At 33.5% G+C, this 72089-nt stretch overlaps 3 protein-coding genes, 1 long non-coding RNA gene and 1 other non-coding gene across 6 annotated transcripts; 2 read left to right on the forward strand and 3 right to left on the reverse strand.

Annotated features, from left to right (window-relative positions):
• Positions 1-6090: 6090 nt before the first annotated feature.
• LOC132607869 (uncharacterized) lies at positions 6091-9426 on the reverse strand. 2 transcript variants are annotated; one of them, XM_060322002.1, is made up of 7 exons: positions 8895-9426; positions 8506-8608; positions 8304-8369; positions 8051-8206; positions 7866-7962; positions 7274-7399; positions 6091-6348 (listed from the first exon to the last, which is right to left on the reverse strand). In XM_060322002.1, exons 1-6 carry the CDS (start codon positions 9379-9381, stop codon positions 7280-7282), a joined length of 1029 nt encoding a protein of 342 aa, XP_060177985.1. In that variant the 5' UTR covers positions 9382-9426; the 3' UTR covers positions 6091-6348; positions 7274-7279. The 2 variants fall into 2 exon arrangements, with proteins under 2 accessions (XP_060177985.1, XP_060177949.1); XM_060321966.1 differs by lacking the exon at positions 6091-6348 and having other exon boundaries at positions 6856-7399.
• A 6153-nt stretch (positions 9427-15579) lies between these two features.
• Positions 15580-20070, forward strand: LOC132639706 (luminal-binding protein 4). The gene is made up of 8 exons (XM_060356142.1): positions 15580-15738; positions 17156-17423; positions 17508-17722; positions 17827-18069; positions 18254-18733; positions 18817-18971; positions 19087-19169; positions 19282-20070. Exons 1-8 carry the CDS (start codon positions 15690-15692, stop codon positions 19781-19783), a joined length of 1995 nt encoding a protein of 664 aa, XP_060212125.1. The 5' UTR covers positions 15580-15689; the 3' UTR covers positions 19784-20070.
• Positions 20071-21159: 1089 nt separating this feature from the next.
• TRNAG-CCC (transfer RNA glycine (anticodon CCC)) lies at positions 21160-21230 on the reverse strand. The gene has a single exon. It is a non-coding gene; the product is annotated as a tRNA-Gly (tRNA).
• Positions 21231-26456: 5226 nt separating this feature from the next.
• Positions 26457-30549, forward strand: LOC132639716 (uncharacterized). The gene is made up of 2 exons (XR_009582118.1): positions 26457-27356; positions 30319-30549. It is a non-coding gene; the product is annotated as an uncharacterized LOC132639716 (long non-coding RNA).
• Positions 30550-31775: 1226 nt separating this feature from the next.
• LOC132639722 (WD repeat-containing protein YMR102C-like) lies at positions 31776-36614 on the reverse strand. Its single transcript, XM_060356154.1, has 8 exons — positions 36396-36614; positions 34795-35945; positions 34617-34707; positions 34336-34493; positions 34195-34246; positions 33840-33919; positions 33648-33741; positions 31776-33443 (listed from the first exon to the last, which is right to left on the reverse strand). The coding sequence occupies exons 2-8, from the start codon at positions 35848-35850 to the stop codon at positions 32911-32913; spliced, it is 2064 nt and encodes a 687-aa protein (XP_060212137.1). The 5' UTR covers positions 35851-35945; positions 36396-36614; the 3' UTR covers positions 31776-32910.
• Between the last annotated feature and the right edge of the window lie 35475 nt (positions 36615-72089).

A 72089-nucleotide genomic window follows, 5' to 3' on the forward strand; every position in this document is an offset into this window, starting at 1 on the left:
TTTCTTCCTCAATCCAAGCCTTTCAACCATTCAATATTCTTAATAACATGTAATGATCATAAAACTCACCTTAGATTATGTAAGAACAATCTTTAGACGAATATACTTCACTTGGAGAAAACCCAGCTTCAATTCCAACGTGATTCTTGGCTTTTAACAACCCTAATGGGCACCCATATACTTGATTTCCTTTAGTTATTAGTGTTTGATCTTTGATATACCTTGGATTTATGTTGATCTAATGTGGAGAAGGTTCTAGAGGTGTGGAGAGGGATTTTTGGGAGTATTTAGGGTCTGTTGGTGAAGAAAAATGGAAAAAAATGAGGTGGGCCAAATATATATGTGACTTGGAACTTTTCCACCGACACAAACTTACGGTGGACATACGGTTCGTATGTCATACTTACGGTCCGTATGTCTGACCGTATGTTGGCCAAAATTCTGCACAACTCTTTGATGTTGTTTTACGCCTCTCGGGCATGACAGACGGTCCGTATGTCACTCTTACGGTCCGTATGTTAGGCCGCATCCCTGCCTAGTCAACAAGCTTTCACGAAAAGTACTTTCTTCGATTATCTTAGCCTCGGAACCTTTAGGGTGCATGCTTAATAATTGTCAAAAGTCTTTCTTTAACCTGATAGGGGTATCATAGCCTCTTTGGACTTACATTAGTTTGCTTACGACGTAATCGACGTGAAAATTTTCAAGGTGTAACATATAGAGACCCTTATTCACTTTGACCTAAAGCATGGGCCAAATCACAGCTGTACTTGTGTGTGCAGCAAGTGGCTCAGCTTTACAGCTGTCTCTCCCGCCAGTGTAAGGTGCCAGAGAGCATATTAAAGACCAGGTCTCTATCTGATTCTGAAACAGTTTAACAATCATCAAAACACGCATCCACTTGAAACTATCAAGCTGAATAAAAGCAAGAGTTGCTTTATGCTAGCAAAAGGTTTCCCGTCAAGGTTGAAGAATAAAATAGCTAGATATAGTTGGATGCAATACAAAGAGTTTCCAGTGAAGTACTTGAGATGCCCATTGATTGTGGGAAGGCAGAAAATTGCCTACTACTCTGACACCATTAGCAACGTTACAAATATGACAAGGGATTGGCAAAACAAGAACCTATCTCCAGGAGTAAATGTCATATTTATAGGACATAACAAGCCATTTCCACTAACTTACTTTCAGCTATACACTCTCTCAAAAGAATCTTTGAACATATAGAAAATATCTTAGTTGTTTTCTTTTGGAGAGCATCTGATAGTAGTAAAAGACACCATCGGATTGCTTGGCAATCCTTATGTTATCCTTATCAAGAAGGTGGAGCTCAATCTAGACAATTGAAAGATTTATGTGCAACATTTATTGCAAAATCATGGTAGAACTTGAGAACATGAAATTCTTTATGGAAGGAATTCATGGAGACTAAATATTTAAAAAATAAATACCCCCTAGCAGCAAAGTGGAGGAAAGTCATTCAATATGCAGGAAATAATTATGTAATCTGTGATTAGAAGTGGAGGAGAACATACTTTGGATCCCAGGTGACGAAAACATTTCCTTTTGGTATAACAACCGGTCTAAACAAGGTGCATTTAGTCAATTTCTAGAGGCAGATGACAAACCTAGAGACTTCTTGCTGAAGAATATCCTGGTGAATGGAATGTGCCAACATAAAGCTTAGGGATTAACCTTCCGATGGCTATTGAGGATGTACTATTACAACAATGAATACTTTTAACATGAGTACAAGACAGAGCTACATGAAAATCAGATAATAATGGTGTTACACCTCGAAAAAATTCATGTCAGTGCACAGTGAATGGATTAACGCAGGAAAAGAAGTATAGGATGTTTCCACAAGTAAGAAGTAGTACTTAACGGTTCCCATTAAGATCCCAAAGACGTTTGAGGCAAGAGAAGAAACTTCGTTAGGAAAGGCGAAGTATACGTTATGTTTCGGAAAAGATTTACGAAGTACCGAATTAATGTTGACTTAACGATGTCTTAAAGAAGAGTTATAATGCCCCTTATATTGTTAATGAAGTGTTAAACAAGTGTTAAGAAGGTTCCATAAGGATTAGAGGCAAAACGTGTTGACGAGGACAAGCTTCGGAAAACTATGGATTGTACGGCTCACTATACGGACCGTACAAAAGATACGACCCATATATGTGACCGTATAACCTGCCCAGAATTGGGATATCCACTAGAACCATTATACGGTCACACATACGGACCGTATGTGTGTTCGTATAATTGTGTCGGGGAATATTTTTAAGTTGATATAAGGGACCCCAAGTTCACTTATTTCATTTCATTTTTCTCTCCACATTTCAAGAAAACTGTAGAACTCTCTCCACATTTCATCTACAAGAATCCAACGGAAATCAAGGATCAACTTCACCAAACCAAGGGAATTAAGTACAAGAAGCTCACTAGGGTTCATCCAAGACAAGAAATCTCTTTGGAAGTGGAACTAGGGTTTTGCTCAAGTGAATTGTTTCCATCCAAAGCTCATTCCCACACTATCAAAGGTAAGTTTTATGATCATTTTATGTTGTTTAGGGTATTGAGGAAAAGACTTGGATTATGGAAGGAGATAGAAAATGGGTTATAAGTATGAGAATAGTGACATTGTTGAGTAGTAGCTTAATATGAATCATGATTCTTGATATTTTGTGAATATAATTATGTTATAAATGATATTAAGAACATGGGAGAAAAATTATATAAGGATGAATGTAATATTGTATTGTGACCATGGTTATGGGTAATTTGAAAATGGAATTGGAAGACTTGAATAATGTGGGATGGAGGAATATTATTGGTTTATGATATGATGAATGTTATTATTGACGTTTGGGAGTTGATACATGATATGGAAAAGGTTGTATAAACAAAGGAGATGCTGCCCAATTTTCTCTAGCTTTAGTTCAAGCACGCTTATGTTATCGATTATCTAATATTAGTACGAACTCTCTTGAAGGTAGAAACGTGAATATTGGAGGGGAATGTTCAAGCGATAGAGTATCTAAACGAAAAGGTATGTAAGGCTAGTCCCTTCTTTCTAAGGCATGATTCTTATGATATGATTTTCTCTATCTCTTCATGACTTTCTTACATTCCGAACACTATGAGTCAATGTTGAAAAAAAGCTTCTTATAAGATAAAGATAAGAGATACGTTATGAGTACGATCATGATGATGAAAAGCCTAAGTTTAAAGATCCTTATGCGACCCTTTGATGTGGCTTATTGTTGTTACACTCACCTTATCATGTTAGTTCCTTCAAGGTGAGGCAGAATGCTTATGAATACTCCATAATGGAATCGGGGGTTCACGACCTTACGTCACCCCGATAGAGTATAGTTGTATTTGAGTTTTTATGCATGCATTATGATAAGTATAGGATGATGAGATTACACCACACCTATATGGCCGGACAGACACCGCTAAGGCGGGTAGCGTATACACCATGTCTAGATGGCATGGGCAGACACCACTAGTGGGCGGCATAAGATGTTTACCCCGGACGCGGGATAATAATGATCACACCGTACCTATATGGTCGGGCAGCTTATATATATATATATATATATATATATATATATATATATGCATACATGATATGATGATGTTTATGAAGTAAGTTAGCAAGCACTATTTCAATCTTAAGTGACAGTCAGTTACAGGTTGTTCCTTACTTGATGTCTCCTTATTTCATCGATATATTATTGTTGTTCATGCCTTACATACTCAGTACAATGTTCGTACTGACGTCCTTTCTCTTTGGACGTTGTGTTCAAGCCCACAGGTAGACAGAGAGGCGACCCAGATTCAAAGGAGCTGATCAGCAGGATTACGAGAGCGCACCATTATTCCAGAGGTGCTATTTGATTTATTATTTTGTATACATATTTGGGCACGACGGGGTCCTGTCCATCCTTATGTCTAGTACTCTAGTAGAGGCTTGTAGATACGTATGTGTGGGTAGTATGGTCTCATGATTTCCTCATTGTGTGTGTGTGTATATATATATATATATATATTATTTTGATAGCCCGAGACGCTCATGTACATAAAGGTAGATATGTTTGAAAGTGAAAATGGTTTCCCTATGGTTAGAAGTGTGAGAATGATAAGTGAAAGCAGGATGAGTATGATGAGTAGTAGAATGAGTAGTGCTCGGTAGTCGGGTACCCGTCATGGCCCCTAGTCGGGTCGTGACAAATGGTTCATTTACGGTAGCATCAACTTGGGATCAATTGAGATAGAAGAAGGAGGCAGCTAATGTAAACTCTAAGGTTTGACATAAAATGGTTTCTTTCAAGCAACCATTCCTCACATGGAGGGCATTAAACAACAGGCTAAGAGTAGATACAAATATAGCCAAGTTTGCTCTTAATTTAGAGGCTAAATGCCACTGTTGTGTCCCTCAAGTGCTGGAATTGGAATCAATAGAACACATATATTCTGCTTGGGAGCTTTTGCATGAAGCATGTGGAGCAAATTTGGTGGGATATTTGAAATACGAACTAGAGTAATGCAGCTTAGACAATTGCTCCTATAGTGGTGGTCTCATAAAAAATGAAATACGATAGCAGCCAACAAAAGATCGTTCCGGCTTTGATTATGTAGGAACTATGGAGATCGAGATGTGAAGCAAGGTATGGATCAGAAAGACCACCGAGACCAAAATCTGAATTCCTAATTTTACAGGCAATATTCGGGATTACTGAACAAGAATTTGGGAAAATCAGAATGCAACCAACATTGGAGTTCATACAAAATCTCATTAACAAGTTAATGACCCATTAACCAGTCAAAATAGTACAGTGGAGGAGACCACCTACCCAATGGCACAAAATTAATACAGATGACAGTTGTAAAAACGAAAATTGCAGAGCAGGAGGAATCATAATAAATAGTGAAGGCAAGCTGATAGTAGCCTTCTCAATTTACCTGGCAGTAGGTACAAACAATTGGGAAAGGAGCTGGGCATTGCAGTTTGGAATCAACCTCTGTGAAACATATGAAGTCCAAGAAGTGATAGTAGAGGTCGACTCAAACTTACTCGTTACCAACATCATAGGGCAAATTAAGTCGTTAGAGCATGCTCACCGAGGTGGAATCAATCAAGAAAGAGGTGCGAAGGAAGAGGATAGTCGTCAACCACTGTTACGTGGAAGCAAATAGGGTCAAGAATAAACCCGCATCAATCAACCATGCCCACAAAGGAAGCACCATTTTCACAAGCTTTAAGCAACTACCAAGATCAGTGAGAAGCTTGCTACAATTACATCGGATAGGGATAGCTTCATTCAGATTTAGACAAATAAAAGCAGTGGAAATTCACAGTTTGATTTACCGTGAGAAGAGGAAAACCCATCAGATCCATCTTGTTTTTTGTTGTTCCAATCTTCATTTTCTCAAAGGATTTAGGCAAAAGTGAATAGAGATTGGTCTGGCAATCTCATTTCCTAATTAAGGATTTTGTCCCTCAATTTTGTACGCAGTTTGATTTGCTAATAAAAGGCCAGTTCAATTAATAAAAAATTAACAATAGCAATACTTCAAATCAAGTAGAACAAGAAGTGGTTAAAACACTTCCATTTTATCGATGAGGGACAATTCTTCCATTCTCAAAGTACTAACTCCATTAAACACTAACTAATGGTGACCAAAAAGTTGTATATATTTATTGTGATTCTTTGGCAAAATTGAATAATTTTTTGGTTACAAAAAATAATTCAATGACTTTCTACGATACTTGGGCAAAATTGAATGATTTTTATATACAAAAAAAATAGTTTAGCGACTTTAGTGCAATAAAATAAAAATTGAGCGGCCATCTATAAAGATCATTATCTTATTTAAATGAGTGGATTAGCTATTTTGAGCTCATGAAGCTGAAATGACCCTCCTCCGCCAGCTAATTAACATAATATCTGAACCACAATCCATCAGAATAACTGCTTTACTTTACTCTGTTTCACTCAGGGAATAAGCTCCAAGAAGAGGAATTGCAATTATAGGACTTAATTAGGAGAGAGAGAATATTCTAAATTTATTCTTATTCATCAAGTTAGTACAGGTTGTATTACATACATACAAAGCAAAATTGCCTCCACAAGGCTCCATATATCACACTATTAGCTACTGCTAATGCATGAGTAAAGTAGTAAGTAAATTTCCTATCTTCAACTAGCATTCAGCTAACTGCAACGCTACTAATTAACTTCCTCTAAATAGTTAACTACTTCTTGAACTATGATCAGCTGACTTGAGCACATGGATCATATCAAGTTGAAATGAACTGCCTCTGTGAATTAATGTAATCTCCTGTTGAGACAAATTAAAATAAAAGCTTAGCTAACATAATCTCCTCATATTCACCTCCACAACAATACTGAAGTTGCATTAATCGCGCTAAATAAAGGTGAAGCAACAATATATTATGGCGTGATATATAATATAATGTTGATGGTTGTTGTCTATAGAGAAATAATAATGCTTCTTCTTCAGTTACGTTGCTTGGAATAAGTTTATTAATCCATTTGCTACCAGTCTTCTAATGATTAGGTTGATCGAATGGTTCAGTTTAACTGTTTAACGTCCTTTAAGTTGACTGATTGAAACCTTATAGTATGTTGCACATACATAGGATTTTTAGAGGCATAAACTAACTCAAATAGGAGCTGAGACACAAAAATGTAACACAAAATATTTTTAATTTTCTTTTCATGTTTGGTTGATCAAAATTTTTGGAAGACATTTTTTCTAGGAAAAACATGTTCTGAGGAAAATAACTTTCATGATGAAAGTAGAGAAAATAAGTGTCATAAGCATTTCACTCCTCTGCATTCTCAAACGCACCACATATTACCCCCACCATCATACATAGTGTTTGCCTAGATTATATACAAATATGAGACTATATTTTATGCTTACTTACCAAACACCAAAAAAAAAACTAGAAAAACATCTTCCGCAAAAATATTTTCCTTCCTACCAAAAACACCCTAAGTAATTACATAAAAGAAAAAAAGGAACAAATATCATTTATGTACAAGTGAATGGAGTGTCAGTCAATCAAAATGTTAGAGGTTCTTTGGGATGATTATCATAACAAGAAGGAGAAAGCCTATGAGAAAAAAGAGAGAAAAAAAGAGAGTCTGCTCCGGCATTTGTCATCTCAATATTGAATCAACCTACGTGCTATGTACGTTCAAAATTCAATGGTCCCAATGGCACTTGAGTGACGTACCACAAATTAGAGTTCGTCGTGGAATAGATCTTCATTCCTACCATTGTCATATACCGTACTATAGAAAATGCTTTCATGATTCAGTATCTCATCCAACGATAATTTACCATCTTGGTTATCATCAGCCTAGACACCAAAACAAATTGTGTTAAAATCTTGAATCAAATATAATGCATAATACTATGTTGACATGTATTTTCAGTCAAATTCTAAGCATAACAATTATACGAGATTTTGAAATTGAGTGATTTTCTGTTAAAAGTATTTTTAGGGAAACCATCATTTTAGGATGGGATGTAGTAAAGCAAATGAAATTGCAACTCTTTACGTTGCAAATTTTTCAATCAAATTGTTACGTTATTAATTTCGCATTTGTTATGTAGACATTGTAACTATAGTGACCTGTAATTCAGAACTATAGAAATATAAAATTATTTTAAGAAAAAGTATTGAGAAAAGTAATTAATCATAGAGAAAATTTTGAACCTAATAATAGGACCGGCGGGGTGTGGTTTAACAGTATATCCAACTAATAATACTAGAACAATTCTTGATTTAGGCTTAATTAAGTATCATAAAGAGATTGACTTACCTCTCGAATCAAATAAGTGGTGTAGACTTTAGCATAGGACAGTTCTCCGGGGCACAAATACTGTAGAATTGGTTTCAATTCTTCCACTCTCAGAAATCTAGCAAAATTTGTTTTAGTTAAAACAATTACTAATATGATTCAATTATATCTAATTGAAACAAGTGAGATGAAGTAAGAATAATTACTCGTCCCCATCGCAGTCAAGCTTGGCGAATGCTTCAAATGGTGTAGGAATATTTGTTCCCCGAGATTCATATTCAAGGTACGTCTTATAAATGTTATAAGCACCATTACTAAATTCCAATCGATTAAGCTTCTTATCCTTGTTTACATCCATTTGCCTGTATTGATAATAAAGAATTATAATTAAGTATGGAAAATATTTAAAATATAAATTTTATACATTAACAACGTAATTAATAAAACATTTCTTCTAACCTTATTTTTTCTCTCAACAACCACCTTTGTATATTTTCGTTCCTGCTATCTTCAGGGTGCATAAAACTGTGTGAGGAAGACAAAGCACATATCCTAGGGATTAAACTTCACTTGACACAACAATGGTTGATAACATATTTCACACACACATACCCAAAATTTAAGAGAAATAAAAGAAAAAAGAATAATATTAATTACGTACTCTCTAAATTCATATAAGTTTAGAGTTCCACTTCGATCAGCATCAGCATTTCTAAATTGTGCCATCCACCATCCTGCTTCTCCATGGCTTGTCTCATTTCTCTCTGTAAATTAAAGATGACCAAATTTAGTTGATCAGCAGAAATTTCATACTAAAATGAGGTCTAAAATATATATTTGTCGGGTGTACAAATAAAAAGTGTCATATTGATAATTGAGAAGAAAAAATAAAGGTACATAGGATATTCTAAATTCTTGATAGTGTGTGACGTTTTGCAAAAAAATATACAAACATTGTCCAAAGTTGGCTGTTCCCAAATATTGTACTTGTAATTAAATCATACTTTAACGAATATTAATTATAATGAAAAATTAAGGAATATAAGTTACCTATGTCTTCATTGGTAAATTGAGGCAAATATTCAGAGAAAGAAATAGCTCCATCTCCATCCTTATCTCGAAACTCCAATTCTCTCTTAGTTCTATAATGCAAACGATCAATAGCTTGTTGCGTATTCCAAACTTCTAGCTCCTTATATTCAATAAAACCATCTTTCGGTGCAACATCCAAAATAGGGAACAAAACCATTAATCTCAAACTAGTTTTCAACCTCCCATCATTATCAAAATATTTATCATCCTCCTTATTATGCGATCTTCGACTCGAATTATCTGCTTTATTTTTTCCTTTAGGCTTTCTCTCCAATTCAGCAACAAGAGGATCAAAAATAGGGTCACGAGTCTTAAGGCCTAATCTTCTGCTCAAGCCATTAGGTGTGTAATATACGTTATTATGATTCAATTTGAGTAATTGTGTGAATAGTACAACGAAAAAGACGAAGGCGGTGATTATGGTGGAAACCACCACCTTCGACATTTTTTCGTTGTCGTACTGTGACTCTACGAAGAACTTTTTCTTCCTTTCATCTAAAAATAAAAACTTTTGTGGCAGTTACAAGATAAGGGCCAACATGCAAGTAAGCATCTTTGCGGTTAGTAATGTTTAGTGGTTAAATAGTTTTTTTTTTTTTTCCGAATTGATAATGTTAAGGATCACACATATATTTACTTACCTTTACATTTCTTCTTCAAGATTGTTTTTAAAATTAATTCCTATAAGAAACAAATTTAAATATATAAGGAATTTGACTTCTTAAATGGAATATACAGCCAAATAAGTATATAAGAAAATCTTAAAAAAAAAAAACTTAAAAACTATAACTAAAATTTCGATTAAGGAATATCATTGGTATTCTTATAATAATAAGCAAAATATGTGTTGAGTACAATAATTTGGCTGAAATATAAAACAAAACAACCTTCTACTCCCTCCATTCCATAATAAGTGGTGTTTTAGGCTTTTCATTTATTTCAAAATAAATGGTGTTTTAGAATTTGAACAAGAAATTGATTTTAGAAAAAATCAAATCTACCACATTGATTTTGGCCACAATGGCCCAAATGGGCCTAAGATAGTAAATTGAGTAAATTCGCATGGGTATCTAGATCATCTATGCAAATTCAATGACATTTCTACCCTTTTCTCCCAAAGTTCATCTTACACCATTAATGCATTTTGACCTATTAATTACTTTTTCTTTTTAAGATTACCCATTAATATTTGTATACAGAATTATGTGAAATTAGTTGAGCACTTTCTTCAAGACAAGAACTTATTCTAGAGATATGTAGCGATCCTTTTCACCTTTTGTTTTCACTTTTTTTTTTAATTTCTGAATAATGATTAGTAGAAAATAATTAAATTAATCTAATATCTTAAAAATGTCTTCCTACTAACGGTTGTTCCGAAATAAGAGAAAATGAATCAACTTTTCTCTTGAACTATTCGAATGGGTAATTTTGCCCTTGTTCATATATTTTTTATTTTCACTTTTTTTTTTGGGGGGGGGGGGGGGGGGGGGCGTTGAGGTGAATATATGCGAAATATAATAATGCATTTTTTATTAGCTATATTTAGATTATTTAAAATTTTGACTATATAATAATATAATATATAAATTGTATATGTAATTGAGTATTTGTACGATATTTGATATTTTTGTATTTTTCTATAAGAACAGAATACCATTTAAAAAAATGCCTATCAAATACCGTAATATCAAAATGGAAGTGTCAAAAATTTCGATTTCGGTATTTATGAGAGTATGCGCGCCCTTAGCTTCTTGTCTTAACATTTGTGGTTCTTTATTTTTCAATGTCCTTGCATTTTCTAAAGAAATAATAATATATTTTTAGGAGGAAATATCGACAATAAAATGTGAATAGGGTGCAACCCTTGCTTGCTAATGAAACAGACAATAGTACGTCGATATTTTTTAGTTTTTATAGTACTATTACGACCACAATAGTCTTTTGAGACAGTTATCAGTTCTAAGGTGTAATTTTAGTTGAAGGGGAATGGTGACAATTTTAGCCTCACAACAGGTGGACATGGGTGAATTGTGAATAATACTCCCTCCGATTCAAAAAGAGCGTCTACTTAGCCATTTGCAAACCCCTTAAGAAAATACTAATTTCTAGGTAAAAATAGGTAATTTGACTAAATTACCCCTAATTAGATAGGTATTGAGATTTGATCACTTAACACTTAATAAAGGTAAATCTGAAAAAAAAAAAAAAAGGTTAATTCGTTCTTGATTTGATAAGTGGACACTCTTTTTGGACCAGAGGAGTATTGTTTATACTACGTATTTGTTAAACCTAGAAGTGTTTATACTACTTATTTCATATGTTATTATTATATTTCTCACAAATTCAACCCCATTCTCCTCCTCTCCGAGGATAAAAAAAAAAGGGGGCAAAGTTGGTTCCCTTTCTCTTGTTTTGGAACAACCATTAGTAGGAAGGGTATTTTCGAGTTATTTGGATAATTGGCGGGCATTTTGAGATAAAAACATAAGAGCAAGAGCATTTTTTAGCCAAAATATATAACGGAGGGTAAATCTGATCTATTTCGAGTAGGATAGGGGTATTTTTGGGCGTTTTCCTAAGAATTAATTAACATTCAAATAAATGAAAAAGGTAATCTTTAACAATACATCATTCGTATATGTACTTGTAAGTTGTGACCTCAAGATTTACGAAGCTCATATTTATTTTATTGCAACTTATTACTTTTGTATGTAACAAAAATAATATAACATTTTTGTATGTAAAATTAATTATTTATTGATGATTGTAAAGATATTTATGTATTTTCGGTATTTTATTATTTTCAGATAATTTCTATTAAGCACTCGTTTTCAAAGAAAATATTCATATGGAAGACTTTAAAGTTTGTGGACATATTATGTATCCTTAACTATTTTTAATAAGTAATCAAAAGTAATTTCATATATATTGATAAACATTGCAGTGGTGTTGGTGCATTTAGTTTTGATAAATTAATAATAATAAGTTTAATGACATTTCGTAGCAACATAATAATGGAATAATGATGGATTTTTGTTCACATCATAAAATAAATAGAAAAAAATATTAAAATAATGAAGAATTGCGATTAAAAATGAAATTTGTCGCTAATTTTTGTTGCAGAAAGTTTTAGACAAAAAATTTCTATCGCTTACATTATTATTCATAGTAGTTTTACATAATTTTATTTTATTAAATTAAACTAAAAATTTAAAATCTAATATGGTTGGTATCTTTTTTTTTTTCCGCCGAGGAAGATGTTAATATGGTTGGTATCTAAGTCCAATTCTTTTTAGATAAGTACTAGTTGTAAATTCCAACTTTTAAAAAATAATGAAATTATATCTAATTAAAGTGTGTAAAGTATCATATAAATTACAAAATAACAACATTTTCCCCCAAGAAGTAGTAAAGGAATATCGCTATCGTGGGAAAAAAAACATTGGATTGATTGAAGGGGAGGAGAGCAATATCTTGTGGGAAAAGGCAATTGCCTGGCAAGATCCGAATCTTACATTGTAATGTTCCTTTACTATCTTAATAACTTGTTCACTATCATAAATCAAATTGTACACTGTATTTATGAATAAAATTAATATGATTTATATACAAAAAGGGTCTTGTATCTCTTGTGACTTTTATTTGATATTTTATAACACTTTTTTATGTTATTAAAATTATAATGTTAAAGATTTAATGTGGTTGATATATAAGTGTGTGACAAAACTAGCTAGTATAAGTACTTCAAATTAAACATAGTATTACTTATAATTTCACATGTAATTTAAATAAATATTAATTAAATAGAATATTTGATTATATCAAATTGAAAAAACCCACATGTTGTATTTATCTACATTTGCACTAATTATACTCAATATAGCTTAGTAACAAGTTGCACAGCGGTATTTTTTTCTAAGTGGACGTAATTTTTTTTTAATAAGTAAAGTGTATAATTTTTTAAATTAAATAAACCGTATAGTTTGCTATATATATCAAATACAAAAAGTATGTAGAGACTATTCATCTTCATTTGTATGGAAATATGGATCAATTTTAGTTGGTCAAATGTTTTGGGAATATGAATAAATCATTGTATTTATTAGTGAGTTTTGGAGGAAAACATTGCAAAGTCAAAAGAAGGTTATGGTAGTCTTTCCACATGTGTGGCCACATTTAGGCCAAATAAGTGTGATCATTTAGCATCTCTCTTAATCTTATTCTTCCAAACTTACCCTTATTTATAATCAAGAATTATTAAATAGCTTCCTTTTCTAGGCATTAAGTAGGATTAAGTTAATAGAAACACTCATATTTTTTAAAAGTAAGCAATTTTTTAAGGGGTATGCATAAGCTAAAAATGCTACTTATATTATGGAATGGAGGGAGTACTTTCTTAGAATCAACTAATCCTCCTTCCAACACCGTACATAATATCATGTTCTTAGAATCAACTAATCCTCCTTCCAACACCGTACATAATATCATGTTTTTAAAGTTTCATACTTCACCCATTTCTCTCATCCATTTTAGTAAAACATAGATAAAATAACACATTGTGTGAAAATATTCCTATTGATATCACTAGATCATGAATCTTAGTGAAAGCACATTTACCAAACTAGTTGTGTGATCCAAGAAGATTTTTCTCAACAACATATTTATTTTCATAGAAATACGGGGAATATAAATGAATAGGAGCTCAAAAGACTCATGACAACAAAGCAGCAACAATAACATACCAGTGTAATCCCACAAGTGGATCTGGAGAAGTAGATTGTACGCAGACCTTACCCCTATTTTGGAAAATAGAGAGGTTGTTCTCAGTAGACCTTATTCCTTCTCAAACTCACCTAGCGGTCTTTTTCATCTCGTAAAGCGATATTTCTCTTTTTTATCATCTCTTCAAGGACATAGAGCTTCGGTTCCCCTTCTTTCTAATGGACTACGAGGACCCTAGGACTGAGGGATTGAATACCCGGATCGAATCAAAGTTCACGCCGCCCGCCCTAAACAAATAGGAGGCGTGAGCCACAGGTCGCACATAAGCCGCCGGGTCGCACGATAGAAGAACACTTCGGCTCACAAGAAAGCATATCAAAGTAGGTCAGAAAAACCACAAAGCAAACTTGTAAATTATTTACCTAGACATATCAATTCATCTAAAGAACTTATATCAACCATAACGGGATTGTTAAGGTACTTCATAACTCTAGGCTTGACATTCATATTATTTCTCAAAAGTGTGAGTGTTTGATTGTTTACTGTCTTAAGTTGTGGTTAGTTACATTCACATAGTACTCGATCGACCAATTTTTGCACTTTATTACCTCTTGAAAATTAGGTAGCTTGATGTAATTAATCGTGAATTCTTGTGGGAACGATATTTTATATTATATATTTGTATGGCCATATGTACTTGTGTGCGTTGAAATCAGCAGTAATTTCTCACCGCGGAATGAGTTACCAATAGAATAGAAATCAAGACCTTTATTGTCATATTTATCTTTTTTGTTCTGCTGCTATATATATACATATATGTCCACTGATACATCTTGCAAATTTACTTGTAACGCGCACATGTCAATTTTCGTGATAGAAACGAGATCTGCGTTTGCTAAGTATGACAAATGCAGGGGCGATTTTAGGTGCAAAAAATGGGGCACGTGAACACATGGTCTCTCCGTAAAACTAGGTATTTTATGTATATATTTTCTAAATTTAGTATAATACTATCTGCTGGAACACATGCTACAAACAAGTTAAATTGTGCACTTGATTGAAGGTTGAGTTATTTACCTAGAAGTTTAGGGATCAAGCCTCACTTAATACAATTTTTCCTTCTTTTTTTAGTTGTGAACTCATATTGCAAAAATTCTTGATTCGCCTTTGGACAAATACAATACGAAACGGTAATAATTAAAGTATTTTTGGGCTTAAAGAGGACTAGATTAGCTGGAAGAGTTAACGAACTTAATTTTAACCCTTAATATACTGCTGTAATTGTTTTTGAGTATAGTTAAGTAGATGCGACTTTCTGCTTGATGCTTAGGATCAAGTAGGAAATAGCATGAGGTTTTGTTTTGCTTGTAAATACTTTTCTTGATAAAATACTATACAGTTACCCAAAAAAAGTATTTTTGTTCCTACTTCTAATAGATTAAGCAAAGTGAACAATTTATGGATAAATTTGAACCTCTTTCCGAGAAAAAATGAAACACACAGTGGACATTTGATCTAAATTTGAAGTATTTGGACCAAATAAATAAATAAATTTGAAGTATGAAATTAAAAAGAAAAAGAAAAGAGTTTTTGACGAACTTTCTGCGTAAACTCTAGTTACCGAAAGGCAATGGGCGCAACTGCCTAAATATCACCAACCATACGTGAAATCAACGGTTTAAATCTTCCCAACACAAAATTGAATCTGATTGGTCCATGTCATCACTTATGACATGCTCGTCAATTTACACTGTGCGAGTCGTTAAAACAAACGCGGCATCTTCTCATTGGTTCTCACATTCACATACCTTGCATCTGATTGGTCCACGTCATCAAATATGACACTCATAGGCTTTTTTTTTTAAGTAAATGTTTCGGCACGTAGAGCAAACGAACCTTTATATATATGGTGGATCTCAAGTTGATATTTGAAGAGTCCATAACCGTCTCTACAAAGAGAGAAGGAAGAGGAGAATTATTAGCCTGTATTTGAAGAGAGTTTATTAGTGGAACGTGTTAGATCGTTGAGCAATGGCTGGTGGTGCGTTGAAGAGAAGCGCATCCTTGATCGTCTTGTTCGGTAAGCTTTTCAATTGTTTAATTACATGCAAATCTTCGATTGAAATTAGCCGTGGCCAATTTATGTGTAATTTTTTGGGGGCACGTGAACCATGATCTTTCCGCTAAACTAGATATTTCATGTATATATTGATCTAATATTACCTCCTGGCACTCATACTACAAAAAATGCTTAATGGTGCATTTAGTTAAAAAGCTTAGTCATTTATGGAGAGGAACAATGATCAATTCCCACTTGCATTTTTTCCTTTGTGCACCTATATTCTAGAAATACTAGATTTGCCTCTACTGAGTTCCTGAGATAATGAAAACGAGAATGACAAGTGAGCGCGAAATATTTTGCGATAACAATGGCAGAGTAGCTGATAGTTAGTTAGGTTAGAAGATTCACATCTGTTAACTTTCAGATTGGTGGATTGTAGGAATTCACATCTGTTAATTAACTTTTACGGTTGATTGGTCAATTCCACAATCTTCAATTGAAATTTGCAAGTTGCATAAGTGGCTGACAGTTAGGTTAGAATATTGACGTCTTTTACTTTTAGATTTGTATAGTATATATACTCAGTTTTGGTATGATATTCCTGAAATATTCAGATCTGGTACCTGTCTATTTGTTCGGAGTATGAGATCACTTAGATAGAATTGAAAGAACAATGATAGAATGCTTGCTTATTGAGATAATGGTCAAAAACACACCTAAAAGTATCACTTTTTTTGCGAGTTTACTACCTGAACTATCAAGTGTTTACGTTTCTTACCTGAACTATCACCAACTATTTATGCACGCCTCGAAATTAATGAGTCAACTGCCATGTGGACAAAATTTTGAGCTAGTTTCAATCTTCCTTTCCCTTTTTTTGCGACCTATTTATTCATCCAAAAAGGGATAAACGAAACGGCATCCTTGAAGTTATATGCATTTGTTGCAAAAGAGCATGAAGTTGAGTGACCTTCAATTTTCCTTTCCTATTCCTTTCCCTTTTTTGTGTCAATCTAGTCTTTGTAAATGCATGTAACCAGAGCTACCCGGTTACTACTAAAGTGTCAATTGTGAAAATAATGCTCCGAAGCCTTCCCTCCTAGAGTAGGGATTAGCTTAAACAATTTGTTGACTTCTTTTGCGCGTCCTTTGCGTTCTTCTCTGATATATTATTAAACCTCTTTTAGATGCAATGATTCTATCCTTTACAGTTTTCTCACTATAGATATGAGGACATCCGCGTTAAAATTTGTAATGGCTAGCAATGCTATTTTTGGGAAAACAAAGAAAAAAATGTTTTGTTTGGTCCTAACATTGGAATATTCCTTTGTTTGGGGAAAGGTTGTAGTTTTGCCACTTAAACCGGAAAAAGTGGAAACTATAGATGTTCATAGTCATAGCAGTGCATTGAGTTGTTCGCTGTGTTTCTCTACAGGTTGCTTGTTTGCATTGTCTATAGCCAAAGAAGAAGCTACCAAGTTGGGAACAGTTATTGGGATAGATCTTGGAACAACTTACTCATGTGTTGGTGTTTACAAGAATGGACATGTAGAAATCATAGCAAATGACCAAGGTAACCGCATCACCCCTTCATGGGTTGCCTTCACAGACGATGAGAGGTTGATTGGTGAGGCAGCGAAGAATCTAGCCGCTGTTAACCCAGAGAGGACCATCTTCGATGTCAAAAGACTTATCGGAAGAAAGTAAGCCATTGTCATCTTTTGTAATATATTATGTCTGAATGTTTGTGTGATATAGTAGCAATGACTAAACTATCTATTTGATAGGTTTGAAGACAAGGAAGTTCAAAGGGACATGAAACTTGTTCCTTACAAGATTGTTAACAAGGATGGTAAACCATACATCCAAGTTAAGATTAAAGATGGGGAGACCAAGGTCTTCAGTCCTGAGGAGATCAGCGCCATGATTTTGACCAAGATGAAGGAAACAGCTGAAGCTTACCTTGGAAAGAAAATCAAGGATGCAGTTGTCACTGTTCCCGGTAACGTTGAAAAGTTCTTTCTCTAGATAGATTATGACTCGTTCCAAATATTGTTTCATATGATGGCTGATATTTTTATGTGTTCTCTCCTTTAAATCTTGCAGCATACTTTAATGATGCCCAGAGGCAGGCCACTAAGGATGCAGGTGTAATTGCTGGACTAAATGTGGCAAGAATCATTAACGAACCCACTGCAGCAGCTATTGCCTATGGATTAGATAAGAAAGGTGGTGAAAAGAACATCCTTGTCTTTGACCTTGGTGGTGGGACATTTGATGTTAGCATCCTCACCATTGATAATGGTGTTTTTGAAGTTCTTTCCACAAATGGAGACACCCACCTAGGAGGTCAGCACCCTTTTTCACTGCGCATCAATTGCTCTATTCTTTTTGTTAGTTTCTACATTTTCCCCATATATTGAAGAAAAGAAATGCTAGTCATGAATTTCAAGCTGTAAACTAGTTCTGTAACTCGGTTTCAAATCAGCCCTGTTCACAAGTTAACACTGCACTGATGGTTTCTTGATTGCAGGAGAGGATTTTGACCAGAGGATTATGGAGTACTTCATTAAATTGATTAAGAAGAAGCACGGGAAGGACATCAGCAAGGACAACAGGGCTTTGGGTAAGCTTAGGAGAGAAGCTGAGCGAGCCAAGAGATCATTGAGTAGTCAGCACCAAGTTAGGGTAGAGATTGAATCTCTATTCGATGGTGTGGATTTCTCTGAACCACTTACTCGGGCACGTTTTGAGGAGTTAAACAATGATTTGTTCAGAAAGACAATGGGGCCTGTTAAGAAGGCTATGGAGGACGCAGGTCTACAGAAAAACCAGATTGATGAAATTGTACTTGTTGGTGGAAGTACCAGAATTCCAAAAGTTCAACAGCTTTTGAAGGATTATTTTGATGGCAAGGAACCAAGCAAGGGTGTCAACCCTGATGAAGCAGTTGCTTATGGTGCAGCTGTACAAGGAGGAATTTTGAGTGGCGAGGGAGGTGATGAAACCAAAGGTATTGCTTCTTCTGTCTTTATCCGTTTGATGGAGCTTTTTCGAAAAGCATATATTTGACAATTAACTTTGGAATTTAACCAGATATTCTTCTTCTGGATGTGGCTCCACTTACTCTTGGTATTGAAACTGTTGGCGGAGTGATGACTAAGTTGATCCCAAGAAACACTGTTATTCCTACTAAAAAGTCTCAAGTCTTCACCACTTATCAGGATCAACAGACAACAGTGACAATTCAGGTATCTCGTCAGAACTATTTTTTTAGTTGGCTCAACGTGTTTTGCTGAAAGTCTCAAGAGAAGAAATATGTCTGGACTTACTGGCTCTTCTGACATGAAAAATTCTTACCTTCAGGTTTTTGAAGGTGAACGTAGTCTCACTAAGGACTGCAGACAGCTTGGAAAGTTTGATTTAACTGGAATAGCTCCAGCTCCAAGGTACTTGTCTACTGCACCTGGTTGAGAAGAATGTCTAATGAGTTTCTATGCCTGCTTGACTAAAATAATATTATTGCCTGCTTGACTAATTTTTTTTTTCTTATTTCAACAGAGGAACTCCTCAAATTGAGGTTACATTTGAAGTTGATGCAAATGGTATTCTGAATGTCAAAGCTGAAGACAAAGCCTCTGGAAAAGCAGAGAAGATCACAATTACCAATGATAAAGGTCGCTTGAGTCAAGAAGAAATTGAACGTATGGTCAAGGAGGCAGAGGAATTCGCTGAGGAGGATAAGAAAGTCAAAGAAAGAATTGATGCCAGAAACAGCCTGGAGACATACGTATATAACATGAGGAACCAAATAAATGACAAGGACAAGCTTGCAGACAAGCTAGAGTCTGATGAGAAAGAGAAGATTGAAACGGCGACAAAAGAAGCGCTTGAATGGATGGATGACAACCAGAGTGCTGAGAAGGAAGATTATGAGGAAAAGCTGAAAGAAGTGGAAGCTGTGTGCAACCCAATAATCACTGCGGTGTATCAGAAATCTGGTGGAGCGCCGGGAGGAGAATCAGGTGCTAGCGAGGATGATGATGATCATGATGAACTGTAGATGATTGCTAGTTTATAGTTTTCTATTAAAACAAGTGATAGGATACACATGGTTTTCTCATATTTCCTGTTGACAGCGACAAATAGATTAAGATGAGGAGACATTGATGAGGCACATTGATCAATTTAGAGCTAGTTATTCTAAATTGATCAAATTTAAGGACGACAGAAGAACCTTCCCCTAGTTCATTTTTGGAAGACAAGTGTGATGTATAGTGACATTCATCAATTTAGAGTTGCTACTTTTGTATTCTTTCAGATATGATGTTAAAATTAAACTTTGCACTATGGTTTAGTAAATTTTATTTGGTCCCAAGCTATAACTTTAAGAAAGACCCAACTAATAATGAGTTATGACAACCTATGAAACTGTCCTCTGTCCAGTTGGCATTTTATACTACTTCGCCTGGCTCGCTTCAACTGATCCTATTAGGAAGAGTAACTAAGCACACATTGTTAAACTACCGTGTGAGATTAACTGAGTGACATTTATTATATGATGGATTTTAGCCAGTTCCCAAGTGACATGCACACCTTGGATGTAAAAAGATGCAAATAAGGAAAAGCGATGAGCAAACCAGATGGATGATTCAAGAGGTTTATTCAGAACCTTCTCCATCACTGAGATGCTGCTATTTGTTCTGAATGAATGAATATCAGCAGGCATGTGAATGGCAAAAGAAAGGATCCTGTGCTGGATACTTCTCTTTGTAATGGGTGTATTCTATTTGAAGTGTCAACACCTGACATAGGAACGGTTTAGTTTGTAGATGTAACAACTCTCAATAGAAATAGGAATGGAGAAGCAGCCAATAGGTATATTGTAAGTGTAAGGAGAAATCATAAAAAAGGTATATTGTAAGTGTAAGGAGAAATCATGCACACCTTGGATGTAAAGCTCGCTTCAACTGATCCTATTAGGAAGAGTAACTAAGCACACATTATTAAACTACCGTGTGAGATTAACTGAGTGACATTTATTATATGATGGATTTTAGCCAGTTCCCAAGTGACATGCACACCTTGGATGTAAAAAGATGCAAATAAGGAAAAGCGATGAGCAAACCAGATGGATGATTCAAGAGGTTTATTCAGAACCTTCTCCATCACTGAGATGCTGCTATTTGTTCTGAATGAATGAATATCAGCAGGCATGTGAATGGCAAAAGAAAGGATCCTGTGCTGGATACTTCTCTTTGTAATGGGTGTATTCTATTTGAAGTGTCAACACCTGACATAGGAACGGTTTAGTTTGTAGATGTAACAACTCTCAATAGAAATAGGAATGGAGAAGCAGCCAATAGGTATATTGTAAGTGTAAGGAGAAATCATAAAAAAGGTATATTGTAAGTGTAAGGAGAAATCATAAAAAAGTATTGCGCATCCAGGGAATCGAACCCTGGTCAGTACCGTGGGAGGGTACTATGATACCACTACACCAGATGCGCCATGCTGTTTGTATTGCCGTCTACTATTTCTTATCTAACCTGGAAGAAAATGGAAGTCCACCAAACTTAAAATGTAAGTTAGAGACATTAAACAAAAAGTTAAAAAGGAAATAATTGAACCCGAGTTATTTTCTCCAGCATTATTCACTATCTTTGACATGCAAAATAATAAATTCTTGTATGTTGTAGTTTACCTCCAATTAATTCTATGAAAAATGTATTTAGGAAGAGGAAACTAAATCTAAGGTGACAGCATCTCATGTTAGCAGTTAGCACGTTTATCTTCGGTTTTAGTTTTATTCGTGCAGAGCAATATTGGACAATTAGTATGGCTAATGATTGCGTAAGAACTAATTAAGAACAGTGTCGGCATAGAAAGCTTGATATTTAACCCTTTCCAGCGATATGGCGTTGTCAAACTGTCCACGAGTTCAGTGTCAAAATGAGAGAAACCTAGTGGCCTGTCAGCCTAGCATACCAGCATTTGATGAACATAATAAAATATTGCAGCTTCTTTTGGTTTTATATACACATTATTAATGCTGGATATCTTCTTTTTACATTCTCGTTTAACAAACAAAATACATAAAGCTGGAAGCAGATCAATTTATAATTATAACTTGACCTACTAAGATATGTGTTAGTGTACTCCTCTAAACTGCTTTAGCTTGAATAAGCTTAAACAAGGTGTTTTTAGAACACTATTTTTGATATCTTCTCATCTAAGTTTTAGCAAAAACTAATTTTCAACTGAACACCCGGAAAAAAGACAGGAAAACTACTCAACAATAGTGTTTCAAAGCTTTTACTTTGAGTACAATAACAACAACATACCCGTGTAATTCCACAAATGGGGTCTGGAGAGGGCAAAGTGTACACAAACCTTACCTTTATCTTGGGAGGTGATTGTTTCCGAAAAAAAAATTACTTTTAGTAAGAACTTAAAAACGTTTTGAAACATTTTCTTTGAAAAGTAGTTAAAAGGTTTTCTCAAAGTTTTGGAGCCCAAATCTGATGTTGAAAAATAAAAACTATGACAAAGTTAAAGAAAAATATATAAATTTTATTATAATAAATATTTTTATGGATAAAATAATTTTAAAAATTATATATATATGATGTCGGGTTAATTTAGTCTCGGGTTGACTTTTTTTAGTTAATACTTAATACCAAATCCAACCACTTATAGTGATTTTTTTAAAATACCAAATCAAATCAAACCAATTCATTAGTCATTTTTTTTTTTACCGATTTAACTCGATTTGTCGGTTTCGTTCACCCCTAACCTTGGAGTGCACATCCTGCATTATGTAATACTTTCCCTGTAAGTCAATATCTTATTTGAACATTTGTACAAGCTCGTGTAGTAGAAATTTTGTTCAACGAATTGAATATACAGTACTCTTCATGTTTGTGGTGAGTATTATCTATTTATTTTATGTTTTGCGAATTCTGAAAAATAATAATTTAAAAAGACAAGTTGTCATTTTGGATAGGCAAAAGTCATAGATAGCCCCTAAACTTTATCACATTTTCTTTTGGGGTATCTAAACCGAGAGTTGTACGTAGTGGGTATCTAAATCAGTCCGAATTCGATCCCATTGGATATTTTTTTTTACAATAATCAGCAAAATTAGGAGAGTGTATTACACTCTCCATGACATGACAACTTTGTCAAATGAAAACATGACATGTGGCGGCAGGGTCATCATAATAATTAAAAAATAAATTATACAACACCCACCCACCATTTTCATCTCCGGCTGCCGCACCCCCCCCCCCCCCCCCCATTTTCATCTCCTTCGCCCCCCCCCCCCCCACCACCACCACCACCACCACCACCACCACCATCATTTTCATCTCATTAAAGAAGTAATTTTAAAAAAATAACGGACCCCACCACAACCAAAACAATCACCACGTCAAACCCACCACCACCGACCGCCATTCCCCACCCCCAGCCGCCGTTCCTCCACCCCACCAACAATTATTCTCCTTTTCTTCCTCATCAACCCAAACGTTTCTACATCCCCATCCCCACCCACCCAACACAACCCTACCCTTCTTCTTCCCCGCAAAACCATTCCCGACTTTCCACCAACTCAACAACCTATTTTTATTCTTCCTACACCTGATATCGTTGTCAGTTGACTGCCAAAATCCGGCTAAAACAGGCCATACCAACCCTTTTCCGGATGGCTTTCAAGTTGTTCCTTTCGTTTTCACAAAATTTTCCACCAAATTTTTTTGCAGATATGAAAAGTGCGAAAATTTGTTAAATCTTCCATGGATATTAGCCGGAAATTTTATCTCCGACGAACCTTTTTATTCATCTATTTAATAGTTGCATAATAGTTTTATGGATAAAGGACTTACTATTTTAAGAATGAATTAATGGAGTTATGAGAACAATTAACAGAGGGATGTGGTAGCTAAAATGGTGGTTAGAAAAGCAAAAGAGGACCCACGCTGAAAGAGAATAAGAAAGAGAAACAGATTATTTGAAAATCAAAATAAATGAAAAATAAGAAGAAAGGAAAAAGTTATTTAAGAAATACTAAAATAAGATTTTACAAGAGGACCCACGCGCCTATTGTACGTACAGTTCAGTTTATGTGTCATGTGGGCAAAAAATATCTATGTGGTACAAATTCATAGTAGTTTAGATATTAAATTAGAACAATATTAGGTTTAGATAGGCATGGGAAAAATATGATAAAATTTAGAGGCTATCTATGACTTTTTCCTTGTGGATAAATATTGATAACTATTTCGAGTACTAGATGGAGGACAGTACGCATTCTATTAGACACCACATGTATTGTGATTCAAATATGTACTATCTTAATTTTATACTACTTTTTTGTATTATATTAAAGCTTATTATTTTTTATTTAACAAGTGATACATTCCATCAAAAAAGGATTAATAATTCTTAATTTTTCGATTCATTAGTGATATTTTATAAATTAATCGAAACATACTCAGATAAAAGAGAAATCGAAATGATTGTTACAATTTCTAAAAGTGTAATTTAAATTAGGAAAAGTATACCCCTCAATTTTGCGATTTAGAGCAGATATACCCCCGTTATAAAAGTGGTATAAATATATCCCTGCCGTTACAAAATGGTGCAAATATACCCTTTTTGTTGACGGAATTTTTTTTTAAAATCATTTAGTTTATTTTTTAATTAAAAAAAATACCACGTGGCTTTAAAAAAAGTCTACCCATTTTTTTTTAGTAAACATATTTTTCTAAAGCCATGATTATTTTTTTCTGGTAAGTCGGGTTTGGTTCGTTTAAAAAAATGGGTAGATTTATTTATTTTTACAGCCACGGAGATATTTTTTTAAACGAACCAGACCCGACCCACCATATTTTTTTTTACCATGTGGCATTAAAAAAATATGTCTACTCCAAAAAAATGAGTAGACTTTTTTTTAAATTAAAAAATAAGCTAAATGATTTTTTTTAAAAATCCCGTTAGCGAAAAGTGTATATTTGCACTATTTGTGTAAGGGCAGGGGTCTATTTGCATCATTTTATAATGTCAAGGGTATATATAGACCACTTTTTTAATGGGGGTATATCTACTCTAAATCGCAAAATTGAGGGGTATATTTGCACCTTTTCCCTTTTAATTATATACAATAAAATAACTAAAAATCAATATAATATATATTTTTTTAAAATAAGGGAAAAGGTTCAAATATACCACCGACATATACGATTTAGAACAAATATACCCTCATTAAAAAATGACTCATTTATACCCCTTTCTTTACACAATAACTCAAATATACCTTTTTGGTTGACGGAAGTGAAAAATTCGATTTTAAATATTTTTTATATTAAATAAAAGCCACATTGGGTACATTTGATCCTTCTCGCAAAGTTAATGGGTATATATTTAATCCTTCTGACGCGTTAATTTTTGGGGAAATTTCATACATATACGATTAGGTCACTTACATTGCAAAAAAAAAAAAAAAAAATCCAAAACTTACATTGCAAAGCTCTAACCCAAAACTCCCCTCTCTCTCCACTGCCTCCTTCTTTTTTGGTTTTTTTTTTAAATGTTTTTATTATTATTTTTTAATTTTGTTTAATAGAGTATTATAATTCATATACCCATATACACTCATATGCAATATTATAATCCATATACTCATATACAATATTATGCACTCATATACAATATTATACAAAAATTATAATCCATATACCCATATACATTCATATACACCTATATACAAATATTATACACCCATATACAATATTATAACCCTTATATCCATATACCCGTATGCAATATTATGCACCCATATACATTCATATACAATATTATACACCCATATACAATATTATAACTTATATATCCATATACACTCATATACAATATTATACAATATAATACATCCATATACAATATTATAACCCATATATCCATATATACCCATATACAATATTATACACCCATATATAGTCATAGTCGGAGTTCCGTTCTCCGACGTATACACCCATATACACCGACATACAATATTATACACTCATATACACTCACATACACTCATCGCCGGAGTTCCGTTCTCCGGCGAACTCCAATACCACCACCAGAACCAACTGTTCAAATATCAAAGATCTGACGTGACAGAGGGAGAGGGGAAATAAAAAAAAAATTAAAGATCCGGCGTGACAGAGGAAGATGGGAAATTAAAAAAAAAAACTAAAAAAAAAAAGGGAGGGGGGGGGGGGGGGGGAGGGGAGGGGAGGGAAGAAGAAGGGAATGGGTTTTTGACAAGTAATTTTTGTTTAAACTGAAGATGGGCTATTGTAGGCAAGAAACTCAAATATAGGCTAAATTTGGTAGCATTGGTACCTCAATTGAAACTGACTGTAATTATCTCTTAATTTTTTCACTTCCCTCAACTGAAAAGGGTATATTTGAGCCAATTGTGTAACGGTAGGGATATAATTAAATCACTTTTTTAACCGTGGGTATATTTACACTAAATCATACTCTCTCCGTCCCGATTTACATGATATTTTTTCTCTTTTTTAGTAACAATTCAATTCTAAATTTACTTTTTTATTTATAATAAAATGATTTCTAATCACACTAACTTTTATAATTTGTTATAAATCATAATTTATTTATTTTTTAATTTATTTCTGAAATTTCGTCTCCGTTCAAAATCCTCGTATAAAATGAAACGGTGAAAGTATAGTTTAGGGGTATATTTGGTACTTTCCCCAAAAAGTAATAAGCATTGACATTTGACCACCCAACATTTGACGCATGCGGGTTAACTTTTCCATGGGGAAAGGCAAAAGCAACGTTGGACAGTAGACAAATGTAAGAAAAAACTCAGGTGATCGATTATTTTCGGAAAGAGATCCAGTACCTATAATGGGAGTTGACTTATTCGGAAAGAAATATTCTTCCAGTCCAAATTTATATATTTACTAATTACATAAAAAGTGTACTATAATTTTACTTATTCATAATATATGAAAAAAAAGTTAGAAAAAATCATAATAATAAAAAATAAATAAATTAACATATAGGTCAATCCTCGTATATAAATTGGCACAACGATAGGTGATTATTTTTTAGAAAATGAGATTTTGACCTCTTACCTTTTTCACATATCTTACGTGAAAAAAAAATGAAGATCTCGTAAAATTAAAAAAAAGTTTCTAAAGGTAAAAAAAGAGACCCAATACCCACCCACCACATGTCAAATAGAGCATTCTCCTCGCCTATCTGTCCTCCAATTTTCCTTTTCAGCCAAAAAACCAGACAACACAAAGACCTCTTCTCCTCGCTCGACTAAGGAGGGATTTGTCAGATCTCTTTGGTCGAGCACTACTACAATGTCGTGCGAAAAGATAGATGGTATTGCGAGGTGGTTCGGGACGAGTGTCGCCTCGGCATTCTTCGCATCGTTGGAGCGATGCGCATGTGTGAATCTGACAACATATGCATCTGATGATGAGGAAGAAGAAGAAGCTAAAGATAGGCCTTTGTTTATGAACAATTTGCCTTCTCATGTTGATCCTTGTCCTCAGGCTCACAATTCTACCTCCGTTGTCAACCTCCCTGTTTGATCACCCTCAAGGGTAATTTCCATCTGTCCCAACATGAATGTTTGACTAACATTTGAAAGTTTCCTCCCTCTGTCCCAATTTACCTGGCAACTTTCGGATTTCTAGATTCAAACAAGTCTTTCTTTTACCATTAATATTTCATACTCCCTCCGTCCCAATTTATGTAACGTAGTTTGACTGGACATATAGTTTAAGAAATAAAGGAATACTTTTGAATCTTATGGTCTAAAACAAGCTAAAGATATGTGGGTGGTTATGGATATCTCTAAAAAGTAAAGTTTAAAGTTAAATTGTTGCCAAATAAGAAAATGTGTCAATTTTCTTTGGAACTGACTAAAAAGAGAAGTGTGTCATATAAATTGAGACAGAGGGAGTATATCTTTTAACTATTTTAAATTATCAATTATTGTGACTTATAGTACTTTTTAACTAGTTTCCAAATGTGTAAATTTATTCAATGTCCGAATTCACGGTCAAAATTAAACTGTTTGATTCTCGAAATCCAAACTGTGCCACATAAATTGGGACAGAGGGAGTATTTTTTGAATATGATAAAGCTTAATCTTAAAATATTTGGTTGATCTAATCCAGCTTCAAGGATTAGTCAAATTGTTTCTGGGACGCGAAAAGTCTCAAATAAATCGGGACGGAGAGAGTACTACCTTTTCTTCTGATTTAGCTTAGCTATAGAACATATATCTGTTGAGACACGTGGATAGCAGGGAGGCAATGATAAGAATAAATTGTTAATGTAGTGATTGCTTCATGTTGTTAATGCAATATACCATGTTGCTTGGTAGGTGATCCGTATATCTGAACGTTAATTACTGAAAAAATCTATATTGTTAATTGTGCACAAGCATTGCGGGACATTAGGGCATTTTTAATTTGGATCTCTTGCCTTACTAGAATGATTATGTGTTTGGATGTACGAATACATTCACAGATGTTATCAATTTATGTTTCTGAATGTTGAATTTAGTATCTGTCCTTTTCTATGTTAACCAATTAAACATTCGACTATGAGTTCTACAATTGCTTGGAGTCATATAGTCCATTCCACTCTACGTCTTTGCTTAGATGGATGTCTCTATGGCGTTCAAATGATTTGTCATAATTAGACTACTAAAAAAGGGCTTACCCCGTGTAAGAAGTTCTATCTGGCTACTACAAGGGAAGGAAGTGAGTGGATGCATATCATACAACCTTCACTTGCATGTCTGAAAGAGGCTGTTTCAATGCCCCGATGCTGTGATCTACAGGTCATGAAAAGATCACATCTACTATTGTGCTTAAGCTTGCTCTCATATAACTATTGGTTTTAGGAAAATTAACTCTTACCATATCGACTGTTTATCGTCTGCCTTGGAAACAACTAAAGGATGTGTTGTTGGCATTTGCACAACAATTGTTTTAAAGTTCCAGATGCTAATAGAATTGTTTTCTTGGCCCTCTTCTGCCAAATGGATGGACTCTTAAGGGTTGTGACGGTTAGGAAAGAGAGGAAAAGGTTTATTTACTTCATCAACTGAAAAGCTGTCAGTGAATGGAGGTTTTCTTTTCTATTCTTGCAGAAAAATGGTTTAAGGAACAAATGAAGAGAATGGAGTTAAAAGATTAGCGGACTTGTGGTTCTAAGTGGATCTATAGAGGACCTATCTCATGTTGTTTCTCAGAGTTTTATCCTATTAATGGAGAACTGTAGAGGTTGAATCAAGTTAATAGCTGCTACCCTTGGTATTGGTACAACGTTGACACATGTATTGCCAATGGTTGTCTTATACTTCATGCTTTTTTGTTGGACATAGGATCTATTAACAAATGTAACGATGATTTCTTGGAAACTAACTTGGGCTGTTAGAGAATTGGCAGGGCAAGTTTCTGTCATTTTTAGTGCCTAATAGCCCAATGCTTCCTGGTGTGTAGAAAAGAAAAAATGTTTACTATTTATTTCCAAATGTTTCCTTTAGGAACTCCATTCCAGAGATTTTCGAAGAGGATTATGACATCATAGCACATGGAGCTTGCACAATGAATTGTAAAAGAATTCAATTCATTCATATAATAAGCGATCGATCTGATTTGTTAGTTTAAATATAAGATACATTGGGAAATGTATTGCAGGTGAACTACATCTTTCATTATTTGTTTATTGGAGAACTTGTATCGCTTCCGGCTACAATTACCCTGGATCCTGTTTGCTCTTAGTTGGACCATGATTCTGTTTAATCATGCAAAGAAGGTTGCCACTGGATCTTCTTGAGGGATTAAGTTTCAATTTTTATGGTTAGATGTTTAGGTTATGTCTGTTAAGCGAGCATTTGGAAACCCTTTGTCTCAAAGTCAAGAAGCTTTTAGACAGCTGGCTCTATGTTGAGTGCTTTGATGTGTGGAATCCTTATGGTTGGAATTTCTGAATACCAAACCTGAAGAAGATTAACAAATCTTTCCTTAATATAAGTGACTCACAGATTTCTGTGTACGTGTTAAGGAAAACATTCTAAATGGAGCTTACGGTTGGTGAAATTCAGATATATTGTCCAAATTAATCACTTAAGTACTGTTTGACTGTTTATTTAGGTTACTGTCGAAAAGGTCGAGAGGTTCTAGGAAGAGCTTGTTCAAAAAGACATTTGGTTATTATCTGTCAAAGACTTGTTACAAATGCCAAATTTTCTTGATGGAGAACAAGAGTGACATTCTTATCGCAGGGACGTGGACTAATTAATTATTAGGTGCATGACGCCAACTTAAGTAGTGCTTTCCATGATCTTCATAAATAAATAAAAAAGTGGTGCTTTCCATTTTTAGAAGTTGTCTTGATTTAGCCCAAATAGTATTGTGACATCCAAAAGAAAAAGTTAATTTCCTGATCCATAATGGTTGCTTCTTTGCATTTGGTCAGTGTCAAAATTTTGCAGCCCTATCTCTACTGGACAGCTTACGTTTTTTTCTGTTTTTTTTTTTTTTTCAGAACTGGCATCACCAACTTCGTCATATTAATCCCCTGACTCCAAACAGAGGAAATGGAAATGTAATTCTGGTATTAACTGTAATATTTTCTTTTTGTCCTTATTATAGACTGATTTTTCCCATGAAGTGTTGTATGAGGTGTTTGTCCGTCGGCAGTTTTGTTACAAGGTCAAACATTTAAGCACGAACAAGCTGCCTTTTATTGTTCCTTTACCGCGATATTCTTTACCAAGTGCCTTGCTTGCTCTAGGAAAATAGCAAATGCCAGTGAGAGGCTGTTGTACTTTATGTTTCTGAAGCTAACAGTGCAAAATTGGCCCTCAGAAGCATTGACAACATGTTCTTGTCAAGTTTTCAGGCATTACAACTTCTGTGGTCGTAGGGTTATTTATCTAAATTTAATTATCATCACTTTATTTAAGAAAACTTCATAATGAACCAGATTAAAACCCAATAGTTAACAAATTATGCTAAGTATGTGTTATTACTCTGCTAATTCAGGCATTACAACTTCTGCGGCTGTAGGTTTACTTTAAAGTTATTTTACTTTTTTCATATCGCCAGAGTTTACCTATCTAAGCAAACATCTTCACGAACCAGAACATAACTCAGTAGGTAACAAATCGTGCTAATTTTGTGTAATTGTGTTATTACTCCCTCCATCTATCCATGACTATGCTGATTATGGCTGGGAAAAAGTTAGGAAGTTGTGTTTTCTTAAAATAAGCCTTTTCATATCGAAAGGGGATGAGTGAACCTAGTCAGGGGAGTGAAAATGCTAGGGGACACCTCTAGAATTAAGGGCAGTCCGGTGCACTAAGCTCCCGCTATGCTCAGGGTGTAGGGACACCTCTAAATTTAACGTACGTAATTGATTTCATGGAGAGCAATTACACACTTTAGTTGTTCAATTGGTCTTGAACTTTTGATCTTTCTTGCCCCATGGGAAAAACTGCAAGTTTTAAAAATTTGGAACTTAAGGTTTGCATATGGGGCCAGCAAGGATGAAAAGTTCAAGACTTAACTCATTTGCAAGGTCATTGGGTGTAATTTCCTTCAAAATTTCACGGGTTGTCATTTTTTAAGACAATTATTTAATAAATGATCCTTGCAACTTATGGATCTTTAAACCGCAACCTAAACACCTCTTTTGAGCAAAGTGAAAATTTTATAAGAAAACTTTAGATCATGATTTAAAATTTTGTGGACATTAAACGATTGTCTAATGTTTTATCAGTCTCAAGGGTTATATATCTTCAACCTTTAAAAATAAGGGACAAAATTTAAATGGTAACCTAAAGAAGGAACATTTGCGAAAATCAGCCCTACCTTATGTAATGCAACTGCTTGATAGGGCCATGCTTGTAGCCCAAAAGGAACCCGAGGGATGACTATATCAGATTTGCTGACTGACATTCTGTATTAGCTCCAACATCAACATGCATGCAAATTGGCTCATTGTCACCAGAATTCACCAATGAATTAATCAATATCTCATAATTCAAAGACTACAATGATGATACTTGGAAGCAAAATCGTTGAACCTCAAAACAAGGTTCAGCTGCTATTAACAATTTTGCAAGAAGAGCGCTCAGCTCTATGCATATACATGACATATACACTAATAACTACTGATTTCTGTACAGAAGAACTAATCAATGAAGTCACATTTGTTGTTGTGTGTTGTACCAACATTGTGATGCTACTAAATACAATTTGGAGCTTTAACTTTGAAAATGCCATCTATGTTAGTGTAACTATGTTACAACAGCCTCGCCCCCGGTCTTTGATCTAGTGGTAAGAGCGCAGCGTACGTCACAAGTTTGAACCCCGGCGTAGACAAAAACTTAGTATTTAAGTGGAGAAGGGTAGAGGAGGGAACGCATGATCCACTGAGTTTAGAACCATGCACCAAAAAAAACCGTGTTACCAGCAGCCTCTATAATGAACCTCCCTTTTTACCAGAAAAAACCTGCTGTTCCAAGCAGGGGTAGAGCAGAGCACCAGCCCCAAAGCCTTCTTACTTTATTAGCAAGTGACATTAGCACTGAGATCTCATGCACGTTCAGCTGCTATGACACTCCAATTCAGCAGGAAGTGGCCCGCACCTTCACAATCAACGTGTGGTTACTCCTATCTTCAATGGCCTGACTGTATGGCAGACAACACTTCAATTATTTCAGAACAGCCAGCATGCATAAAAGATGAAGTTCCCCACCATTTCTCCTTGGAGCAAATTACAGCCACTAGCTCCTTCCCTGGTCTCATTTAGATAACCAAAGAAAGAGAATTATGTAAGGCCCCGCAGGCACCTCATATGGATAAGCATATTAGGTTTGACCTCTTGTAAAATATTCATTTCCTTCCAGGGTTGGTGGATGAATGGTGCTAATAAATTAAAATTAGGTGCCAAACTAGTGGCAAGATCAGGTATATCCAAGCAAACTCTGATATGACTTGTAAATACCTAAAGGGGCCGGTCAAACATCATATCTCATATGGAGCTCTCATTGCAATAGTGAACTCTGTCAAGTAGGAGGTGCCAAAAGAGGAGATCACTTCCACTTCCTTGGAAACACTGAAGATATACTTGTCAAAGTGGCGAAGGCAGTCCATAATTATGATATGACCTTATTCGCCCATCATAGCCTGCAGTAACAATAACTAAACCCCACGCATGAGAAGTGGATGAACTCTGACAAGAACTTTTGAGAAACTTGTATTGAGATTTACGCATCACTTTAGGCACAGACCAAGGACTTGACAGTGGAAGCTTCTCTTCAGGCCAGGTCGCAGATCCCTTAGGAATTGCCTCTAAAGACAACCCTTGTCCTAAAGAGAAAGGAGAAGAAGGCCGGAACGGGAAATTGTTTGAGCTTTGACTTAGTCCTTGTGAGTGATACTGATTGTCGTGGTTGACATTTTTCAGGCCAGACCAAGGTATTGCAATGGATGCACCACTATAGAAGAACTCAAATGATCTCACTGCTTCAGGTTGGGACACAGAAGAATCTTCTGGAATGTGAGAGTTCCATAGATAGACATTAGAATCTTCAGATGCAGAGATGATATGCTTCCCATCTGAGGAGAAAGCAGCAGAGAGATGGCTTCCTGCATTTCTTAGGCCTAGAGAATAAAGTAGCACAACATTAAAAGAAGAAGAGACAAAGGAGAAAAAATAGGTTGACAGCAAGTCCCATATTTGGACACTACTGCAATATCAACTACAAGAACTCCTCATTGACGCGAAAAGAATGGAGAAGCCACTCAAATGACAGGAAAATAGGCATAGAAAATAGGTTATCATCTATAACTCGAGAAGGAACATACCTTTGAATTTTCCAATCACATTGATCCCACTAAGGATTCTTACTAGGGAGTCAGCACAAGTAACAATTACTTTACTTGGGTCTTGTGGTAGATACTGCATTGAAGTAATGATTTATCAGCATCTTATTACATTGCTATCCAGAACATCTAATAAAGCAGTGCAGGCAATATATCTTGGTGATGTATGCTAACCTGAAAGCCAGTAATTCTTTTGCAAAGGGACTTCTTCTTACTGCCCAAACAAATCTGCTCCTCCAGTTGAATCTCATGATCTGTGATTGTCCGGAAATGTCAAAACACATTTCTAATTTGATATTTAATCTAACACACTATCCATACATTAGCCGTAAAAAAATGGACCACAATTCTCGGCCACTGTAAACTATATTCGCATTCTTTCATTCACTATTTCATAAGAATTGTATAATGTGCATCAGAAATTGACATGTGACAAACACATGATGCTCATACAAACTAAAATTACAATCAGGTAAGAGTAATACTACTCTGAGATAAAAGCTTGGAGAAAGAAAAGAGGCACCATTACCTATTAAACTAAAAAAGCAACACGTGCCTGCTATAGAACCAATAATCCCACCCTGCATGAAAAGTAGATAACTTGTTAAATGAACTGCTTGAATTTCTGAATCTATATTCGTAACAGGAAAGAAGATACAAATTAACATACCTTCCCGTCAGGACGATAGGAAATAGCAGTCACAATGTCTATTATGTCCGTCCAACTCACAACTTGACCGCTGCTAATTGACCAAATGCGAACTTTTCCATCTATTGAACCACTGATGAAGTAATCATCATTTACTGGGTTAAATTGTATGCACGTCACTGAAAACCAAAAAGAAAGAAAAGAAGTGAGTAATGCAGTTTGGAACTAAAATGTCGGAAACTTATAACAGATTGGCTAATCAGAAAATATAGAATGATCTCACAAAAGGTTTGGCGCATTACCATAATTACTGTGTGAAAAAACTTTGAGGCATTTATCACATCCAACTTGCCATAGACGAACAGTTTTGTCAGTTGATGATGAAAGCAAACACTGCAGGAATAATAAATCATAAAAGAAACTTGATCAGATCAAGAATTGTTCAGAAAACTTTAATCAAGTATAATGCAATAAACATACATTGTTCTTTGACCACGAAACATCCAATATATCCCCACTATGTCCTTGGAAAACATGCAGCGGTTCTTCCAAAATTCGAAAGACCTTAGGCGGGAAAATGACACAGGAAGACTCTTTTGTTTTCTTTAGACCCCTCAATTTATTGATTCTCTCTTTTTCTGTCACCAAAGGATCCAGTTGCGAAAGATGGTTCACCGTGAAGTACATGGAAGACGGATCTAAGTCGTGAATATCAATTTCATTGGATCTCTCATCTTCCACCACTTTCCATACACGCACAATCTTATCTTCACCAGCACTGGCTAGGTATTGTCCATCAAGGCTGAATTTCATAGTTAAGATAGAACCTTCATGAGCCTGGACATCTTGTCCTATAAAAAGGGCAGACAGTTCTTTTAATCGCTTCTTGCGATGGTGAACCTTAGCCCTCTGAACCCTAGACTTTTGGACAGAGCTGGAGCTGTCGGCCTTCAAATTGTTACTTCTCCCTCTGCCATTTACAATGCACGTTAGTGTTCGCAATCTACTTAATAAACGCCTCTTCACTACATTAAATTTCCTCCCATCATCTCCATTGACCTCAAATTCTCGTTGTCCAAGTTGCTGAGTCATCAGTTGCCGTTCCAATTTCATAGTTCTGTGATTATTCTCGGCTTGGTCATGTACATTGCAATCACTTTCACTATCTAGATTACTATTCCGACACACAAATGTTTCATTTGAATCCAACTCTTTATATGAACCCAAAACACCTTCAGACAAACTAGGTAGAGGAAAAGCGTCTTCAAGAATTGAGGTTCGCACCACAGCCTCGCTACTCTCCGTAATCCGTTCGATTTCACAACTAGCATCAGAACTTCCATATACATCTAGTGAATCTTCTCCAGCATTTACATGTAACCCCATCCAACTAAAGAATTCCTTACGGCGCTCTCTAACACTGCTAGGACTTCTAGTCCACACATCATACTGGTAGCTACTAGTCACACAATTATCGATATTCTCAGAAGCATCAAAAAATAAACTTTCTTCATCATCACTGATACTGCTACCCATTATACCCTTTGAGTTCACCCCATGAAACCCCACTTCAAGAAATCACCTTTTTTTAAGCTCTAGGCATGTGCTGAATTATTCTGTCCTTGTTAAGCCTAAAAAACACAAAGAAATTTAAAATATTACAATTTAGTCAAACAAAGAGAATCACAAATACAACTACCAAGTAAAAAGCAATTTCATTATTCTAGTGGCAACAATAAAAACTCTACTTTTTAACATTACAATAACCAAAAAAAAAACAAATAGATCCAGCAAGGATCCCAATCCACACCAATATAACTTCACAAAGTACAATTTCAAGAAAAGGAACTCTTTTTTATCTTATACTACTATAGTTCCTGTATATACAAAATATGAACCGTCAAGCTTTTAAACCAAAGGAACTAGCAAATACCCAACAGTCATTTCCACACGAAAATGAAACCCCACATAGCAAATTACCAGCTTTAACAGGCAACCAATAAATTACAGAAAGAAAAAAAAAACATAAAAAAAAAAAGGAAAGAAGAAGAAAAAGAAAAGATACAAGATTATTTGCTTACATGGGTCCAACTTGTTTCTATAAAATAGAATGGATGAGATAAGAAATTAATTTCCCCTCTGTGTCCCTCTTGTTCTATAAAATGAAGAAGCAAATATAGTAATTAATGGAAGAACAAGAAGGGACTTAAACTGGGGAAGTGAAAAAAAAAAATCTTGAGAGACGTGATAGTATTATGGATGGACCGAAATAGAGAGACAAGTAAAGGAAAGTAGGCTCTGTATACGTATGTGTGTATGTAATGTCTTGTTTGGTTCTTCAATTGTGCGCCACCCTATTTTGCCCACATTGCAGGAGTCTACCCACCACCCCTCCTCTCACCTCTCTCTTTTTGTATTCTACTTTTTTCTTATTTTTTACTAGGTATTTAATGAATAATTAGCATTTCTGTGTTTTAAGTTGTTTGATATAATTTGACTCTGATATAAAACTTAAGAAAGAAAGAAAATTATTAGACTTGTAATCAGTGACGGAGCTAGAATTTTCAGTAAGGAGATTCAAAATATAAGTAAGTAAACACACGAAGAATCTAAGGAGAGTATTATATTATATATACATAAAAAATATTCTAACCTTAGATATATACAGTGTCTTTTTTTTTATCGAAGAGGGTTCCCCTTTCACCCAATTGGCTTTGCTACTGGTTGTAATTTTAAATATATCATAATATTTGTGTGGTAAATAATGTGTTTCGACATTTGTACTACTATAAAAGTTTTTTATTAAAAGAATAAATAGATATTTTTAAACGGATTAAGAAATAAATAGTTTTAAGCAAAGTAAAATGGAGAAAATAATTGATTAGGGTCCCATGGTAATCTAATACTTAAATTATTTTGGATTTCCCGATTGATGTCTGATACCTGCTTTAGGGCTTCAGATAATTCGAATTCTCACCTATTTAAGAGGAAACATCCCTACTAAGCTTTTTTTGCATTGAAAGACTTAGGTGCCGTTTGGCCATAAAAATTATTCACTTTTTTTTTTGATTTTTTTTTCACTTTTTTTACTTTTGGGCGTTTGGCCGTAAATATTCTGAATACAACTTGAAGTTGTATTCCGGAATACCAAAAACTCAAAAAAATTGTTTTTAAAAAAAATTCACTTTTTTCACTTTTTTACAATTATATTTCACCAAAAACTACAATTTCAAAAACTATGGTCAAACACAACTCCAACTCCAACTTCAAAAATTCTAAAAAAAATGAATTTGTTTTTTATATCTATGGCCAAACGCCTACTTAAAGTCGGAACTTCGGGTTATAGGTGGAGGGATATGTGTTTTTGTCCTTTAACAAATAAGTTTTCATATATTAATAAACTTTTAATTGCATGGGCAAGTACTCGTATCGGCATTTATGCTGAGATAATACTTCCTTCGGTAAAAATACGTGCTGATCCTGTGCCCTATTTTTCAATTTTTTTTTTTAAACAAAAGAAAGGCATGGCCACTAAACTCATTAAACACAGAGTCCGTTTGGATTGACTTATAAAGTTGCTTATAAGCTGTTTTTAGCTTTTTTGAATGTTTGACTGACCAGTTTAAAGTCATTTTATACTTAAAATAAGCTCAAAAAATTAATTGGGTCAGTTTAACTTAGCTTATCCAAAGCAGCTTATAAGCTGGAAACAACTTATAAGCAAAAAAAAATACGTTGGGTGCACAACTCCCAACTTATTTTTTTTTTTGCTTATAAGTTGTTTCCAGCTTATAAGCTGCTTTTTTTAAGCCATCCAAACAGGCTCACAATAATCTACTACCCCCTCCGTTTCAATTTATGTGAATCTATTTGACTGGACACGAAATTTAAGAAAGAAGAGAAGATTTTTAAACTTGTGGTTCTAAATGAGTCACATATATTTTGTATGACTATAAATCATTACATAAAGGTAAAGTGTTTCCAAATATAGAAAATAATTTTTTTTTTTACACGAACTAATAAGAAAATAGGTTCACATAAATTGAAACTGAAGAATTACAATAAATGATTTTTTTTTTTTTTTTAGTTACAGAACCTTTTATGTAACCCAACAACAACAAAGAAGTCAGCTGTCTTTCATTTGTCAAGTCAAATCAGATTAAACAAGTAGGAATTAAAATTGGTCTCAATTTGACCAAGAAGAAATCCATATAAAAAACTCAGTGCGCGGGTATTTCATAATTTCATACTGTAATAATATTGGAACAATTGAATTCTCCTACAGGACTCCGCCAATTACGAATTTTTTAAAATGAATATTAATATCCCTAGCGACAAATATTTATTCTACTATTATATAGTTATCTTGAAGGGGAGCCTTGGCATAACTGGTAAAGTTGTTGTCATGTGATCAGGAGGTCACGGGTTCGAGCCGTGAAAACAGCCTCTTGCAGAAATGTAAGGTAAGGCTGCGTACAATAGACCCTTGTGGTCCGGCCCTTTCCCGGATCCCGCGCATAGCATGAGCTTAGTGCACCGAACTGCTCTTTTTTTTATATAGTTACCTCAGTTGTAAGTACTCCTACCTATAAGTTCTGAGCCAAATTTAACTATATTTTGCTGCGACTGGTACGTTGGTTTAACTAATTAAATGATCAACCAATCTGGTTTAACAACATTCTTCCTTCCCACTCAAAAAGAATATATAAATTCAATACGAGTAGAAGGTTTTTGGTCAATACTCAATTACAATTGTTTTTATACCTCGCTCTCAGCTCGAAAAAAAAACTTGGACTATCCACCAATTAAACAAATGAATGCAACATATATGTGTTCCAAATCATTTTTTTTTCACTTCATTTTAGTTAAGTTGCATGTATTTTCACTTTAATTTGTCAATCTTTTAATTAAATTTGTTGGATGCGTTTTTTTTTTCTCCCAGCTACATGGTTAAGTGCATTTGTATATTTGGGAGTTGGAACGAGGAACTTGTTATCTTGGAGAAATGATTTAGTTGCTTGTTGCCCATTAAAATCATTATCTTGTGAAGGAGAAACGTGTTAGTAGGTTCAATTATTTTTAACTTAATAAACAAAGGGGGTTGGTTGCACGGATTTCTTGCAAGGGCAAGAGGACAAATTCGAGATTATAGCCCTTGTGGTTTTGTTATTTCATTCAAAGAAATGACAAATTCAAGATTGGCAGCTAGAGGCAATAGGAATCTTCAAAGAAGCATAACGAACTCAATAATGTAAGTAGAAATAACCAGTGGCGGAGCTAGAGTTTTCGATAAGGGTGTTCAAACTTTGAAGATGTATATACATATAAAAAAAATCTACCGATGGGTGCATCGAGAAATTTAAGTCAAACTATATATAATATTAAGCCAACTCATAAAAGTACTTGTTATAAAATTAACAATAGTACAAATCAAAACTAACGTAAAAGTCAACAAACGAAATTCTTTTAGTGAAAGTATAATTTGAATATGTTATTCAAATCGTTCGAGAAGGTAAATAATTAATACTAGATACTTTTATTTATATAAGTCACTACAGAATCCCAAAAAAATTATTATTCATGTAGTGCATTTTATTTAGAAGACTAAAATTCTGTATTATTTAAAAATATTTTCCTATTGAAATTTCAAACTGTATCATAAGGTATTTTAATTAGAAAAGATATAATTCAACAAAAAAAAAATTGGAAAATAGAGCTAGGAAACTGTGTTATTATCACCAGGATATTCACAGACAATGAAAAGGCTGTTTTTACTTTGCACCTAATCTTTTTATGCATATAAATCAATTTTAGTGCAAAGACAACAAATTAATTCTCTTCTTTAAATAATAACAAATTATTATTCTCATCAAAATTTTAGTGTTCTTCCAATAATAATAGAAAGAGCCCTTACAAGAATTATATTATACGAGGGAATCATGTTGTTAAAATAAATAAAAAATATAAAGGAGGAGAGAATATTTCAAAAGATAAAATTAGTAAACAATAAAAATAAGATGCTCCATTTGAAATTAAATTGTTGATGTCAAAGATGGGCCTTAGTATGCAGCCCAGCTAGTAGAACACTACTTCGTTTTGGAAAAATGTAAAATCGAAGGCGAGACGAAAGGAATCGAACTCGCGACCCTGAGGTAAATTTGAACACCCTTAACCGCTGAGCCATCACTGTTGGTATTGTCAAGGGTATTCAACAGTTTGGATTTATCCGATATATACAATATATTAACTATATATACAACGTAATTTTCCGGCGAAGGGTGTTCGGCTGAACACTCTTCCACTAGTGTCGCTCCGCCCCTGGAAATAACAATGAACTTATGTACCAAAATTGAATGATGAGAATCATGATAACTCAATGTACTCAGTTTTAAAAAGAAGAACAAAGAAAGTAGATAAGTGATAGTGGGAAAAGGGTAAAAAGATAGACTCATTATATATTGTGAAAGATTTATCAATTACTAAAAATAGAAAAAAGGGTCAAAAATGTCCATCAGATATAGGAAAATAAAATAATTTTGTCCTCCAATTGAATTTGGTCTCAAATATGCCCTTATCGAAAAGGCTATTTGGGAATAAATTCAAATGGAGAGTAAATTTCTTCTACTTTTCATAGTTGAGGGGCAAATTTGAATCAGTCTACTAACGATAAAGATATATTTGAGACCAAAATCAAACGGAGGATAAAATTATTTTATTTCCCATGATTAAAGAACATTTGTGGCCTTTTTCCCTTAAAAATAAAAAGAAACAGAGTGGGGGATATATGCCCCTGAAGGCAATGAATTAAATATTCGATCTCCTCATCTCCGACATATTTCCTTGTTTGTTTTCTAGCTCTTTTTTTTCACCTACTTAATGGTTTTCCCTCTGAGATATAATAACCATGGTTGCAAGCTAGTCCAATTCCTTTGTGAGTGATAAAGAATAAAATGTCACATTTTTGGTGAAGTGTTTCTTGTTTTGCTACTTTGCTGCAAAATGAGCTGCCACAAAGTAATGGGCTAAACATGGCTTCTTGTGTTAACAGACGAATTTTGACTCAAAATTGACAAAGAAATGAAAATAATGAGATGAATGTAGAGAGAGAATTTTTTTCACTTCATGATTCAGAGAGAAAGAAAAATCTGGAATGTTCCGTGTAGTTTACAAATGATATATGGGCCGTGTATTGATTTTGACCCGGAAGACTTACTCAGCCCAACTAACAAAGACTTACCCACTAAGTGTATACACTGATAAATATAATACAAATCAGCCCATAATGACCAGGCCCAAATATCTAGTGTGTAAAATGAATCCTAACAATATCTAACTACGTGATTTAACTCTAACACCCCCCCGCAAGTTGGAGGGCGGTGGCACAACCCCCAACTTGGCAAGATGTAGACGATGAGCAGCACCAGGCAAGCTTTTGGTAAGCACATCAGCAAGTTGAGTGGAGGTTGATGTGTGATGCAGCGAAATCAATCCATCAGTGAGCTTGTGTCTAACAAAGTGACAATCCAGTTCAATGTGCTTAGTACGCTCATGAAATACCGGATTCTTGGCAATGTGAATGGCAGCTTGGTTGTCACAAAACACAGCAATGGGACAAGCAACAGGAAAACCAAAATCAGATAACAGCCTTGCCAACCAGGTGAGTTCAGCCACAGCTTTGCTCAGTGATCTGTACTCAGCTTCAGCTGAAGATAAAGAAACCACAGGTTGCTTTTTCGATTTCCAGCATATCAAACTGCCACCAAGAAGTATACAGAACCCAGTCACAGACCTTCGGCTATCAGGACAGCCCCCCCAGTCACTATCACAAAACACTTGAAGGGACATATCACAGTCATTAGTGAAAAACAGTCCATGATCAGAGGTCCCTCTGAGGTATCTCAGTAAATGAAGAGCAGCTTTCATGTGAGGAATACAAGGGAGTTGCATAAACTGACTCAGGTGTTGGACAGCAAAAGCCAAGTCTGGTCGAGTGTGGGTAAGGAAATTCAACTTGCCCACTAGACTTCTATAAGCTTCAGGGTTGGGTAAGGGAGTACCAACCCCAGCTTTAAGTTTCTCATGCAACTCTAAGGGACAGACTACAAGCGAAGAGACATCAGAGTGGAACTCCTTAAGCAAATCAATCACAAATTTTCTCTGATGAAGCAGAACCCCAGATGGAGTGTATAATACCTCTATACCAAGGAAGTAATTAAGCAGACCCAAGTCCTTAATTTTGAACTGGTCATGGAGAAATGATTTGAGGGCAGAAATCTCACCAGAATCAGTACCAGTCAAGACAATGTCATCCACATAAACAGCCAATATTACTAAGGAGTCCCCAGAGCCTTTTGTGAATAAGGAGTAATCATTAAGTGAGTGGCAGTAACCCCTAGTTTGAAGAGCCTGAGACAGCTTGGCATACCACTGTCTTGATGCTTGTCTCAGTCCATAAAGGGATTTTTGAAGCTTGCAAACTAAAGGAGCAGAAGAAGAGGTAGAATCAGGAACTGAGAGACCAGGAAGGAGTTTCATAAACACCTCTTCATCCAAATCACCATGTAGAAAGGCATTGTTGACATCCAACTGATAAAGGGGCCATTGTTGCTTGACAGCAACAGCAACAAGAGTTTTAATGGTGGACATTTTGACAACAAGAGAGAAAGTCTCATGGAAGTCAATCCCCTCAATCTGAGTGTCCCCCCTAACTACCAACCTAGCTTTATATCGTTCAATACTCCCATCAGCTTTATACTTAACTTTATACACCCACTTACACCCAATAGGCTTCTTGCCAGGAGGCAGTTCCACTATATCCCAGGTAGAGTTGGCCTCTAAGGCTTCAAACTCCTTTCTCATGGCATCCTGCCACTCAGGAACAGTAGCAGCTTGAGAGTAAGTGAAAGGTTCAAGAACAGGTGACTGACTGAGAATAGGATAGGAATCAACAGCATTGGCAGTGGAAGTGGAGTTAGAGGTCTGGCAAACATAGCCCTGTAGGTAAGTAGGTTGATGCCTAGTTCTGGTGGAGACTCGAGGTGCAATGGGTGGAACATGAGGGGAAGAAGGGACTGGATCAGGAGGTGAAGGTTGTAGTGGTGAGGAAGGAGAGGGAGGTGCAGAAATTGGAGGACAAGAGGAGTGGGAGATTGGAGGAAGAGGAGTAGGATCATCAAAACAGGCTGGAGGAGGAAATGGGGAAGGAGAGTATGAACCAGTTGAAGAAACACTATAGGGGAATATATGTTCATGAAAGATGACATCCCTGGATATAAAACAGGATTTAGTGAGGAGATTATAGAGCTTGAAACCCTTCTTGGCAAAAGGGTAGCCTATAAAAATGCAGGGAGTAGCTTTAGGGTGAAATTTATCTTGATGTGGCTTAGGAACAGTGGAATAGCACAGACATCCAAAAGCCTTAAGGTGATTATAGGATGGGGATGTGCCATATAGAAGTTCAAAAGGGGTCTTGTGGTTAAGTAGAGGAGAGGGGAATCTATTAATGAGGTAAGTGGCTGTAAGAATACAATCCCCCCAGAATTTAAGGGGAAGATGAGACTGAAATAGTAGAGCTCTGGCAGTATCCAATAGGTGCCTATGCTTCCTCTCCACAACCCCATTTTGTTGAGGGGTGTGTGGACAGGAAGTTTGGTGGATAATGCCATGATCAGAAAAGAATTGAGATCCAGAGGTGCTGGAACCTAACTCCAAAGCATTGTCACTTCTAACTATCTGAACCTTAGTGTGAAACTGAGTGGATATCATACTTAGAAAAGCCTTAAGGATGGTAAAAGCATTGCTTTTGGCTCCTAATAAGTGTGTCCAGGTGGCTCTAGTGTGGTCATCAACAATTGTAAGGAAATATCTGGACCCATCATAAGTAGAAGTGTTATATGGACCCCAGATATCAATGTGTATGAGCTGAAAGGGTGCGGTGCTCTTAATAGAGTTATCAGGGAAAGACAACCTAGACTGTTTGGCTAGAGGGCAAATGGGACAGTCAAAGGATTGCTTAGAAGGGAACTGGGATCCAATGGGTGAAATAGATTTCATTTTAGAGAAAGGTAAATGACCAAGTCTATAATGCCAAACAACATCAGTCTTATTCATATTTACATTGCCAATCACATCAGCAACATCAGAATCAGTACAAACATGTGCAGGCATACTAGGAACAGTAGGGACAGAACTAGGAATTGTAGAAAGACTGTCTGCAAAAGAAGAAACAAATGAAGTATTTACAAAGGAAGACTCATATGCTAATGCAGTAGGAAGATGGCATAGCTTGTACAGGCCACTGTCAGCCCTACCAAGTACCATTGGCTTCTTCAGAGAAGGGCCCTGTAAAGTACATGCAGTATTGGTAAAGTTAACAGAATGACCAGGTTTGACAACCATTCTATACACATATATAAGGTTGTGCTTGAAACTAGGAATGTATAGGACATTATGAAGCACAAGGCCAGGAAACAGAATTAAGGATCCAATATTTGTAACCTTAACTTTGTATCCATTTGGAAGGGACACTAAGTATGGCACAGGTAGAGTTTGTAGGTTAAAAAGCAAGGATTTATCAGATGTCATGTGATCAGAGGCACCAGAATCTATGATCCATATAGTGTTTTCTATCTTGGTAAGTAAACAAGTTCTAAACCTATCCTTATCAGGCAGCAACTTACCAGCAAAATTTGCAGATCCTAGGAAATTGGAAGGTGAAGAAGTTGAGATGTGAGTCTGCTGCAGCAGGGACAATAGCTGAGAATGTTGTTCCTGAGTGAGACCAGGCAATACAGGAGGCTGGTCTGATTCTCCAAGGCCAGCAGAACAACCAAATCCCCCGAGATTATCATGGGAGGTATCAAGGTCAACATGAGCAGCTGACTTTCGAGGACCATTGGGCTTAGTGAATTTGAAATTAGGAGGGAAACCATGAAGCCTATAGCACTTATCAATGCTATGTCCAGGCCTTTTGCAGTATTTGCATATGAGAGATGATTTGTGAGAGTCAAAGTTTACTTTGGAAGGGAAAGGTGGTCTGGATGGTCCAGGGTAAGAGGATGATGAACCAGGGTGATTTTTAAAGGTAGAAGCACCAGCATTGAAAGAAGCAGAACCTGAAGAAAACTGAGAAGTACTAGATATGTGTCTCTGCTTCTCATCAGCCAGGAGGATGCTGTATACAGTACTTATAGTTGGAAGGGGTTTCATCATTAATATGTTGCTCCTAACTTGAATGTATGTGTCATTAAGACCCATGAGGAATTGGTAGACCTTTTGTTCATCATCATTCTTCTTGCTTCCTCCACAAGAACAGTGACTAGTGGAAATGGAACCAATCTCATCCCATAGTTGTTTGATTTTATTAAAGTAGGATGCTATGTCTAAAGGACCCTGGGAAATGTGGGATAATTCCTTCTTAAGTTCAAAAACTCTACTCCCATCTGCCTGACCATATTTGTCCTCTAGTTCACCCCAAATATCTTTAGCCAATTCTGAGTATTCTACACTACGGGCTATGTCTTTCTGAAGGGAATTTATTAGCCACGAGACGACTAAGTCATTGCAACGTTGCCACTGTCTTGCCAAGGGTGAAGCCTCAGGTGGTCTATCAGAGATATTCTTGATAAAGTCAAGCTTATTACGTACAGACAAGGCAACTAAGATGGTTCTTCGCCAACTACTATACCCATTGCCATCGAAGGGAACTGGTACTAACGATGAACCTAACACATCAGACGGGTGAACGTATAGGGGATGACAGGGATGAGTATAATCATCGGGGTGAAAGGAAGTACGAGAAACAGGTGTGGAGTCAGTGCCGTTTGTCATGATAGTCAAAAACAAAATAAAAATTCAACAGATTGTACACCGCAAATACCAACAAAAAAAAAACAACCAACGAAAAATCAACAACTATCCACGAGTCGAAATTTATTCACGAGTGAGGTAATCAGTAGCAAGACAAACAAAGTGTGAGTCGAGAAATTTACCGATTAAGGAATGAACCAAACGAAACCTAACCTCGAGAACAGATTCGAAGTACGAAATCATTGATTGAAAACTGAGCCAAACGAAACCTAATCTCAAATTTGGAGATCTGAGCGATTCTGAGCAGGAACAAACTCAAAATTTGCGGAAAACGACCAAACAACCAAACTTTCACATAAAAATCACAAAAAAATGATCGAGGGTAATATCGCACCACTCGTAATCACTAGATCTATCAAGATCTAGGCTCTGATACCATGTTAACAGACGAATTTTGACTCAAAATTGACAAAGAAATGAAAATAATGAGATGAATGTAGAGAGAGAATTTTTTCACTTCATGATTCAGAGAGAAAGAAAAATCTGGAATGTTCCGTGTAGTTTACAAATGATATATGGGCCGTGTATTGATTTTGACCCGGAAGACTTACTCAGCCCAACTAACAAAGACTTACCCACTAAGTGTATACACTGATAAATATAATACAAATCAGCCCATAATGACCAGGCCCAAATATCTAGTGTGTAAAATGAATCCTAACAATATCTAACTACGTGATTTAACTCTAACATGTGTCATCAGAGCTTTGGAAGTCCCCTCCATTCCGACATCTTTCAATTTCATAATAACACCAACATTATATTTGGTCCACACTAAGACTAAGTCAAGACCTTCAGTTTTTCCTGACATTTCTCCATCTGTATGAGTATGGGTTTTGCCCATCGCTTCCCCTCCTACAATATTACTTACACTTATCATCTTTCTTCCCCGCTATTCAAAATTACTAGCACTCCATGTCTACCATTGTTTGGCAACATTTTTGAAATAAAACTTTTAAAGAGATAAGGGTCAAAAATACACTTTAACTATCACTTTTTTTTTGTGTGTGTTTCCGACTATCCGAAGTGAAATTTTCCTACCTAAATTATCACCAGATAATTAGCAAAACACATCTCGACTTATAAATGACAGTGCGTGTACTACACTCGTTTTTTTTAATTTAAAATCATGCCACATGATACTCCACGTGGATAAATAATTCCATCGTGGTAGAACTAATTGTTAGGTTAAAAGTTAATTCAATCGTGGATAAATAATTGTTAGGTTAAAAGTTAAGGGAGGTAATATTTGGGTAAAATTAGAAAACGGGTCATTGTAAAAATTCATGGGTCTCAGCCATAGTTTGTAAAATTCACACCGGACATCCTATTCCAATAATTGTCAGTCTTTTAACCTAATAATTTTTTATCCACGGTGGAATTAACTTTTAACCTAACAATTAGTTCTGCCACGGTGACATTATTTATCCGCGCGGAGTGCCATGCATGTGGAGTACACGCACCATCATTTATAAGTCGAGATGTGCTTTAAATAAAAAAAAAAGCTAGTGTAGTACACGCACCATCATTTATAAGTCGAGGTGTGTTTTGCTAACTATCTGATGATAGTTTAGGTAGGAAAGTATCACTTTGAATAGTTCAGGTAGGAAATACAAAAAAAATTATAGTTGAGGTGTGTTTTTTACCCTTATCTCAATTTTAAACTCTATTTTGAACGTTACTATGAAGGAGGAAAATGTCTTATATATCGAGTTATAATTTGAATAGAAAAAGATGATCTTACAAAGATATCTTGTGTTTTATCTAGCATTTCTATATTATGTATGTAAATGGAAATCGAAGAAATTGTAATTACCAACTTACCTATCGCACAAATTGATATCGAACTACTTTGGTATGTAATAGAAGAACATTTTTAAGAAAACCTAAAATGGAAATTATACTACCATACCTTACCATGCATGAATAAGAGCAGGGACGGAGCTATGTGATCCGAGAAAAGGGTTCAACTGAATTTCTTTTATCGAAAAATTACACTATACAAAAAAGACAAAAAAGAATTATATACGGAAAAGGATTAAAAATGCTCCTAAACGTTAGTTTTCGGGTTAAAAATGCTCCTCCTTCCATCTATTAGGCCCCCAATTGTCCTTTAAGATTATAAATGTCCCCTTTTAACGGAATTATGAGATGACATATATGAGGCTTTAATTAAATAGGTGATACTGATTTATTGATCCACATCGGTATTAGACCTAAATCATAAATTACGGAGCCATCCAAATTTACTAATTCAGAATTGTTGGGGCTGAATTTGAAGAAACTGGATTGAACCTAAATTACTGAAACCTTTTAATATAGATGACGTTTCTAGTCTAGGATAGTGATACAAGTAACTCCATTAATATTTTTTGAAGTTTTTAAATTTGTTGTTGTCAGAATTTCTGACTTTATCACCAAAACATAGCATGTATTTATCTTCCTTGTTGGTGAAAGTATGAACAACCTGTTATAGGATGAATATTTTTCACAGATTCGATTGGATTCGAAAAAGTAACAGTTCATGCGCACTACTCCAGTACTCCTCTTTAAAGCCTACTATGGTTATTGCTGAAGTAAAAGACAAAGAGGGTCACCAAGTCAAAAAGAGAAAGTCTTGTTTCCATTTTACCATACAGCTTAATTACTTCAATTCTAGGATAATCTTCTCTTACTCTTGCACTGACTGTTCTTTTTCCTCCTACTAATCTACTTGATTACCGACCAAATTATTCTTGTTAGTTTGGACTTTGGAACGTCAAGTACAGACAGTACTCCAACATCTAAAGGTAGTTTTCAAATGGCATGTCACATGTAATTACACTGTATAGAAGAGGCGGTTGGGGCTCATGTTTTCGTCGTCCGTTCCACTTTAATTAAAAAAAAAATTGTGAGCCCCATCTCTTCTATATAGTGTAAAACTAATATTAAAAAAAAAATGTGGGCTTCATAATTTTAATTTTTCTACACAAAAAAAAATTATGGGCCCCATATATATTAAACAATAACTAATATTAAAAAAATAGTGCAAATTAATAATGTAAAAAAAAAGTGCACCCCATATTAAAAAATCAAACAATATTCATGTAATTTTCAAAGTATCTCATTAAGTCAATAATGATGGATTCATTGCCACGTGCGTATTCGTAGCAAACACTAATATAATAAACTTTTAAATACGGAGCACAAACTACAATGTTATATTAATCGTGTTTTGAACAGAGTATCCCATATTGACAAAATCAAGCAATATATATATATATATATATAAAGTGAATCTCATATTAAAAAAACAAACAATGTCAAAAAAAAAAGTGGAAAAAAAATTGTGGACCCCAACAAAAACTAATATTAAAAAAAAATATTGGACACCATATTAAACACCAACCAGTATTATAAAAAAAAAAAAAAAGTGAAACCCACCACATCCAAACTCACGGGGAAAAAAAACTGGATCCCATATTAACAAAATCAAGCAATATTAAAAAAAAAAAAAAAAAAAAAAAAAAGGTGAATCCCATATTAAAAAAAACAATGTTAAAAATTGTGGGCCCCATATATATTAAACAACAACTAATATTAAAAAAAAATATTGGGCACCATATTAAACACCAATCAGTATTAAAAAAAAAGATAAGAAAAAAAGTGGAACCCACCACATCCAAACTCACGGGAAAAAAAAGTGGAATAGAATTTAATTACTTTTTCATTTTTTCCTTACTCTAATAAATGTGAAAAAAGATTAATGTCTTAAAAAAAATATTAAATGGAGATCAAATAATTAATAAGGTAAATTAGTGAAATTATAATTCCTATTGACGTTTCCTTAAAAAACCATGTAAAAACAACATGACAAGTAAAATGAGTTAAACAAATATTTATTAAAAATTAAAAAATAGAAGTTCTTCATAGCCCCATATTAAACACCAATCAGTATTAAAAACAAATTATGGACCCCATATTAAACACCAACCAGTATTTTTAAAAAAAGGAGAAGAAAAAAAAGTGGAATCCACCACGTCCAAACTCACGGCAAAAAAAAGTGAACCCCATATTAACAAAATCAAGCAATATTAAAAAAAAAAAAAAAGTGAATCTCATATTCAAAAAACAAACAATGTTAAAAAAAAGTGTTTAGAAAATCAAACAATTAAATCAATAATGATGGATTCATTGCCACATGCGTATCAACCCATTAGTGGGAGCAAATGAAATTATTGTACAGCAACATACTTAAAATACTTATATATTAAAATAAGATAGAATTTAATTACTTTTTCATTTTTTCCTTACTCTAATAAATGAGAAAAGAAAAAATAAGATAGAATTTAATTACTTTTTCATTTTTTCCTTACTCTAATAAATGAGATTAATGTCATAAAAGAAAAAATAATATTAAATGGAGATCAAATAATTAATAAGGTAAATTAGTGAAATTATAATTCTAATTAACGTTTCCTTAAAAAAATCGTGTAAAAAACAACATGACAAGTAAAATGAATTAAACAAAAAATATTTACTAAAAATTAAAAAATAGAATTTCTTCATTTAAATAGAAAATAAAATTTCTACTTTGTTTCATTTTAAACATGTAAAATTAATATAATAATTTGAATTAAAATTATCCAAATCAAAATTTGATAAAAATAATTATATGTATTATTTTACTATTACTGCTATATAGAAGATTCGGTTTATAGAGACAAGATCGTCGTCCGTGTTCGGTCCTACTTTTTTATTTAAGGGCAAAAAAATCCTTTGTGGTCCCACCCACTTTTTTATTTAAGGGCAAAAAAATGACGTTTTATACTTTATATTACCAACTCTTCTGAAAAGTAGATATAAATACTTTGTTATACTTCTATTTTTCTACAAGTAAAATGAGCTAAACCGAGAATATTTACCAAAATTTAAAAAATAGCATTTTTTCGTTTAAATAGAAAATCAATTTATTTTCGTTTTAAACATGTAAAATTAATTTAATAATTTGAATTAAAATTATCCAAATCAAAATTTGATAAAAAATAATAAGTATTTTACACCTTTAAATTAATTGAATTAAAATTGAAAGTATCAACTGATGCTTAAATATTGCTATTATTTTATCTCAAAGAGAGGAAAATAGATTTCTTTTAAACAAATCTTCTCTTTTAAAAAGTATTAATAAATTTTCATAGCAAACACGAATATAATAAAGTTTTAGATATGGAGTACAAACTACAATGTTATATTAATCGTATTTTAAACATAGTGTATATATATATATCCATAAAAACAGTACAAACTTATGTATGTTTATTATCAATATAGTCTCTCTCTCTCTCTCTCTCTCTCTCTCTCTCTCTCTCTCTCTCTCTCTCTCTCTATATATATATATATATATATATATTAACACTATCTAAACGCAACTACATATATATAGATACACTATAATCCGAAGTGTTGGGCACAAGCCATCTAGTTCTTTTATAGTTATTTGCTAATCAATTCAACCGCTACAACAAATGTGAAATTTCACCACAAAATTATTGGTTACGTAAAAAAAAAGCGACAAATTATTCATTATCGGTGACCAAAGCTACAAGTGACAAATTATTCATATTCAAAATGCACGAGACACATATTTTCAATGACGAAGCACAAGTATCGCAGCAAAAGCTTTTGTCTATTAAATGATATAGCAATAGTTTAATGATATAGCCACAAATTTTTTGCTATAACAAAATGGTGTTGCTAATTATTAATTTTTTCCATGAGGTAAAACTTATTGTAGCAATACTCACCTTTTAGCCACAATAAATTATTTGAAACAAAATGTTGTAGCTAAATAAATATATTTGCTTCAAGTTATTAAAATATGTGACAATAGTTAAATGATATAGCCACAAATTTTTTGCTATAAATTTTTTTGTAGCTAATTAGTAATTTTTACTACGAGTTGAAACTAACTGTAGCAATAGTACTCTTTTAGCTACAATAAATTATTTGGAACAAAATATTATAGCTAAATACATGTTTTTGCTTCATGTTATAAAAGTTGTGCCAATAATTAAATGATATAGCCACAGATTTTTGCTATAACAAAAATTCGTAGCTAATTATTGCAGTAATTTTTCCATGACTTCAAACTTACTGTTGCAGTATTAACCTTTTAGCCACAAAAATTTATTAAAAACAAATATTGTAGCTAAATAAATATATTACGATAAAAATTCATAGTTAATCATTATTTTTAATTAATAGTTGAAATTTGTTGTAGCAATAGTAATCTTTTAGCCACATTAAACAATTTTCGTACAGTTGAAGTTACCATAAAATAGTACTAATACAATCACAATAAATAGTTGTAACAAGTTTTTATAGTGAGATAAAGAGTTATATAAATATGTGTAACAATCCTCAATCTATTGGGACAATAACTTTATTAATTGCTACTAATTCAATTACTTAATGACTATTGAAAATTTAATTATAATTAGTTATATTAAGGATTAATAATTTAATAGCTAATATAGAAGTGAATGTTTATCAAGATTTATATCAAATAACTCAGATGTGTTCAATGTTTGGTTAAAACCGATCCTAATCGAAAAACAAACCAAATCAATTATTTGTAAAGTTTTAGTTTGGTTTGGAATTAAATTAATAACCCGAAAATATTTGGCTTGGTTTTATTAATATTTGGTTTTATATACACACACACAAAATATATTAAATTTCAAAAATAACTTTAAATACTTTGTATACTTTTTCATGAAAAATTTACTTATCTTTAATAGATTAATGGACTTTACACTTTAAGCTCATTTTTATAAGAAAATCATAATTCCAAACTCAAATATTCAAAGAAAGTCATAAATCCAAACTCAATTATTTAAAGAAACAACTATGATATATACCTATATCTTTTTGTATTTCTTATGAACTTTATTTACTTGATTAAATTTATATACAGATTTAAGACATTTTTCTTTATAATCCAAGATAGCCACCACAATAAATGTTAATAACGGATTATAAGTTGGAAAAGGATGAATTTTTGAATGGTAGGAAAAACAAAATGAAAGAAAGAAATACCATCAAGTTTCTTAAAACTGGAAAAATCAAACCAAACTAATGGGTGTGAATTATATTTGGTTTGGTTTTAATAATTAAAAAACCGACTAAACTTATTTGATTTTGATCTAAACAAGAAAACCAATCCAACCGAACCATGAACAACCCTAAATATGTATTAACCACAAACAACGTTCAATAATTAACAAGTTAACTAGAATGGATAAACTTAATTACTTTACACCTAATTACAATGTAATTAAGAAAAATCTACCTAATTTTTTTTTATTGGTTTGATTATTAGAACTAATTAGGAGGGTTACGTGATGACTTCAAAATAGTTTCCTCTAATTACGAAATCAATATTATAAAAAATAAAAGCTGCGCTTAAATTTGAGAAGTAGACCTAATTAATAATACTAAAAACAAAAACAAAAAAGTTCCCTCCAATTTATTTCCCCCCATTTTTACTCCCCTAAATCACAACTTTATTTTCCTAAAGGAGATTAGAGAGCCAAACCTTAAAAGACTAAACACTAAAGAGAAAGCAAAAAAAAGGTGCCGTCATCTTCCTCCATCTCAATCCCTAGTTTCAACTTTTGTTCTCAAACCATAGCTAAGTTAAATTTTATATCCTTCTTCTTTGGTGCTTGCTTTTCCCATTATTATTTAAATTAAACTAAGTTTCTTTTTGCCTTGTGAGATGCATAAAACATCCAGGTTCTTGTAAATTTTTTGTTTTACTTCTTCTCTCATTTACAATTTTTGTTTTAATTTTTTTTTAATTCAATTATTAAAATGTCATTTACAACAACAAAATTTTGTTCTTGAACTGTATGTTATTTATTATAATTCTTATGTAATTTAGAATTATTTTTCTTTATAAATAATTATGTCTTGATAAAACTTATGCTACCGAGGGATTGTGACATTTTTATGAGTACTTAGAGAAAAAAGTGTTAGGAATAACCCGTCAGAAGAGGTGAACAAAGCAGTTATGGAAGTACACGAATTTGCGAATTCCACAAGAACTCTTTATTTTTTATTGATTTTTTTACTTCTATCGATATTTTTACTTGACGCTATCTATTTGATCTTCAATTTATATACGAATACTTTATTGTAGCATTTTCTTATTTGTTTCTATGTGTTATTGTAGCTTGTGGAGGACTTATGAAAGCATCAAAATCGAAAGGAACATGAATAATTATTTTTTCCCTTGTAAAAATATATTGATATGCTTGAATAAAATGATATTTCATTATTTTTAATGATATTGTTTAACCTTTGTTAAGTTATTTTTCTAATATATTTTATTTATCACACAATTGAAGATGTTCTGTTACAGTAGTCTATTAAATTCAAGTAAAAAAAATAAATTCTCAGCCACGTTTATAAATTATCGTGGCTAACAATTTTGTGCTAAACATGTTCATTAGCAGCTACAATTTTTTTTGAATTCGTAGCACATGCATATTATAGCCACGCAAATGAGAACATGATTTCATTTCCATAGCAAACAAACAAACAAAAATCTATAATTTTATCCCTCATGACAAAAAAAGTTATAAAATCCTAGCTATGAGTTTTGAATTCGTAGCTAGATATATACTTCTATAATTGTCACGTATCAAGAACGAGCTATACATTTTCACTTTCCGTAGCTAATGAAGATTTTTTTAGCTTTAATGCTAAATATTTCATGGCTAAAGGTATGAACCTTTAGCTACATGTAAAAGTATTTGTGAAAAATACATTAATCCATAGCTAAGGAATTTTTAATTCGTAATTAAATATGAGTACTATTGCTACGAGATTAAGCTATAGAAATAGCCATAAAATTTGAGTTTGCGTAGCAAACAAATTAAATCTTTTGCTACAATACAACAATCTGTGGCCACAATATGAAGATAGCTATAAATTTTATTAATCGTGACAAAAAAAATAAAATCACTTGCTATACATATATTTTTCGTGGCAATTTTTGTTTACCATTGTAGCTACAAACAAAAACATTTCGTAGCAATAAGTATAAGTCCTTAGCTACGGACCATGTAAAGTCTATAGCTAACTTTTAGCTACGCCACATTTTATTACGAATGGTACAGAAAAAAATATTGTGGCTGAAATGTTTAGCAACAAAATTTTTTATATTTAGCTACAACATATTTTCTAGCAATACATGCCTTGTGTTCAAGTGGGGTGCAGTAGTTAGGATGATAGAATTCCTTCATCCTAATTTAAATCAAAAGCTTTAAATTTGAGTTTTATGAATAGAGAACCTTGTGGTAATCCAAAATTTAATAAATTTATTTAGCGTGGATTTAATCAATCAAGCCTATAAATTTTGAATATTGAATAATTAAATCAAAAAAAATGGGGGCATGTTCAAAGTTAATGATGACATCTTAATGAAAAGGGGAAACACGAGCTGGTAACTCATTCTATCGTTTGTGCTGTCTGCAATTAATATATTATTTTCTTGATAATAAGTTAATGGGAAAAACAAGGCGAGCATCATTTGTGATCAGTTATAAGGTAAGCATGACATAGATTAATTCAGAGACAAAAGCTACCTTTTCTGGAAAAAAGATAATATTATGTTGAAATTCAAATGGATGGTCAGTAATGTTAAAAGGTCTTCAACAGTATTACCAAACAAACAGAAATTACAATTAGAAAGAAAAAACTGTCTGCAGAAAATGTTAATGCCTATCAAATGATGATCGATTTCTTAATTTATAAAAATCGGATTTAATTAAGTTATATAAATTGAGTGGAAAGATTCTTTTACACTATACTTTGAAGTGTTGAAGTGTCGGCTTTAGGGTGAAGTTGATAAAGCAAAGGCTTTATGGCTCAAAATTTTTGGGCCCCATTTTTTACTATTATAGGTTTATAAATTATTTTAAAAAAAAATTAGTATTTAATGTAAAAAGTATAATTTTTAAATACAAAAATAAAAGAAAATTTTAAAATAGATTTGAACAATTCGAAACCTATGAAAAATTATAACTAGTGCTATCCAAAAACCGATTGGTAAAAACAATCATGTGTACATTTCATGCACGAGAAATCGTACTGGCCACATTCCAACTAAGTTTTATTTCATGGGATGCACGTGCCTGAGCTAGTTTTATTGAATATACTTAAAATCTCTTGTTAAGATTTGACTTTAGGGCAAGAATTTTATTGAGCCGCCCCTGATAGTTTGTTCGATTTTAATAGGCAACTTATCTAGTTTTTAAGGTTACCAATCAATGCTAATTATAAAGAATTACTTGTTATTGCCTTTAAGTAGGATTACTATATAAATACTTTCCAGGTTAAACGAGTAAGTGTATCACCAAAAAATATGATGGAATGAATCATGAGATCCTTCCATGCACGGTTAAAAATGGAAAAATTTCTTGTACACTATGTGATCCTTAAGAAAAAGGGCTAGTGCAAATGTGCAAAGCGATGTCTAGTAGTGTTACGTTTTTACAAACAGTACAAGAATGTAATTGTTTAAATGAGCGGTAGGTGAAGGGGGGCTGTCCATCTTAATGTGTCTCTAATAATTATTAGATTCATAAAACAAAACACATGTTTCCAACTAGTAATATCATAGGTTAGGTACCCTGTCTCGTCGATGCAAATGTATTCTTAATCATTAATATATAGAAGCTCATCATTTTCTGATTCTTGTTTTAACGAGACAAAACATCATTATAAGAAGAATCTCGAATTCAGGCTTTGTTTCCTGACAATATTTGCTTCGACAATTTTATAAATTAGAAACCTTACTCATAAAGAAAGCTTGAAAATACTTGAAACTGCATCTTTGTATATATGGATCGCGTGTATTAATTAGCCTGTTTTGCCAAAACAAATTTTCAATGATCAATTGTATCTAACAATAATTATTAGACAATTTAATGTTTGTGTGTATATAAGCAACTGATGATATGGTTAAGCAAATGCTCTTTTTATCTTCTATTTTTTCAGTAATACGGTCCATAAGCTTTGAATATTAAATGGTTAAAAAAAAAAAAAAGGATAGAAAAGGGAGGGCAATTCGAAATCCTGTAATGTGGGGACTTGAGAGTTTGTGGATTGGGGTTGGGAAGGTGGGGAGGCTGTAAAATAGTTATAGTGAAGGCATTGGTTGAAAAAGAATGAGAATGTTATGTACGGAAATTATTCTTGAATTCAATGGAGTTGCCTGCTTCTTAAGCAACACATACTAGTCAATGACAAACCGATGCTCTCTCCCAAATATTCTACGGCTTAAATATTATTATTATTATTATTATTATTATTATTTATTTGCAACATTGTATGCATATGCTTGCTTTTCTCGTCTGAAATAGCAGCAAATATCTTTATAGCGCGCGCGCACACATATATTTACACACACGCACGAAAAATATCACTTTCTGATTTATAAATATAATGTACTAACAAATAATTTATTTTTTTAGTTCCTGAATTGACTTTAATTTTTTAAACTATCTAGCCTGTGCGGCTGTGCCTATGACTATCACCCCTTTATAAAAAAAAAATCTTTTCATAAATGAAGTCAAATTACAAGAGGTCATTCATTTTTGATTCGGTGATTAAGAAATTGCAAGTGCTAGAAAATTCTACAACCTGTCCGTGCGTGGCATCTTTGATATAATGTCCGAATTGCTGTTCTAATTGCCGAATTTGTGGACATAGTATAAGTAGTGGATTTGGTTAAAGCTTTTTGGTTTTGGCATTTTAGAAGTATATAAATCAATCAAAGGGAAAGTTGTCCAAAATGGCTGAAGTCATTTTGAGAAAACGGAAAGGGGCCAATAGGCAATTGAGTGATGTGACACATGCCCTTTGTTCTCTACTGGTTTTGCATGATAGCCGACCTTTCTATTAAGTCAGCCACATGTTATCCTCCACAAATTGCTCAATACCATTATGACTACCAGTATTTTCATTCGCCAGCCAAGGTCTCTTCTATATTAATTTAATTATTTAAATATGGATTACCTAATCAACAACTTGATGTTATCTTCAAAAATCTAAAATCAGACGTCGATGCAGTATTTGAAATTTATAAGATTTAAATTGTAGTATTTTTGAATTATGGAATGCTAAATTAATAATTTACACTTATTTAATATTTTTTTACGATAAATACAGAAGATGCATCAAAGTTACTGAATTTAATCAAACTAGTAGTACCTTTTACTTTACCTTCATATCTGTGTAGAACCATGTCGGGTGTTAATGGGATGTGAGAATGCTACGTACATTTGTTCCTCATCAATCAATTGACTGAGGATTTTTAAAAAACCTGAACAGTCTACGTATTATTATCTTAAAATGCTGAATTAAAAAGCTCACATTCTTTCACAATCATAAACCCAAAAATTTGACCATGATAGCGAATAATTTAATTCTTGGTATAAAATAAACTAGAGTGTAAGGGCAGTTGAAATCAAGAAGTCTATAAACGAACAACAGATACCAATTGAACATTGAATGACGCAACCGTAAATTGTCCGTTGCTATATTCCGACAAGCAAGAAAAAAAAATGATTTTCAACGTTATCAAATTTTATAAGTTTACTACAATTTAGAGGTGTCAACCGGTTCCAACCGGAATCGGACCGGGAACCGGTTAGGAAACCGGCCGGTTCCGGTTCCAAAACCGGAACCGCCTAACCGGTTCTGGTTCCAAAACCGGAACCGCCTAACCGGTTCCGGTTTAACCGGTTCCGGTTAACCGGTTTTAAAGTCCAAACCGGAACCGGTCCGGTTTGGACTTGTTTAAATATTTTTTTTTTGTTTTTTGTATTATATATATATATTATAGTATTTATTTGTATATTGTAGGTATATTTACATATGTTATACAACTTTATAATTAAAGTTTAAATATTTACTGACTAACAGCCTAACAGCAAGTCAGCAATACAGAATATATATACTATATATATAATATATACTTAATATATATACTATATATACAATATATACTTAATATATATACCATATATATGTATAACTTAATATATATACTAAATATATGCATAACTTAATATATATACTATATATATGTATACATATGTACTATATACTATATATAGGTATAGCTTAATATATATATAGGTATAACTTAATATATATACTATATATACAATATATACTTAATATATATAGTATGTATGTACTATATACTATATACACTTACTTATATACTATATATACTTGTATACTATATATACTTACCTATATACTATATATACTTACTTATATACTTGTATAGTATATACTTACCTATATATACTTGTATAGTATATACTTACCTATATACTATATATACTTACTTATATACTTGTATAGTATATACTTACCTATATATATACTTATATTCCTAACTTAATAAAAGTAAATATATGAACACAAGTAAATAGAAGAAAGCTCAATGAGCCATATATTTTATTCATTCTTGGATAACATTTATTTGCAAGTTGTATTTTTTTTAACTTGCAAATAATACATGAGTTATACAAAAATAGTAGAATAATAAAATCACCAATTTTGAACCATTTCGTTAATTTCCCCCACATCATATTCGGTCATGAAAATATCTTCAAAGTCTTCCATTTGGTCCGGTCCACTAGCTATCAAATCTTCAATTTCTTCCTCTTCGCCTTGCTCCGCTTCTGAGTTTTGGTTGCGTCGCTCCGATCTAATCAAATCTCGAATGCACACTAGTACTTGCAAGCTAAAGCCGGATAATGAATGTCTATGGTCTCCAATTTGTTGTCTTCCTTGGCTAAATGCGCTCTCCGAAGCCACGGTTGATACTTGAACCGTAAGGATATCTCGAGCCATTCTTGAAAGTACCGGATAGCTTGCCTTGTACTTCTTCCACCATGCTAAGACGTCCAAGTCATCCTTGATATCCACATTTGGCTGCATCAAATAAAAGTTAAATTCATCAAAGTTTGCAGTAGAAGAAGAAGTTGGCTGTGAATGTAAAACTTTTAAACCCGACAAGCCCTTTTTGCTACTCTGAGAAGTAGTAGGGCGTGGAGCAACGGGTGTAGCACGTTCTTCCAAACTAGAATAATGAGTAAATTTTTTTCTAAACTCATCATCAATTGCGAGATCGGCTTCAGCTAAAGATGGTTGAACTCCCTCTTCAATTTCTAAAAATGTATAAATTTGACTAACCAAATTTTTAGTATAAGACACTTTTAAACAAGGATTTAAAAGGGAACCCAATATAAATAAAGTTGGGATGGGAAAAAAATACTTCTTAAATTTGATTATCATTTCAAAAATAGCCACTTGATAATCGGGTTTATATTTATACTCTTGTAAAACTCTAGCTATTTCCGCTAAGTAGGCTAAAATTCCGGTTACCGTGGGATAGAATTGTCTAGAAAAAGCAAGAGTTGCATTATAAAAATTTTCTAAGAGTTCAATACATTCTTTAACATCTTCCCAATGCCTAAAAGTTAACCAATCCTCACTATCAATATTATATTTGTTGTGAACTTGTTGTATGGGAATCCTATACTCATATGCTTGTTGTAGCATAATGTAAGTGTAGTTCCACCTAGTCTCAATTTCTACTTGAATTTTCCTAGGTCTAAGGTTATTTTCCACACAAGCATTCTTAAAATCTCTAATTCTTCCCCTATTAGCATTACAAAAAAGAAACGCAACAGCATTTCTAACTTTTTGAACAGAATCATCAAAATGCATAAGACCATCTTTAACAATTAAATTTAAAATGTGACAACTACATCTTACATGAAAAATATTTCTTAGAGGAGAGTTTATTTCTCTTTTTAAAAGACCAATTGCCTTTGTATTATTAGAAGCATTATCTAAAGCAATACAAAGTGTTTTTCTATAAATGTTAAAAAATCTCATTATAGTAGACATTGAATCGGCTAAAAATTTTCCATCGTGACGACCTTTTCCTTCGTCGTATAAGAAAGCTATAATTCTTTTTTGCATAACCCAGTTGTCATCAACCCAATGACATGTAATAGCAAAAAAATCTAAATGGTTAATACTAAGACCCAAATCAGCGGTAAGACAAACATTACAATTTAAAGAATTAAATACATGGCGCAAATAAAATCTATATTTTTTAAACAAATCTATAACATCGGCTCTACAAGTACTTCTAGGAATACCCTCAAATAACGAGTTATAACAACGTTGAATGTAAGTAACAAACCCCAAACCCGAGGGAAAGGAAAATGGTAAACAATCATAAGCTACCATTTTAGCTATTTCTACGCGTTCTTTTTTCTTGTCATACTTAAAATTTCTACCGGTTCGTGGGTCTATCGTCATTTGAATCCCCCCCACATTTGAAACCGTATGCTCTCCCCAAACATCCATATGTTTGGTTCTCATTTGAGCATTTAGTGTACCCGTTCCACCATCCTTACCAGTTCCTTGCTTAAAACTAAATACTTGTCCACATAGGGTACATGTAACTGATTGGTTTTCCCTATCCTTAGTCATAAATTTCCAAACTTTAGCTGTTGGCTTACGAGTTCTAGGCGGTTTGTCTTGTGTATGTGATTGTGCAGGACCTGTATCTCCTATGGGATTTTCGGGGGGTTGTGTTTCATCATCATCATCATCATCTAAGTCTTCATTAAAAGTGTCGGTAAAATGTTGTTGCATTGCCTCATGACCTAAAAGTGGATTATTTCCACCAACATCAATACCTAAATTAGGTGTTTCTTCCACAAATGTTTCCTCATTAAGCGCACCCCTAACAGTACGACTACTACTACCGGCACCACGTCTTAATCTCTTTGACATTATTAAATAGAAATAATTTAAATCACAATCAAATAAATCACAAGAAAATAAATTACAACAAATTAAATTGCTAGAATTAAATTGCGTAAATTAAATTGCGTAAATTAAATTTCGAAAAATAAATTGCTAGAATTAAATTGCGAAAATTAAAGATAGAGTTGGAGCGAAGGTACCAAATTGCCGGATTAATTTCCAACAAAGCGAAGACGGCTAGAATTGCAAATCCACCAAAACTACTTCGGATTGTTGCAAAATCTTCAACTCCACCAACAATATTATAATTGCAAAATTAATAATTGAAAGTTGAAACTATAATAAGACTTTGTGGCTAATTATTGCAAAGTAACTATAATTGAGAGATTGAGATTTGAGAGAAAGATGAAGAAGAGCGAATTGAAATGAAAATGAAGAAGGGTTTATATAGGGGTGGGGGAGGGGTTAAAGTGTTAAAAAAAAAAAAAATTGGGGCCAAAAAATAAGAAAATGACCGTTTGGCAACGACCATTTTTGCAAATGGACCGTTGCCAACGGTCCATTACCGAGGCCCAACGGCTATTTCGTTTTTTTTTTTTTTTTTTAAATTATAACCGGTTTAACCGGTCCGGTTCCGGTTAAAAAAAATTGGAACCGGACCGGTAAATTAATATCCGGTTAACCGGAACCGGTTAACCGGCTTAACCGGTTCCGGTTTAATGGGACCGGTTACCGGTTAAAACCGGTTAAGGCAAACCGGTTGACACCTTTACTACAATTTGACTAATTTCAATAAATTAGATACAACTATTTTCTAGTTATCAGTCCTAATTGTATAAATATCTATCACACAATCAGCCAATAAAACATAAGCTCAAAAAGTAAAGCGAACCACGAATAGATAGCATGCAGAGAAGATATCAAATGTAGATCTTTTTGTTTGTTTGATAAAGATGGGACTTTTACAATTATCCTATTCCTATATGGAAAAAACGAAGGTACCACGGCTTAATTGCTTTTTGATACAGATACTATTCACCTATGAAAATCTCTCTTTCTTCACCCCAAAAAAGCGATGGAGGTGAAAGTGGACGCAGAAAGAAAAAAGTGATTCACCGTATTTACACCAAATTATATGAATTTATCACAATTAAAGAAAAGTTGAGATGAGAATCCACATAAATTATTGAGTAAATGGTAAAAAACACATCTGAACTGTAATTTTTTCACAAGTTTCAGACCCCAATTATCAATTGTTTTTTTTTCTTACCCGAACTATTATCATCTATGTATTAAAACACACCTCGAGTTTAGGTATGCATTAATATTTTTCTATGTGAAGTATCGCCATCTACCCAACTAGGTGTTTTAATACATAGATGGTAATAGTACATGTAGAAAAAGGAAACAACTGATAGTTGAGTGTAAAACTCATGAAATAGTAATAATTCAGATGTGTTTTTAACCATCATCTCTAAATTATTTATAGTTAAGAAACAGAAATATTTATACGCAAATGTATATAATATATTTATTGATTTGATATAAATATCGAAGGTGAATACTATTTTTCCGTAAACATAGAGTGTCCACCACCAAACAACGGAACGTGGGTGGTGGAGCGTTAGGGTGGACCTTTGATGGCTGCGTTTCTCTGAAAGGATTTTAATTAGAATGGGTACCCACTACGAACTTTGTCTTTTAAGTATTATTTACATGGGCCTGGCCCTCTTTTACCTGAATTTTCTTTCCCTTTTGCTTCACTTCTATGCATAAAGAGATAACACAAAAAGCACATGTACTGCAAGAGTAATGGCTTAATTTTGAGAAAACAGTTACTCCAAAATTTGTTTTGAACTGTAAAAAGAGCAGAGCACAAGCTCATGGTTTATGCTAAGACAATGTAAGGAAACAAAAAAGGTACTTGGCCCAAAAATACTACTATAATAAAAACAAGGGAGAAAACAAAAGAGATCACTAGCTAGCTAGCTTATAGTTTCTGACAGAGGAAAAACAACAAATTAAATAATGGAGTAATAATAATAGAAATGGACCAAAAGATAACACAAAGAAGAATTAGGGATTCGAGTTTTTGTGTGTGATGATGACAGTTCTCTTCTCCTTCCTCATGGGGATCTGAGTTTCTGATTACAAAATCTCTGATCTTTAACTGAAGATTTTCTTCCAAGGGAATGGAAAAGGAAATGGGAACTAGCATTACACACACCATCTAACAGCTGCTCCAAATTGGACCACACCTCCCCTAAGTTTCCTTTTTTCTCTTTGTTTATCTTTAAAATGGCGGTATCTGTGACAACATATTATTAATATTGAGTAACTTTGTCCATCAGGAGATCACCATTTGTATGGATAATAACACAAATCTCATTTTCATAAGCGATGTCCAGGATAACTTGGTATGCCTCGACTATTCTATTGTTACTTCTTATCTCTCACTGACATTGATATTGGAGTAATTGTGTCCATGAGGGAACCACCTATAATGTTTTGTAGGATAACACAACTTTCATTTTTTTTACCGCGGCTTTATAAAAACGGCTTCCTGCACATCGATTATTTCATTGATACATGTTATTTCACATCAACACTGGTATCGAGTAACCCTACCCATTATCATGGGCGGAGCTAGGTTGCTAGGGGTTCATTGAAATACCCTTCACCGAAAAATTATACTACTGTATATATAAAAGGTCAAAATGATATTTTATGTATACCATATATAATATATGTTGAATTACTTCATTATATTTCGAATTTCTTAGTGAAAATTCTTGTTCCGACAATGCCCCTTAGGGGACCACCTTTAAAGTATTTGTAGGGATGGTAACAGAAACCTCATCAAGATCAAGTTTTTGTGGGTAGTACACACACAAAAGCCATCAAAAACTAGTAAATGAGACAGGAGAGTCGTGGGGGTGCATTTGATCCAGTTCTGATACTTGTCCTCTCTCCTTTATGTGTGTAAATTCGAGGTTACTGGATAGGGTAAACTGTAAACAGAGGACCATCCTAGTCTATGTTTCTGTTTGGTTTTTTTAAAACATTCAGAGCCATATAGGGTGGTCCTTCCTTCCACTGTGTAAACAGCTTGGAAGTTGGATCATAAAAGTCATATATTAAACGGAGAAGGGCCAAATATACCCCTCGTTATACTTTAGGTCTAAATATACCCCTGCCGTTATACTTTGGGTTTAAAAATACACCTGACATTATACTTTGGCACAAATATACCGATTTTAACGGAGAGACACGTGTCATCATCCTATTGGTCTGTTTTAAACTATTCCCTAATTAATTTTAATTCAATCTATAATCCGGTATCCACTTAAACGACCCATACACTACATTTTTTATTTTAATGTACCTTTAAAACCTGTAAACTTGTCAAAATGTTTACATACAATAGATCTAACTTTCGTGGTTTTCCTTTTCTTTGAATTAGTTCCATTAGTAGTTGTATGAGGTGTACTTTCACCTGCATGCAATTTTGCTATCTATGAAAACAAACAATAAATCTATATCAGTTACACATTAGATCACTTAGATAACCAGCCACAGAACCAGAATGAATCAGATATATTTTGAGTAAGTCCATACAAGAAATCCTCTAAATACAGTATTTGATAAAATTCAACAGAATCTAAGAAATGATCAAATTCAAAAATCATTTCTATTTTGATTCTATAAAAATTCAAGTTTCATTTTTCAGAAGTGCCTGGATATGTATGGCACAGAAATTAAAACAACTTATATTGAACCATTGCTGGTCGTCGGCATTGGACTCGATTGCTAGTCTACCAGAGACGGCACATGTTCAACAAATCAAAGTATTCTTGAAGAACTGCACTACCCAGTCACAGAGAAAGTTAGGGAAGACATGTTTCATTAAGAAGAAGGGAGCAAAGCGTTTTTTTTAATTGAACCGTGTATGGGTATGGGTCGTTTAAGTGGATACCGGATTAGGGATTGAATTAAAATTAATTAAGCAATGGTTTAAAATAGACCAATAGGATGATGACACGTGTCTCTCCGTTAAAATGAGGGGTATATTTGTGCCAAAATATAATGTCAGGGGTATTTTTGGACCCAAAGTATAACGGCAGGAGTATATTTGGACTCAAAGTATAAAGAGGGGTATATTTGACACTTTTTCGATAGTACAGGGGTATATTTGGCCCTTCTCCGTATATTAAAAGTAATTTTCTTGGCTATACTGACATTACCTCGACTTACTTGTTATCGTGCAACACTTTAGCAGTACTTGCCTGTTGGAATCTCATGCCGTTTGGCAGAGTCTGGTGAAGGATATTGCTGCAAATTAATTAGGCTTTATGTGTCATGATAGCAAAGTTGAAGTTTTAGCACTGATTGTCCTTTTAAAGGGTTAGGGTCGTTTGGTCGGTGGATAGAGAAAAGTTATTCGTGTACTAAAACTAGCATAATTTTGTACGTTATTTGGTCACAAAGACGAGGAAAAATAAAACTTACCCACATAGAATTTAGCATAAGTTTACCATGTTTTTTTTTTTTTTTTTTTTTTTTTTTTTTTTTTTTTTTATCTTTCCACACCAAACATATTTAGCTTTGCTAATACAATGTTTTGGTTCACGTTTTTCTTTACTGCATAACTAATACATGTGTAAGTTATGAAAAAATCTATGTATAATTTTATGCAGGGTATAACTAAATCATGAATAACCTTGCATAACTAATACCTGCATACATATAACTAATCTTTGCATTACTAATACCTGAATAATCAATCGCTATGTTACTAATACGTGCATAACTCTAACCTGCACAAGTAATACTATGCTTGTTAGCATTTTTTTTGCTACATATAAAATTCAACAATACACCTAGTGGTGTTTGATTTGCAATTTAGAAACTCACATGACTCATACATGTATCGGTTATGAGTGAATCTATGTAATTATTGAAGATGGAATAACTAAAGTCTACATAAATCCCTACATGAAATAATACATAATTTCCCTAAACTAATCCCTGTGTTACTAATACCTGCATAACTCTAACCAACTACCAAACGACCCCTTAATATTTAATTTTGTCCCCTATTTCTAAAAGAAGAATGAGACATTACTATTACTATATTATATAAAGGCCAATCCATTTTTGTAGTACTTAGTTGGGGACCTTAGTAACATTACAACTAAGCCTTACTAACTAAGAGGTTCCTTCTTCCAAATTTGCCCCATATTTGTCTTTTATTACTTCATCTACTATAAGGTGTTATATAAAGGTTAAGTACTTTCAAGTCTTTTTTGGTAATACAAAATCCCTTAGAATAACTTTTTTGAAGATGATGTAACATGTACTTTAACTTTTTCATATGCCACATTTTTACTCCTAACTATATTTATTTATTACTTAGGGTGCCACACTCAATTTTGATAAATTTAGAAAAATTCAAGCTCCTCTTGAAATGTCAATTAAAAAAAAAAAAGTCAGTACGTGTAAATCGAATGGTACCTTAATTTAAACATGTATTGCCCACAAGAATTGAATTTAATTGTCCAATGCGAAACTTTAAAAATTTAATAGATAAAATTGATCTTCGTTTGAATTAGATATTGTTACCTAATTTGTTTGTTTTTATCCAAATTATTTGTTAACAATATTGAAATTTGAATCTTTTCATCACTCTGTTGTGTTGGTTTGTACGTTGATTAGCTATATCCTTCATGTTTAACAAAATTAATTTTTTTCGGATATTATTTGACATATTCTAATATTTTATTTTTTAAAATGCATGCGTACTTAAATATTTCATAGCTTCTAAAATGATAACATAATGAACAATGTATGTTGTAGCTTATGCTCCATTCATCTACAAAAACCAAAAAAAAAAAAGTGTCAGGCGTACTACGCGCAGTGACGAAGCCAGAATTTTCGCTAAGGGGTTTCAAATATGAAAAATTAAATACACAAAGAAGCCAAAGGGGGTTCAACGTCTAAATAGTGTAATTTTCCACCGAAAGGGGTTCGGATGAACCCCCTTGACCCTTTGTCCCTCCACCTCTGACTACGCGGTATGAATTCATAAATATATTTCTTAATATAAATTTACACTTTAAAAATTTCATAAAAAGAAACTATAATCCAAACTTGATGGAATAGTTTAAAATGTTGAGAACATCTTTGAAAATATGTAGTTAATGAAATAATTTTTTAGTTATTCAAGCAATAGTAATATCAAACAACTTATGATAAAGGGAGTAAGTTTTTTTTTTGTGATTTTGAGTATCGTTTTTTTTTTTTTTTGGGGGGGGGGGAGGGGGTAAAAAAATGTTAGACAGTATTTGTTAGCATAGTGAAACATGGTTAGATGGATCATGCAGGATTGAAGCTTCATTTGTGTTTGAGAAAATAATCAAAATATAGTGTTTGAGAAAATAATCAAAATATACGTTTTATAAAATAATGTTCCACTTAAACTAACAAAAGGAAAAAATGTCATTTTCTCATTACATAACTTTAGAAAGTAAAAGGAAAGTTTAATTATATTGAAAAAAATAATTAATTTTCTTCATATTTTCAACATACTTTGTATAATTTAAATGAATTGACATCTACAAATATTGTAAAGTATAAAATTTTATATAAAAGTTATCTTTGTTTTATAAGTAACCTCATCAAAATCTCAGTAAAGAATAATGTAGCATATAACTGATGTCTCTAGAACCAAATTATTTTTCTTCCTTTTGGAAGAAAACGTTATAGTTCATAATGGATGTTGTTAATCACGCATGCTATAACTAAGTTGGATTTCAAGAAATTACCAAAATCTAAAATTTAAATAAAATTAAACAAATAACAAAAAATAAGAGACTTTATGTCATGTAAATGTTTGAAGGTAAAACGAAAGTCTAAAGTAAGGACAAAAGAAATCTACGTTCAATTTTTAAATACTTTTGTTCAATTTAAATATTAAGTCTTTTGTTTTTAAAAGTTTGCAAAGACTGTCAAACTAATTTTTCAATAACTTAATATAAAAAAAAGCGATAAAAATAATTATAAGTAATTACAAATGTAACTTTTAATCTTAGTTTTGAGCTCGGGCTTAGCACAGGCCAAATACCACTAGTTGACATATATATACCAGTACTAATAACTATAGATAGAATTTTAGCCAAAGATTAGGCTTAGTAGCTATAATTCAAAAAAATAACAGCAAATAGCCAAATCCTAATTTTAGCAATACTACAAGATGTATTCACCGGCCCCCACCAACTAGATTGGTTCATTTGATTCTCCGTTGTTCCATCATTTGTCAAAATCACTGAATTCACTACTACTTTTTGGAGAAAAAAAAAAATCTCTCAGTTCATCAATGGCAATATCTTACCAAAATCCTTATTGCAACTAAACTCGAATTAGAAACTATGATAGTTTTTGTGAATTGGTGTAGTTTGGAAACACCTAGATGAAGCTATATACAAGGTTTGAGAAATATTGGACTCGATTTGAACTGAATTTGAGTCAAAATTCAAAAACATGGAATCTGTCATTGCAACATGTGTATTTCACATTGTATATCTTATATATTTCTATATATTACATAGAAATTTTCATGGATATACATTATATTCACGAGATAAACATAGACTGATATACTACATTTATATACATTGTGACATACACAAATATATTGTGTGGAATAGACGAATGCAATCTTAGTCTACCTCGATTCTACCTTGATTTTACAATCTGAAAATAATCTCAAATTTGTCTTAAATCATCTCCTAACACCTCCCAAATTGACATTCAAGTTCCTTAGGAAAATTCCAATAAAATTCATTATCACCTCATCGGAACAAACAACAAATAGATCAAAAAGATTGAACCAAGCTTTAGTGATCTTTAATAGTATTCAAGTCCTTCTTCTAATTTCTTCTTCCCAAGCTTCAATATATTTGAGTTTGACTTTAATGGAGGACATCTAAAATTTAACCCATTGACCACTTTTTTTTGCTGGGGAAGAGAGATTGTGGAATATATATTAAAGTAAACAAATATGAGTTTTGACATTAATGGAGGGATGGAGTCGCCTGAAGCAAATTGAAAAAACGGAGATAATTTTTTCCTTCCTATTAGTGTTTTCCACAGTTTGCTATAGGTTGCCAAATTTTAGACTAAAAATATCATTGAAGCTTAATCTTTGTCAATAATAAAAATTTGATCATTTTATATCAGTTATTTACCCTGTACGTACCTCTATGTCATTTTCTCAAGAAAAATTAGCACCTTCTGGCCATTAGGCCCATTAAATGTAAATTAATATCAATGTACTGTTATTTGGAGTTATACCTCAATTTGAAAATATTTACCAAAAAATTGTCAAATTGTAGCCAACTACGTTTTTCTTGTATTGAGACCTAAATATAGTATTTTAGACACCGTACTCAATAATGTCATTCTCATACTCTTTTGCAGATCTAAGTTGTACTTCACTTTCTGGTCTCACAGTCAAGCACAAATGACAGTCTCAAAGCTAAATTCTTCATCCCTTGTAATTTTTGTTGTGATTATCATTGTTTGTTCTCTCATCGCAGATTTTGCTAACAATAATTTTAGTTGCTTGCCTTGTGAATGTCACCATGTGAAATAACGCATCATCAACACTCTGCATCCAATTTGTTGATGGTCTTGTTTGTGCACTCTTCTCATAAAAGTTTTCTGCCCTCAACATTTAGTTAACTAGCCTGAAGTTGGACTTGGTGACTTAAATCCACTCGCTACAACTTCAAAAGAAAAAGGAAAAACAAAGGTCGATGCAAAACTAAGGTACACATAAATAAATGCAAAAGGAAACACAATTATAAGAGAAACTAGGTAATTGCTAGATGAAGTGAAAGGGAGTGGGGTTGTTCGAACTTCTTGAATTATTTTGTGAAACAAAGTAGCTTTTATAATGTGTTTGCCGCAAATTTCAAGTTTCTTCTTCTTCCCTCTTTTAATTAAAATGGTATTTTGCATTGTTACGATGCAATATATAGTTGAAGCGACAATGAGTTTGTAGTAGTGATGCGGCAGAATATATCCAAAAATGAGGGGAAATAATTTTTGAGGCTGTGTAAATATGTGAATATACTCTTGTATTCATCTTTCATGCATATGATGCATACTATGTGAATAATTATGTGTTTATCTATGAAATTTTGTACATAATATACACAATATATACACGTGTATACAATATCACAACAATGTTTTTTCAAATCGATTTCAGCTTCAAATTTTGACTTCAAAGCAGTGCTAGTTATCCTCAAATTAATATATACTCTCATTCATATTTGTCCAACGAATTCCAACTATACCACTAAAAATAAATAGAATGATATTTAGATAAAAAAGCATAATCAATTTTCGATAGAAAATGGAGCAATCTGATGACTTGTCCTTTTTTTGACTATAGATGACTACCTTGAAAATTTTATGATTATTGATGGGTTGTTGGAGAAGCGATATAGGTGAGTTGATAAAAAATGTCAAGAAAGAGAGCCCAAGTTATAGGAGTTATTTATTACCATTTTTTTTTTCGCTCTACCTGTGTCAATGCCAATTATAGGCTAAATTGATGTCGATTGCTCTTTAGAGTTGTATATAAGTTTCATATTCCCTTTTTAAAACTTAGGGGAAAATACATAAATACACCTCCCCCGACGTATACTCGGATTAATTATGACGCACCCAACCTTTGTGGGCGACCTATTACCCCCTGACCTTATTTTTTCAGTATTTTTGTAGCCTTTTTAGGCTGACGTGGCACCAAAAAAAATTATAATTTAAAAATAGCGAGGGAAAGCAGTAAAAATAGTTTTTATATTTTAATAAAAATTAGTTTTTAAAAATTTATTTATATTTTATCCTCTCACCCACCCCCAACCTCTCTTTCTTCCACATTTCAATTGTTAAAGCTACTAATTGCAATTTTTCAAATCCTAATTCTTTATGCCCAATTGTTAAAGCTTCAATCTTTATTGATTTTAGAGAAGATTTAGCTTAGT

This window comes from Lycium barbarum, chromosome 1 (assembly GCF_019175385.1).
Source record: "Lycium barbarum isolate Lr01 chromosome 1, ASM1917538v2, whole genome shotgun sequence".
Taxonomy (NCBI): domain Eukaryota; kingdom Viridiplantae; phylum Streptophyta; class Magnoliopsida; order Solanales; family Solanaceae; genus Lycium; species Lycium barbarum.

Excerpts from the sequence above, each read along its gene's own strand:
- LOC132607869 (XM_060322002.1), bottom strand. The coding sequence starts at position 9,381 with ATGTCGAAGGTGGTGGTTTCCACCATAATCACCGCCTTCGTCTTTTTC. Across the intron at positions 8,609-8,894 it reads ATTTACCAATGAAGACATAG|AGAGAAATGAGACAAGCCAT; the intron begins GTAACTTATATT and ends TTTAATTTACAG. Across the intron at positions 7,400-7,865 it reads CCACTTATTTGATTCGAGAG|GCTGATGATAACCAAGATGG; the intron begins GTAAGTCAATCT and ends TTTGGTGTCTAG.
- LOC132639706 (XM_060356142.1), top strand. The coding sequence starts at position 15,690 with ATGGCTGGTGGTGCGTTGAAGAGAAGCGCATCCTTGATCGTCTTGTTC. Across the intron at positions 17,424-17,507 it reads AAAAGACTTATCGGAAGAAA|GTTTGAAGACAAGGAAGTTC; the intron begins GTAAGCCATTGT and ends TCTATTTGATAG. Across the intron at positions 18,734-18,816 it reads GGGAGGTGATGAAACCAAAG|ATATTCTTCTTCTGGATGTG; the intron begins GTATTGCTTCTT and ends GAATTTAACCAG.
- LOC132639722 (XM_060356154.1), bottom strand. The coding sequence starts at position 35,850 with ATGGGTAGCAGTATCAGTGATGATGAAGAAAGTTTATTTTTTGATGCT. Across the intron at positions 33,920-34,194 it reads TTGCTTTTTTAGTTTAATAG|ATCATGAGATTCAACTGGAG; the intron begins GTAATGGTGCCT and ends GGACAATCACAG. Across the intron at positions 33,742-33,839 it reads AAAGAATTACTGGCTTTCAG|TATCTACCACAAGACCCAAG; the intron begins GTTAGCATACAT and ends ACTTCAATGCAG.